General features: G+C 45.7%; 1 protein-coding gene, 1 long non-coding RNA gene and 3 other non-coding genes across 5 annotated transcripts; 2 read left to right on the top strand and 3 right to left on the bottom strand.

Annotated features, from left to right (window-relative positions):
- Positions 1–13,284: 13,284 nt before the first annotated feature.
- Positions 13,285–15,904, top strand: LOC121635368. Its single transcript, XR_006009441.1, has 3 exons — positions 13,285–13,295; positions 15,454–15,575; positions 15,893–15,904. It is a non-coding gene; the product is annotated as an uncharacterized LOC121635368 (long non-coding RNA).
- A 5,014-nt stretch (positions 15,905–20,918) lies between these two features.
- On the bottom strand, positions 20,919–20,991 carry trnak-uuu. Its single transcript has one exon. It is a non-coding gene; the product is annotated as a tRNA-Lys (tRNA).
- A 20,458-nt stretch (positions 20,992–41,449) lies between these two features.
- On the bottom strand, positions 41,450–41,522 carry trnak-uuu. The gene has a single exon. It is a non-coding gene; the product is annotated as a tRNA-Lys (tRNA).
- A 5,268-nt stretch (positions 41,523–46,790) lies between these two features.
- LOC121635930 (glycoprotein hormone beta-5-like) lies at positions 46,791–62,322 on the bottom strand. Its single transcript, XM_041979368.1, has 3 exons — positions 62,219–62,322; positions 48,606–48,804; positions 46,791–47,029 (listed from the first exon to the last, which is right to left on the bottom strand). The coding sequence occupies exons 1-3, from the start codon at positions 62,320–62,322 to the stop codon at positions 46,838–46,840; spliced, it is 495 nt and encodes a 164-aa protein (XP_041835302.1). The 3' UTR covers positions 46,791–46,837.
- Positions 62,323–67,356: 5,034 nt separating this feature from the next.
- trnal-caa lies at positions 67,357–67,466 on the top strand. Its single transcript has 2 exons — positions 67,357–67,394; positions 67,421–67,466. It is a non-coding gene; the product is annotated as a tRNA-Leu (tRNA).
- The last annotated feature ends 4,623 nt before the right edge of the window (positions 67,467–72,089 follow it).

Genomic DNA, 72,089 nt, shown 5'->3' with positions numbered 1-72,089 from the left:
TCGTCGGTTGCCACGGCAACAGGCTTTCTCCTATTAGAAAGATTTTAATAGCGTTTGGTCCCCAACTTTTCAGCAAGCTTCCCACCAAGTGTGTAGTCAGTTGCACGAATCCCGTCAGAGTAGTTTGTTCAAATGGCAATGAAATCCAAGATGGCGGGCACCCCGTTGCCATGGCAACAGGTGTTTGATTGAATACGTTGCTGGACTTGGGGTGTCACAGGTATGAATACTGTCAAGTTTGGTGCAGATCCCATCTATTTCTATGGAGATATGAGCAAACCGTGTTTCATGGCGAGAAGGCTTTTTCCGTCGGTTGCCACGGTTACAGGCTTTTTCCTATTAGAGAGATTTGAATAGCGTTTGGTCCCCAACTTGTCAGGAACGTTCTCACCAAGTTTGGAGTTGGTGGCCTGAATCCCCTCAGACTAGTTCGTTCAAATGGCAGTGAAATCCAAGATGGCGGCCACCCCGTTGCCATGGCAACAGGTGTTCGATTGAGTTATTTGGTGGACTTGGGGTGTCACACGTATGAATACTGTGAAGTTTGGTGGAGATCCCATGTATTTCTGTGGAGATATGAGCAAACCGTGTTTCATGGCGAGAAGGCGTTTTTCCGTCTGTTGCCACGGTAACATGCTTTCTGCTATTAGAAAGATTTGAGGAGCGTTTGGTCCCCAACTTGTCAGGAAGCTTCCCACCAAGTTTGGAGTAAATCGCACGAATCCCCTCAGACTAGTTCGTTCAAATACGATGTGTGTAAAGTGGAAAAAATGGCAAAAAAATGGCCGCACACGCCAAGATGGCGGGCACCCCGTTGCCATGGCGACAGGTGTTACATTGAGTTTTTTGGTCAACACGGGGTGGTACACGTGTGTGCCGAGTTTCATCTTCCTACGTTGAAGTAGACTTCCTGGGCCCCATTCATGTGGTGATTTTTTGTGACTGTAGGTGGCGCTGTTGAGCCAATTTTGCATTGAAGTGTATGCGGACCTTATAATATCCGAGTTACGCCGGGCTTGAGGTGTGTGCCAAGTTTCACAACTTTTCATGGGTGTTTAGGGGGTCAAATTTGGCGTCGAAATGCTTAGAAGGAGAAACATTTCAGGAACAATAGGGCCTTGCCATACTTTGTATGGCTCGGACCCTAATTAAAGCCGCAAGCGGCATCCATCGGGTCCGAGCGGCCTGGACACCGCCACCCGATGTCGCCATGACAACAGGTGGTGTAATGCGTTAAGGACCCAACCTGTATGAATCCTGTCAAGTTTGGTGCAGATCCCACGTATTCCTATGGAGATATAAGCAAACCGTGTTCCATGGCGAGAAGGCATTTTTCTGTTGGTTGCCACGGTTACACGCTTTTTCCTATTAGAAAGATTTGAGGAGCGTTTGGTCCCCAACTTGTCAGGAAGCTTCCCACCAAGTTTGGAGTCAGTCGCACTAATCCCCTCAGACTAGTTCGTTAAAATGGGAGTGAAATCCAAGATGGCGGGCGACCCGTTGCCATGGTAACAGGTGTTTGATTGACTTCTTTGCTGTACTTGGGGTGTCACACGTATGAATACTGTGAAGTTTGGTGGAGATCCCATCTATTTCTATGGAGATATAAGCAAACCGTGTTTCATGGCGAGAAGGCGTTTTTCCGTCTGTTGCCACGGTAACATGCTTTCTGCTATTAGAAAGATTTGAGGAGCGTTTGGTCCCCAACTTGTCAGGAAGGTTCCCACCAAGTTTGGAGTCAATGGCACGAATCCCCTCAGACTAGTTCGTTGAAATACGATGTGTGTAAAGTGGAAAAAATGGCAAAAAAATGGCCGCACACGCCAAGATGGCGGGCACCCCGTTGCCATGGCAACATGTGTTACATTGAGTTCTTTGGTCAACACGGGGTGGTACACGTGTGTGTCGAGTTTCGTCTTCCTACGTTGAAGTAGACTTCCTGTTCCCCATTCATGTGGTGATTTTTGGTGACTCTAGGTGGCGCTGTTGAGCCAATTTTACATTGAATAGTATGCGGACCTTATAATATCCGATTTTCGCCGGGCTTGACGTGTGTGCCAAGTTTCACAACTTTTCATGGGTGTTTAGGGGGTCAAATTTGGCGTCGAAATGCTTAGGAGGAGGAGGAGAAGGAGAATAATAATAAACATAGCAGAAACAATAGGGCCTTGCCATACTTTGTATGGCTCGGACCCTAATAAACATAGCAGAAACAATAGGGTCCTTCCATACTTCGTATGGCTCGGACCCTAATAAACATAGCAGAAACAATAGGGCCTTGCCATACTTTGTATGGCTCGGACCCTAATAAACATTTCAGGAACAATAGGGCCTTGCCATACTTTGTATGGCTCGGACCCTAATAATAAACATTTGGAAAACAATAGGGTCTCGCCATACTTTGTATGGCTCGGACCCTAATAATAAACATAGCAGAAACAATAGGGCCTTGCCATACTTTGTATGGCTCGGACCCTAATAAACATTTCAGGAACAATAGGGTCTCGCCATACTTCGTATGGCTCGGACCCTAATTAAAGCCGCAAGCGGCATCCATCGGGTCCGAGCTGCCTGGACCCCGCCACCCGATGTCGCCATGACAACAGGTGGTGTAACGCGTTAAGGACCCAACCGGTATGAATCATGTCAAGTTTGGTGCAGTTCCCATGTATTCCTATGGAGATATGAGCAAACCGTGTTTCATGGCGAGAAGGCTTTTTCCATCGGTTGCCACGGTTACAGGCTTTTTCCTATTAGAAAGATTTGAGGAGCGTTTGGTCCCCAACTTGTCAGGAAGCTTCCCACCAAGTTTGAAGTCAGTCGCACGAATCCCCTCAGACTAGTTTGTTAAAATGGCTTTGAAATCCAAGATGGCGGGCACCCCGTTGCCATGGCAACAGGTGTTCTATTGACTTCTTTGCTGGACTTGGGGTGTCACAAGTATGAATCCTATCAAGTTTGGTGCAGATCCCACGTATTTCTATGGAGATATGAGCAAACCGTGTTTCATGGGGAGGGCATTTTTCCATCGGTTGCCACGGTTACACGCTTTTTCCTATTAGAAAGATTTGAGGAGCGTTTGGTCCCCAACTTGTCAGGAAGCTTCCCACCAAGTTTGAAGTCAGTCGCACGAATCCCCTCAGACTAGTTCGTTAAAATGGCAGTGAAATCCAAGATGGCGGGCACCCCGTTGCCATGGCAACAGGTGTTCTATTGACTTCTTTGCTGGACTTGGGGTGTCACAAGTATGAATCCCATCAAGTTTGGTGCAGATCCCCCCTTAGGGCTTTACGGTCGGCACCGCGTACGCGAGCCTATACCTGACAATGGGGCGATTTTGCCGTTTTTGGGCCATTTTCGGGCGCACTTTCCCGAGCCCCCCGCGGTCGCAGAGCGGCGTGCCTGGCATCCACGCGTACGTCCGGGTCTCCTCTACGCTACGGGAGGTCAGGGCACGCGTACCCCCAGGCGGTGACCCCGAAATAAATCGTCAAAGTGGGGAACGCAAACGCAGTTGCGCGCCTCGTCCGCCAGAGGGCAGGCTTCCGGACCGCCATGCATCCCGGAAAGTGGGTTTCCCCTGGACAGGGGGGGCTGAAATTCACAGGACTCGCTCTTGGGACGCCCACGAACCGGGCCGGCGAGTTTCGTGTCCGTGGGAACACGCGGGGCTCGGAAGCGGACCCTCAAAGTTCGAGTACTCCACCCTATAACGGAACATGGGCCGAGTGTTCCGAGCCGCGGACGGCGGCCTCTGGCGGGGCCGTTTCGGAACCGATCGGGCCGAAACTCGCAGGACACGTGCGGGGGATCTCGCCGGACCTGCCCTGTGATTTTCAGCTCCCTAGAGCAAGGCGTTCGCCAGTAATGGTCCGAAAACCTCTCGGCGGCCATCTTGAAAAGTTCGGCCGTTCCGAGACATTGACGGAAGGAAAGGGGCTATGGCGAGCTCATTTCTGGACAGATTGGTCTGAAATCAGTGTGGCCGTGTGACCGGACCTCCTGGACCCCGTGTATGGAGTTTCAGCTTTCTACGTGACCGTAGGACTACGCTAGGTCCGTGTACACGAAGTGGACCTAAGGCTGCCATTGAAAAGTCTCAGCCGTGGACACCAGTTTCTGTTGGACATACGGTGGACATATGTGAACGGATCGATCTGAAATTAAAGTCACACAAGCACGGGGGGATGCTGAACACATATCTGGAGTTTCATCCGTTTCTGTCCAGGAGAAATTTATTAATTTACTCCAACGTGACGGCCGCCATCTTGCGTCAAAGTCATCTCCAAAGTGCATTTAACGATCTTTTTCTACAGGTCTGATCCTCACCAAACTTCACACACCTGTTGGGAATGGTTCAAGGACCCCAAATATTAATTCCCATCCATTTCGGATCATGTTTGGGGAAGTTATGACCTCTTGTACACGGGTGGGACTTTACATTTAAACGTCAGGTCGAGTTGGTGGACAGCGGCTATAACTCGGTCATTTCTGGACAGATCGGTATGAAATCAGTGTGGCCGTGTGAGTGGACCTCCAGGAGTCTGAATCTGGAGTTTCAGCTTTCTACGTGCACGTACGGCCGAGTTATAATCGTGTCCTTGAACTCGACCTGAGTTTGAATGGCAAGTATCAGACGTGTACACCTGTTTCAAAGTGTCATAACTGGACTGTACTTTGTCCGATTTGTTTCAAACTTGGAGCACTTGTTTGGCCTTCAACGAGGACCTTAAATATTAATTCCCATCCATTTCGGAGCATATTTGGGGAAGTTATGACCTCTTGTACACGGGTGAGACTTTGCGTTAAAACGTCAGGTGGAGTTGGTGGACAGCGGCTATAACTCGGTCATTTCTGGACAGATCGAGCTGAAATCGGTGTGACAGACTCTTTGTATGTTGGGGAAGGCCTGTCATTTTTTTCATAATTTTCTGACCGGCGGTTTTGCCGTTACAAGCCCGACTTGGTCGACCGGGGACCAGCGGAGGAGGCTGGCCGGCATCAGAGCACTGTGCAGCGGCTAGAAGGCTGTGGAACGCTCGGGACCGCGTCCGGAGGCCACAGCGCAGGCATTTCCGAACGGATCGAGCTGAAATCGGTGTGACACACTCTTTGGATGTTGGGGAACATGTGTGAAAGTTTTCAGAATTTTCTGACTGGCGGTTTTTCCGTTATTAGCCCGACTTGGTCGACCGGGAACCAGCGGAAGACGCTGGCCGGCATCTGAACGCTCTGCAGCGGGTATAAGGCTGAGGAACGCTCGGGCCCGCTTCAGAGACCACAGCGCAGGCATTTCTGCACGGATCGAGCTGAAATCGGTGTGACAGACTCTTTGGATGTTGGGGAAGGCCTGTCATTTTTGTCATAATTTTCTGACCGGCGGTTTTGCCGTTACAAGCCCGACTTGGTCGACCGGGGACCAGCGGAGGAGGCTGGCCGGCATGAGAGCACTGTGCAGCGGGTAGAAGGCTGAGGAACGCTCGGGCCCGCTTCAGAGACCACAGCGCAGGCATTTCTGCACGGATCGAGCTGAAATCAGTGTCACACAAGCACGGGGGGTTTGGGAACATAAATCTGGAGTTTCATCCATTTCTGTCCAGTATAAGTCCAGTTCCGAGCTCAAACGTGACGGACACCATGTTTAAATAAAGACAAGTTCCAAAGTACAGTTTGGCGATCTTTTTCTGCTTGTCTGATCGAGCCCCCGAGGCACACACTTGTTGGGAATGGTACAAGGACCCCGAATATTAATTTTCATCCATTTTGGTTCAGATTTGGGGAAGTTATGGCCTATTGAAGTCAATGTGTACTCTGCTAATACTTTAACATTGAGGTCCGGTTCCAGGTGGAGGACAGAGGCCAGAACTGGGTCATCTTTTAAGATATCGTGCTGAAACTGATATCATACAGTCAGGGGACGTACATGAGCCCCCCTAGTAAGTTTCAGCCCCCTGGGACAAAGTCTGACCGAGTTACAGCCCGTGTCCTCCACCTGGAACTGTAAGCCAATGTCCAATTCCAGGTGGAGGACAGGGGCTGTAACTTGGTCAAACATGGTCCCAGGAGGCTGAAACTCACTAGGTGGACTCAGGGGAGTCCCCTGAGTGTGTGATATCAGTTTCAGCCCGATATCTTAAAAGATGACCGAGTTACAGCCCGTGTCCTCCACCTGGAACTGTAAGCCAATGTGCAATTCCAGGTGGAGGACACGGGCCAGAACCGGCTCATATCTCCACGGATCGAGCTGAAATCAGTGTCACACAAGCACGGGGGGTTTGGGAACATAAATCTGGAGTTTCATCCATTTCTGTCCAGTATAAGTCCAGTTCTGAGCTCAAACGTGACGGACACCATGTTTAAATAAAGACAAGTTCCAAAGTACAGTTTGGCGATCTTTTTCTGCTTGTCTGATCGAGCCCCCGAGGCACACACTTGTTGGGAATGGTACAAGGACCCCGAATATTAATTTTCATCCATTTTGGTTCAGATTTGGGGAAGTTATGGCCTATTGAAGTCAATGTGTACTCTGCTAATACTTGAACATTGAGGTCCGGTTCCAGGTGGAGGACAGAGGCCAGAACTGGGTCATCTTTTAAGATATCGTGCTGAAACTGATATCATACAGTCAGGGGACGTACATGAGCCCCCCTAGTAAGTTTCAGCCCCCTGGGACAAAGTCTGACCGAGTTACAGCCCGTGTCCTCCACCTGGAACTGTAAGCCAATGTCCAATTCCAGGTGGAGGACAGGGGCTGTAACTTGGTCAAACATGGTCCCAGGAGGCTGAAACTCACTAGGTGGACTCAGGGGAGTCCCCTGAGTGTGTGATATCAGTTTCAGCCCGATATCTTAAAAGATGACCGAGTTACAGCCCGTGTCCTCCACCTGGAACTGTAAGCCAATGTGCAATTCCAGGTGGAGGACACGGGCTGTAACTTGGTCAAACATGGTCCCAGGAGGCTGAAACTCGCTGGGGGGGCTCATGTACGTCCCCTGAGTGTGTGATATCAGTTTCAGCCTGATATCTTCATAAATAACCGAGTTACAGCCCGTGACCTCCACCTGGAACTGTAAGCCAATGTGCAGTTCCAGGTGGAGGACACGGGCCAGAACCGGCTCATTTCTCCACGGATCGAGCTGAAATCAGTGTGACACAAGCACGGGGGGTTTGGGAACATAAATCTGGAGTTTCATCCATTTCTGTCCAGGAGAAATTTATTTATTTGATCGAACGTGACGGCCTCCATCTTGCATTAAAGTCATCTCCAAAGTGCATTTAACGATCTTTTTCTGCTGGTCTGATCCTCACCAAACTTCACACACCTGTTGGTAATAGTTCAAGGACCCCAAATATTAATTTTCATCCATTTTGGTTCAGATTTGGGGAAGTTATGGCCTTGTGTACTCTGCTAATACTTTAACATTGAGGTCCGGTTCCAGGTGGAGGACAGAGGCCAGAACTGGGTCCAACGTGGTCCTGGTGGGCTGAAACTCGCTAGGTGGACTCAGGGGAGTCCACTGAGTGTGTGGTATGAGTTTCAGCACGATATCTTAATAAATGACCGAGTTATAGCCCGTGTCCACCACCTGGAATTGGACATTGGGTTCCAATTCCAGGTGGTGGACACGGGCTATAACTCGGTCACACATGGTCCCAGGAGGCTGAAACTCGCTGGGGGGGCTCATGTACGTCCAGTGAGTGTGTGGTATGAGTTTCAGCCCGATATCTTCATAAATGACCGAGTTACAGCCCGTGTCCACCACCTGGAACTGAACATTGGGTTCCAATTCCAGGTGGTGGACACGGGCTGTAACTTGGTCACACATGGTCCCAGGAGGCTGAAACTCGCTAGGTGGACTCAGGGGAGTCCACTGAGTGTGTGGTATGAGTTTCAGCACGATATCTTCATAAATGACCGAGTTACAGCCCGTGTCCACCACCTGGAACTGGACATTGGGTTCCAATTCCAGGTGGTGGACACGGGCCATAACTTGGTCAAACATGGTCCCAGGAGGCTGAAACTCGCTAGGTCGACTCAGGAGAGTCCACTGAGTGTGTGGTATGAGTTTCAGCTCGATATCTTAAAAGATGACCGAGTTACAGCCCGTGTCCACCACCTGGAACTGGACATTGGGTTCCAATTCCAGGTGGTGGACACGGGCTGTAACTCGGTCACACATAGTCCCAGGAGGCTGAAACTTGCTGGGGGGGCTCATGTACGTCCCCTGAGTGTGTGGTATCAGTTTCAGCCTGATATCTTCATAAATGACCGAGTTACAGCCCGTGTCCACCACCTGGAACTGGACATTGGGTTCCAATTCCAGGTGGTGGACACGGGCTGTAACTCGGTCACACATGGTCCCAGGAGGCTGAAACTCGCTAGGTGGACTCAGGAGAGTCCACTGAGTGTGTGGTATGAGTTTCAGCCCGATATCTTAAAAGATGACCGAGTTACAGCCCGTGTCCTCCACCTGGAACTGTAAGCCAATGTCCAATTCCAGGTGGAGGACAGGGGCTGTAACTTGGTCAAACATGGTCCCAGGAGGCTGAAACTCGCTAGGTGGACTCAGGGGAGTCCACTGAGTGTGTGGTATGAGTTTCAGCACGATATCTTCATAAATGACCGAGTTACAGCCCGTGTCCACCACCTGGAACTGTACATTGGGTTCCAATTCCAGGTGGTGGACACGGGCCATAACTTGGTCAAACATGGTCCCAGGAGGCTGAAACTCGCTAGGTCGACTCAGGAGAGTCCACTGAGTGTGTGGTATGAGTTTCAGCTCGATATCTTAAAAGATGACCGAGTTACAGCCCGTGTCCACCACCTGGAACTGGACATTGGGTTCCAATTCCAGGTGGTGGACACGGGCTGTAACTCGGTCACACATAGTCCCAGGAGGCTGAAACTTGCTGGGGGGGCTCATGTACGTCCCCTGAGTGTGTGGTATCAGTTTCAGCCTGATATCTTCATAAATGACCGAGTTACAGCCCGTGTCCACCACCTGGAATTGGACATTGGGTTCCAATTACAGGTGGTGGACACGGGCTATAACTCGGTCACACATGGTCCCAGAAGGCTGAAACTCGCTAGGTGGACTCAGGGGAGTCCCCTGAGTGTGTGATATCAGTTTCAGCCCGATATCTTCATAAATGACCAAGTTACAGCCCGTGTCCACCACCTGGAACTGAACATTGGGTTCCAATTCCAGGTGGTGGACACGGGCTGTAACTCGGTCACACATGGTCCCAGGAGGCTGAAACTCGCTGGGGGGGCTCATCTACGTCCCCTGAGTGTGTGGTATGAGTTTCAGCCCGATATCTTAAAAGATGACCGAGTTACAGCCCGTGTCCACCACCTGGAACTGGACATTGGGTTCCAATTCCAGGTGGTGGACACGGGCTGTAACTCGGTCACACATGGTCCCAGGAGGCTGAAACTCGCTGGGGGGGCTCATCTACGTCCCCTGAGTGTGTGGTATGAGTTTCAGCCCGATATCTTAAAAGATGACCGAGTTACAGCCCGTGTCCACCACCTGGAACTGGACATTGGGTTCCAATTCCAGGTGGTGGACACGGGCTGTAACTCGGTCACACATGGTCCCAGGAGGCTGAAACTCGCTAGGTGGACTCAGGAGAGTCCACTGAGTGTGTGATATCAGTTTCAGCCCGATATCTTCATAAATGCCCCAGTTATAGCCCCTGTACTCGACCTGCACCTGAGCCACAATGTCAAGGTATTAGTCGTGGACGCAGATTTTCAAACTGGCCTAGCTCGGTCATTTTTAATGCTAGAGACCTGGGATTTGAATGAGGGGTTCCTGGGGGCCTTGGGAATACGTGGGTGGTGATGAAACAAAGTCAAAGTGTTTTAAAACTTGAAACACTTTGAGGTCAGTTTCCATGGGCGGCCATGTTGTTTACATGTGTGTGGAAGCCTGGCGCGTTGCGCACGCACGAGTTAGCTTCACCCTCCCAACGCACACTCGTAGGGCATGTCCTTGGGGATTACTGACCCGAGTTTGGGGTCTCCAGACCCTTCCCGGGCCCAGATATTTAGATGTGTGTTTCCTCCTATACTTTAACATGGAGGCCTATGGAGGCCTGTTTTCTGCAGTGAGAAACGGGCTGGCGTTCGGCGCACAAACGAGTTAGCTTCACCCTCCCAACGCACACTCGTACGGCATGTCCTTAGGTATTACTGACCCGAGTTTGGGGTCTCCAGACCCTTCCCGGGCCCAGATATTTAGATGTGTGTTTCCTCCCATACTTTAACATGGAGGCCTGTTTTCTGCAGTATGAAACGGGCTGGCGTTCGGCGCACGAATGATTTGGCGTCACCCTCCCAACGCACCCTCGTAGGGCATGTCCTTAGGTATTACTGACCCGAGTTTGGGGTCTCCAGACCCTTCCCGGGCCCAGATATTTAGATGTGTGTTTTTCCTCCCATACTTTAACATGGAGGCCTGAGGCCTGTTTTCTGCAGTGAGAAACGGGCTGGCGTTCGGCGCACGCACGAGTTAGCTTCACCCTCCCAACGCACCCTTGTAGGGCATGTCCCCGGGGATTAGTGACCCGAGTTTGGGGTCTCTAGCCCCTTCCCGGGCCGAGATATTTAGATGTGTGTTTCCTGCCATACTTTAACATGGAGGCCTGAGGCCTGTTTTCTGGAGTGAGAAACAGGCTGGCGCTCGGCGCACGCACGAGTTAGCTTCACCCTCCCAACGCACACTTGTAGGGCATGTCCTTAGGGATTACTGACCCGAGTTTGGGGTCTCTAGCCCCTTCGAGGGCCGCGTACGACCCCGGCACGGGGGCGACCCTAGTCGTCCATGGGATTACAATGGAGCGGTTTCGGGGGTCCTGCGCGGCCCCCGAGGGTCCGAGAGGCCCCAGATTCGGCGTGGGCGTGCGCCTGGGCCTCCTCTACAATCCCTGAAAGTTTCGGGGCGCGCAGCGCCCCCGAAAAAATTTCCCCCCCCTTTTCACCCCAAAAAACCTCAGGGCTTCTTCCGCTCTAAGAGTCTGAGAGGATTTTTTGGAAAGTTTTTGAGAGGGGGGCAAAAATTTTTCGGCAGCGCGACGCGGGCTCGATATGTTGTTCGGGGGGCCGCCCCGCACGCGCTCCAGGCGTCCCCGGGCCGCTGCGACGCACGGCGTGCCCGCGGGAGGCCGTCCACGTGTCTATAATAATGAATGGGTGTTGTCGGTAGGGTACCGTCAATGGGAAATGCATTGGACGTGGACGCTTATTTTTTTGGACAAATTTTGTCCAATTTTCACCAAATTTGGACCGCTGGCCCTTTCTCCAAGTCCCCTGTCAGAATCCCAGAGCTGGGGGCCCCAAACCCTCCCCGAGGCTACTTCCTTTTCCGAGCGTGCTAGCGTCGCCGCGGCAACGGCGGCCCGCTCGGCACGCCCCCCCGATGACCCCCGTCCAGTTTGACCCCGATCGGACCGAGAACCGAAAAGTTATGGCCTTAATTGTTAAGTAGGTGAAAGGTCAAATCAATTAAACAGTGCAAGCTGCATTGAATCTGTGATTAGGAGGGGATTCGGAGGGGCAGATTTTTGACGCCCCCCATCTCGGGCCCCGAGGGTCGAAACCACCCCAAATCGCCTGGGGACCTCGGGACGACAGATGCGCACTGGTTGGCGCATTTTTGGCTCGGGGTGCCCCGGGGTGCCCCTTTGCCCCGCATTTTTTTTGGGCTCCAAAGGGCCTCCCGGTGGTAGCAGGAGCCCGTGTCAAGCGATCTGAGGTGGTTCCAGACGTCTGGGACCGAGGGGCCCCGAAATACGCAGGTTCAAAGCTTCGTTTCCCTTACTAAATGCATTGCTCGCGTACGCCTTTTCTCTTCTTCCGACGCCCGTTTCTCCGGTTGAGAAGGTCCGGGGGGGCTGGCGTTTGGTAGGCAGCATCGGGGGGGTGGCCCGAACAGGAATCCCAGGTCAAACGGGACCCCGGACCACTTTTGGCCAAAAGTTGCTCGGATCGAGCTGCCGTCGCTAGGGGGCGCTCTCAGCGTTCCCCGGAGGGTGCCCTGCGAACGCCGGCCCGATCGGAGCACTTTTGGGCAAAATGTCACCTCGCGTACACAAATTCCAGTTCGTGGACAGCCGGACCCCTCCCGCCCACAACCGAGGGTCCCGGGCAACAGTTCCAGTTCGTGGACAGAAATTCCAGTTCGCGGACAGAAATTCCAGTTGGTGGACACCCGGACCCCTCCCCGTGGACAACCGAGGGTCCCGGGCAACAGTTCCAGTTCGTGGACAGAAATTCCAGTTCGCGGACAGAAATTCCAGTTCGTGGACACCCGGACCCCTCCCCGTGGACAACCGAGGGTCCCGGGCAACAGTTCCAGTTCGTGGACAGAAATTCCAGTTCGCGGACAGAAATTCCAGTTCGTGGACACCCGGACCCCTCCCCGTGGACAACCGAGGGTCCCGGGCAACAGTTCCAGTTCGTGGACAGAAATTCCAGTTCGCGGACAGAAATTCCAGTTCGTGGACACCCGGACCCCTCCCCGTGGACAACCGAGGGGTCCCGGGCAACAGTTCCAGTTCGTGGACAGAAATTCCAGTTCGCGGACAGAAATTCCAGTTCGTGGACACCCGGACCCCTCCCCGTGGACAACCGAGGGGTCCCGGGCAACAGTTCCAGTTCGTGGACAGAAATTCCAGTTCGCGGACAGAAATTCCAGTTCGTGGACACCCGGACCCCTCCCCGTGGACAACCGAGGGGTCCCGGGCAACAGTTCCAGTTCGTGGACAGAAATTCCAGTTCGCGGACAGAAATTCCAGTTCGTGGACACCCGGACCCCTCCCCGTGGACAACCGAGGGGTCCCGGGCAACAGTTCCAGTTCGTGGACAGAAATTCCAGTTCGCGGACAGAAATTCCAGTTCGTGGACACCCGGACCCCTCCCCGCACCTCCCCGGGACCCCTCCCATCAAAAGCCGGGGGTCCCGGGCTACCATTACAGTTCGCGTACACAAATTCCAGTTCGTGGACACCTGGACCCCTCCCCGGGACCCCTCCCATCAAAAGCCGGGGGTCTGGGGTCTCGATTACAGGTCGTGTACGCATATTCCACATCGGGGACATGAAATCATTGCACGTGTACACAAATTCCAGTTCGTGGACACCCGGACCCCTCCCCGGGGCCCCTCCCATCAAAAGCCGGGGGTCTGGGGTCTCAATTACAGGTCGTGTACGCATATTCCACATCGGGGACGCGAAATTATTGCACGTGTACACTAATTCCAGTTCGTGGACCCCCTGATCAAAAGCCAGGGGTCAGGGGTCTCCATTACAGGTCGCGTACGCATATTCCACATCGGGGACACGAAATCATTGCACGTGTACACTAATTCCAGTTCGTGGACCGCCTGATCAAAGGCCAGGGGTCTGGGGTCTCCATTACAGGTCGTGTACGCATAGTCCACATCGGGGACATGAAATCATTGCTCGTGTACGCGTATTGCAGTTCGAGGACGCTCGGGGGTCTCGGGTCATTGACCGTGGACACAAACTCCAGTCCAGGGACAGGAATCATTGACCGCGTACACAAATTCCAGTTCGCGTCACCGTGGAGCTCTGTCGCCCCCTATTGATCTGTCCACGAGTCAGGGACGTGTCCCGAAAACGCAGAAAAGTGTACACGAGCTCGATGACAAATCGATTTGTCTCCGTTCCGTGGACAAACCCGTACACGGCTTGGAAAAGTCCATTCATTTTGTAAGGGAAAGTGCCAAAAACGGCCTAAATTCCCTTACCCCCCTACCTGCCTGAACTCCATCACCTCCCAGTTCCAGTTTTTCTCTGTCATTGATCTGAAGAATGCTTTCTTTCACATTCCTCTCCACCCATCAGTTCAACCTCTCTTTGCTTTCACCTTCGAAGGACAGCAATACACTTATCGTGTTCTTCCTCAGGGCTGGGTTCTGAGCCCTGGGATCTTTAACCAATGTCTCAGAACTTTTCTAGAGGACTTGGATATTCCTCCAGGTACCACTCTTTTACAGTACGTAGATGACCTCCTAGTGGCTGGAACGGATATGACAAGCTGTCTTCACCTCACCATGTCCCTGCTACAGAAACTGGCAGATGGTGGATTCAAAGTTTCAAAAGATAAAATGCAGTTTTGCAGACCTGAAGTTCTGTTTTTGGGACGTCTTATTTCTGGCCAGAATCTGACTGTCTCTCCTGATCACAGGAATGCCATTCTTCATGCTAACAAACCTCTTACTGTTCAGGACATGCTTTCTTTTCTTGGCTTAGTGGGATATAGCAAAAATCATATCCCCTCATACACGGAGCGCACCAGTCCTCTCAGAGACATGGTCACAGAGGCTGGGCACTGTAATCTTAAAGCCACACTCTCATGGACTACTACAGCTGAGGAAGCCTTCATTTCCCTTAAACAGGATCTGGCCTCTGCGGCTGCATTGGCCAGACCTGACTACTCCTTACCTTTTCACTTGGACACCTCATTGTCAGGGAAACATGCTCATTCTGTCTTGTATCAACTTAAGGAGGGATCACGCAATATCCTTCGTTATGACAGTGTCACACTTGACCCCATGGAGGTCCGACAGCCAACTTGTGTCACCGCTACTGCAGCTGTCGCTGCTCTACTGGTGAAGTCTGCTCCTGTAGTTCAGTGTCATCCTCTCACTGTACACACTCCTCATGGAGTTAGAGCTTTGTTGGACTCTTCAGCTTTCACTCTTTCTCCTCTTAGACGCACAAAAATTTCCCGCATTGTGTGTCAGCCCCATATCACCTTTGAGTCCACCCGTTCTAATGCTGCTGAGGCCTTCCCTGATGGAGAATCACATGACTGTGTGCCCAGAGTTATCTCCCTTTCATCTTTTCGCCCTGGCCTGTATGCCACACCTCTTTCTGATCCTGATCTCTCACTCTTTACAGATGGTTGTTGTTTCAGGGGTGTACAGGGGGAGTTAAGGGCCGGATTGGCAGTGGTCCAAGCTGTAAATACACAGGGAAAAGAAGGACAGTTTGAAACCGTCCTAGCTGAAATCATTACAGATGAACACAAGTCAGCACAAAAAGCTGAACTAAAAGCTATCATTGCTGCCTTAAAATATGCAAAACATAGAAGAGTGAATATTTTTTCAGATTCTGCTTACATTATAAATGCTGTACATATGGAACTTCCACAGTGGGAAAAAGGTGGATATCTGACATCCACTCACAAACCTATTAAACATGCCAAACTCATGAAGGACTTGGCACAGGCTCTCTTAGAACCCACAGAAGTGGCAGTTGTTAAAGTCAGAGCACACACAAAAAGCCAGGACAGGCAAGCCAGAGGAAACGCAGCAGCAGACAAAGCAGCAAAAAACATCACTGGCTATCGACCACAGCTATTTCAGATGCTACTCTCAGAACAGGAGGGACTGAAGGAAATAGAAACACAGGAATTGAGAGCATCATCAGAGATTATAAAAACTACTGTTTACTATTCATTTGATATTTAAATTTCTTCCTTTCTTAGACCTTTTTGGGAGCTAATGAAATTTAATATTTTTATATTCTAAAATTGTATTGTAGTACAGTACTGTTTAAGATAATAGGGCAAGTTTCTTTATTTTATTCATTTTAGTTGTCTTTAGAAAAATAAATAAATAAATAATTATAAAGTACCCCCTTTCCGAGATGGTGTGCTGAACCACACAAAGCTATAAATGACAGGTCTTATTAGCTAAGAGGACAGGTCTTATTTCCATACATTCCTTAAATGACAGATAATGAACCTGGACACTGTTGTATTTACAGCAAAGGCATTAATTTAAAACTCTGAACAGATGAGAAGTCATGTTCTCACTGAAAACAATTAAGCAGATGTTAAAATCATATCAGACATAAGTTTTATTTTAAGACAAAATTTGGAACTGAACCATGTTTGTTTTTGTTTTTTCTTTTTTCATAGCCGATTTTTAAGATGAAATTGATCTGTGGTTGTTGTTGTATTACACTAATCTGTTCTCTCTGTGAGCGTTCTATTCAGGCTGCGGTTGACAAAAAGTATTCTCCTCCACCGCCTTATTCAGCTCAGTTTCCCCTTCTGGAGGTCCAGTCCCTGCTGGACTCTGATGACCCCCTGGATGGAGAACTGTCAGGGGAGGACACAGAGGTTTGAGACCCCTTAACCATGTTTTCTGCAGCTGACTTCCTGCTTAAAGGTACAAACAGTACTGTGTTGGCTGATGAGGGTTTGAAGCTCCGGGAGACAACGGATCTCTCGTACAGTTGCTATTTAAGGGTTAACCACACAGGAGGATGGTTTAGTGGACTGAAGGGTTCCTTCAGTCCAACAGGGGGAGTTGTTGCAAATATTTTATAAGCATTTTGATTCATTTACTCATTTTGATTCATTTACTCATTTAAGCATTCTTATTCATTTATTCATTTACATTTTATCCTTAGATTTTAGTAACATGCATTAGGCTTTGCTTTTAATAGAACTACAGCTTAATTGTTATCATTGCTTTGCAGGTTACAGATAGTGCATTCACATAAACTCATATAAGGTTACTGAGTTCAATACTGAGAAAACAGCTGACAATTAGCGGCCTTGACAATGTTCTGGATGGCCACTAGGGAGTAATCTAAATATTGGTACATCTCTTTGCTTATCTATTCACTCCTAGCAGAACGGAATTTCCCAGTAACTCAGAAATCATTAAAAGAATAGCCTTTGTGTGAATATTGTGAGAAAAAGTACAAGGGAGTCAGTAGAAAGGCAGAAAAAGATAGTGAAGCAGAGCATAGTATCTTTTTCCTTTCAGCTCTGACGCACCTCAGACGAAGGACCTGGAGGAATCAAATTCCTGGAAGAAGGAGGGACCACCTTGCAAAATACACATTCACATAAATGTGCACCACATGCCCGCACATAGACACAATGCTTTGTATCACTATAAATGAGGAGGCTAATTTAGGTAGGCGGGTCTTTTGGCTGAACCGAAGGTTCCCGACACTTCTGTGTATTAGTGGACCAGATGCTAAGGCTAACAGGCCTCCTTCTCGAGAAGATATGTATTGTTTTCTTATTACTGGCTTAACAAAGAATTGTCAATTCTACTCAAACTCTGGTGTTTTTGCCTTCTTTTAAAAATGTGGATTTTTGAATACTCTTCCTTCTGATCATTGATTTACAGGTGGTGAACAAATCTTTTAAAGCCAACAAAGAATATTTTAAAACTTCAATGTTTAAACTTGTCTCATATTTAAAACTAAATCAAGTCGAACAACTTGTGATCCTTTCTTTTCGATTTTCGTTCTGAGGACATTGGAAAACAGATAACCGTCTTTTGGTTAGGTTTAGGAGAAGGAGGAAAACAAGCGTTTTATTTTGTGTGTTTTTTAATTTTATGTTTCAAAGGAAATAAATGAACTACCTGAAAGTAAACCAACCCTTATGGAAGTTGGATTATATTTATCCCTAAAAAAAGATGATTTTTCTCTACAGTAGGGAAGATGATGAAGTTGGTTACTTACATTGTAGTTAAAAACAGGCTGATTCTCAACTTTCTGCTGATGCAGGAAAATGTTTTTCCTTCCTAGAAAATCCATGAGTGTCGCTGTTTTCCAAAGTCGTTGGTGAAAAAGCTCTGAAACAAAGCAAGTGCTTTCTCTTGGTCTGGTGTGTGACTGAAATGGAACTCTGTACTATAGAACACACCGTCACATGCTCTTAGAATGTTCCATTGCCATAGAGAATTATGATGTCATTTAAACATGCAAATTAGATTATTCGTTTGATATTTAAAAAAATGCTATTTGAATTAGCACAGAACTAAATATAACACCAAGTGCTTTACAGAGTTCAAATTTAAGAATGATGTAAAATACGACTGATGACATCATTAACTATAATCTTAGTAATAATTATAAAATAAAGATGCAAACTCATGAGCCAAATAACATTAACTTTAGGCTACTGAAACTTTTGTGTTCATCCGAAAATGTGCTGAAAACGGGGTCATTGATCCAGGAGTATTATTAATTAAAGCTGCAAGCAGCGATGAAGACCCTCGCACCTACGGCACCACTCCGGCCTATTGCACCGACCCATCAGCCGGCAACCTCTGCACAGCCGCTCTCGCCGTATGCCCATTCTTCAAGAGGTTATCTTCATTAAGTGGTGATTTTCCTCATGAGAGGATCAACTTGCACCTCAGTCTGACCAGTGATGACATCTGAAGCGTTCATGATGTTTCTTACAAATTGTGTTGAATTCTCACAAACCAGAGCATGATTAAATTCCACATGGCCACTGGGTGGCGCTATAGTCGTTTTTCACGTAGAACCATGTTCAGGTTGGAACTCTAACAAGAACAGGAAAATATCACCTCCATTGGTCAACCAACGGCAGGGTTAGAGCCACTTCCTGCTTCATGGCAAATGATATAACCATGACAGGAAGCCACTTTGATGATGATACTGCAAGAAGTTAGTCATATTTTCAACCATGAGTTCATGAAGGATGATATTAATGAGTTTGAATTAGTTTTACAGGTATTAAAGGGTTAAAATGATGGGACTTCCTGTTTCCAGGGGCTGGGGCTATGGCGTTGACAACATCTGGACAAGAAGAGGCCATTTTTTTGTCCTGGGATGTTGTATTAATATGCTGAATTTCATCAATGTCAGTCATTGCAGTGGTTGGAGAGGATAAATTAAATATGGAATTTAATGGAATGGAAGAATGGAATTTAATGGAAGAATGGTGGATACCATTCGCCATGGTTCTGCTTGATGAAGGAAATTGAGGTTTTTTTCCTGTAGTGTCATGAAAGGGTTTGAGCTGATCTGAAGCACTTTTGAGTGTGTGAGGTTCATTCCTGAGGAGAGGGACCCCGGTGTCTGAAAAAGGCACTTCCTGTTTTAAGTGGGCGGGACTTAGGCCGAGACCAGAATTAGTTATATGTATCTGTTCAGGACCAGACCCTGATTAAAAACTGTAAGTGTGGTTTTGCCTGGGGCGGTCGGGCCCCGTCGGGTTCCTGGGTGGGGCTTTGCTGGGGGCAAAGGGTGGCCCTTGGGCCTGTGGGGCGCCTGCCCTCCGTGCGGCCCGCGCCGCAGCGCCTGGCGCCCGCTGGGCCTGCTCGCCATCGCCCTGGGCTGCCCGGTGCCCCTGCCCCGTCGCGCCGGGGGTTCCGGTCTGGGGGCCCCTCTGCTCTGGACCGGGTGGGCCGCTGCTCTGTCTGCTTTGGCTGTCCCGGGCTTGGTACTCTGTGGATCTGCTTGGCCTTTGGGGCCTCGGGCTCCCCCCGTCCCCCGCTGATGCTTCGGGGTGCAGCGTGATCGCGGCCCCCTTGCGGGTACACATTTCCTCCTTGTTGCATGGCCACACATGCATATTAACACGTGCATGCTCACAAACGTGCTCGTCTCTCCATCCGCTTCTCACTAGATGTAGTTGATGTTTGTGTGTTGGTACGTTCATCTGCAGGTACGTTTGATGACTATTGTAATTTTTTATATTATCATCATTCTATCTGTCTTTCGGTATCATGTAGTACTGTGGTAGTTTATGTTGTTGTTTTTTTGTGATATGTTCTAGGCAGCATAGACAACAGTTATTTCCGGATTTTAATCCTGTCCTTTTCTCCCTTTTTTTTTCTCTCTCTTCCTCTATCTCCCTGTCAAGTTCGGCACTGACATATAAGACTAAAGAAAATAAGATAAGAATAAAAATAATAAAAATATCAAGGGCAGCAATGTATATAACATGTCTCCCTTGGGAGAGCAAATCTGTCAAGCAAAATATGGCACACAGACCACCGTTCTGTATGTTAGGATGCTGGACAGGACAGGGTTAAAAAAAAAAAAAAAAAAAAAAAACTGTAAGTGTGATGGTGATTGGATGAAAATTGAGGGATTTATATTGAATAATGATGTCATGGCGTCTTATCCAACATTGCCTAAAAATTGTAATTGGCCAGAGGGTGTACTTATGTAAAGGTCGAACAGAGCGTTTCAAACACAGAAAAACAGAAAAACACGGAGAGCATTCTTCCCCTCCTCCCCCTCGGAGAGTTGTACGTAGGTTTGTGCGTGGATGGTTCTTTTATATACAGTCTATGAAGGAGGGAGAACATAGCGCCAGCAAACACCATGATGCGGAGTGAAGATGATTCACACACACACATTAATTTGCTATGCCTTGCAATGCTAGCACTAATTTCAAGCGCTAATTTACGTTTGCATGAAATAGTGTAAACAAAGCCCACATTAATCAACAAATGCCACACAGCGGCAGTTTTCCCTTAGTCTCACTTAATGAATTAATTTGATAGTAATTTCATAAGTTTATAAGGACAAACACAGTATTCACTTGGCCCAAACATCATTACATTTGTTGTTGTAAACTAATAGCCCACCAATTTACTCCACTAATACATAAGAAACTTTGCCAGCTCAGACTTCTCCACCTTTCAAAAGATCCTCCAAAATTGATCCTCGTTTTATTCTATGTTTGGCCGTTTGCTTATTTAGCAGGATGCCGAGGCTTTTTAGGTTTTTCTGAAACTATTTCTGGTCCGGTTCTTTTACTAGTAGTTTAGAATGAATACCAGTTGTTGTTGTTAGGTAACCGTGGGGAGTCGTATATGATTGGTTAAGGAACCAGGAAGTTAGAAAGAGCAACACGGTGCACCCAAGTTATTCCTGCATTGAACTCTTATTTTGAAGGACAAAAGCTTGACAAAAACAGTGTTGATATAGGAGACAGATTGTTTATAGGGAAGCTTCCTTTTATCCCTCGCAGCAAATGAGAACATTTTAAATTATTTTTAAGGAAAAAACCACAACTATTCAGCCTTTAAGGGCCAAGGAAAGAGGGAATGGTGGGGCTGAGCAATGAACTGAGAAAGATCATTTCTATACGCCTGAACAGGGACTTGAACCCTGGACCCTCAGATTAAAAGTCTGATGCTCTGCCATCTGAGCTACCCAGGCCCTTATAAGGTAGTTTCCTTTACTTTTTGTACCTTTGTGTTTGTCTTTGTGGTCAAGGAGCTGCAGAACAGGGGTCCTTTATCTTCTTTTATAAAGTGACACATAAAGTTTGAAAGATCCAGTTTATCAGAAAAGCCAGTGTCGCAAAAGTTGTGATGGGGCTTCAACTAAGGTGGTACTGAAGTTGAGCTAGACCCAAGAAAACGAGGAAGACACCAAGAGATGCGTTCTACTGACCATTTGCTCCCATTTGCTGTCACTGCGAAATCACCAGAATACATGAAACAAGCAAATCAAATCAAATCAAACTTTATTTATATAGCACCTTTCATACATAAAAATAGCAACTCAAGGTGCTTTACAGAGAATAAAATAAAATCCCCCAGAACCCCAACCCAAAAACAAGAAGGCCACCCCCCACCCCTTCCATTCAGCACACACACAACACAGAGGGTAAAAGCAAGTTAAGAGGAAACGCTGTCTTAAATTCTGGAGTCTTGTAGTGTGGGGAAACACTGAGATAAAACACTATAAAACCAAATCTAAACAATCTAAAAAACCAACCCTGAGAATAAAAATAATATTTCTCAGTCCTATAAAATAAGAAAACCCACGAAATAAGAGAATACAAAATGATGAAACAAATACATAAATGGTAGAGGAATAGAAGCAAAATACAGCCTTTGTGTTAAGAATAAATAAATGAATAAATACAATAGTAGTAGAAAAAGAAATTTGGGTCTTGAGTCTGTTTTTAAAAATATCCACACTATGTGCTCCCCTCACGTCCTCAGGCAGGCTGTTCCACATACGAGGGCCGTAGAAATAAAAGGAGGACTGGCCGTGGGTTTTTGTTTTTACTCTGGGAACAGTTCAAAGGCCAGTACCAGAGGACCAGAGGGGTCTAGTGGGCTCCTAAGATAGAAGCAAATCAGATAAATAAGGTGGGCTAAGACCTTTAAGAGACTTAAAATCCAATAAAAGAATCTTAAAATCAATTCTGAAGCTGACAGGGAGCCAGTGCAGAGACTTTAGAATTGGTGTAATATGGGCCCTTTTTCTGGTCTTTGTCAACAGACGTGCAGCTGCGTTCTGTACATGCTGCAGCTGGTTCAGGTACTTCTTTGGAAAACCAGAAAGAAGAGCATTGCAGTAATGTAATCTTGATGTGATAAAAGCATGAATCAGTGTCTCTGCACTGGCTCGAGAGAGAAACAGCCTGACGCGGGAGATGTTCTTCAGATGATAAAAAGCAGTCTTTGTTATGTTTTTAATATGGGGCTCAAAACTGAGATCTGGGTCTAAAATCACTCCCAGGTTTTTTACTTGATTTAAATGGTTGAGTGCTATTGTTTTCAGTTTGGCCTCCAGTTTCACTCTCTCAACTTCAGGTCCAATCATTAAAACTTCTGTTTTATCCTGGTTGAGCTGCAGGAAGTTTTCTGCCATCCACCCTCTGATATCTAAAATACAATCTAACAGGGCATCAATGGGCCTGTGCTCATCAGGAGTCACGGCCACATATAACTGTGTGTCATCAGCATAGCTGTGGAAATTTATGCCGTGTCTCCTGATGACATCACCAAGAGGAAGCATGTAAAAATTAAAAAGGGTGGGGCCTAAAACTGAGCCTTGGGGTACACCACAGGTCAGTCTATATCTCTTGGACGAGGATTCCTTCATGCTAACAGAGAACTCTCTATCTGTTAGATAGGATTTAAACCAGTTAAAAACAGTACCAGTGAGGCCAACCATGTCGTGGAGTCTGTTTAAAAGAATAGTGTGGTCAACCGTGTCAAAGGCTGCGCTGAGGTCAAACACCACTAAGACAGAGAGTTTTTTCATGTCAGTATTGAGCCTAAGGTCACTCACAACCTTGACCAGTGCCGTCTCAGTGCTGTGATTGGTCCTAATACCTGACTGAAACTTCTCAAATTTATTGTGTGAGGTAAAAAAATATTTTTTTAAACAGATTTCTCTAAAATTTTGCTTAAAAACGGTTGGAGACTGGTCTGTAGTTGTTAAGAACTGCAGCATTTAAATTGCTCTTCTTCAGAACAGGGGTCACCATGGCTGTCTTTAGGGAGGAAGGGAAGACACCCGTCTGGAGAGAGCAATTCACAATGCCCAGTAAATCCTCCTCAAAAGAGCCACAGACAGTTTTAAAAAAAGGCAGTAGGGATGGGATCTAAAATACAAGTTGCAGATCTTAACTGTGAAACAACATCCCTAAGCATTGCAGCATCAACGAGGGCAAAACTCTCCAGTGTTTCCCCACAGATAGTCAAAACCCCAGACCATTTAAAATCTGATGCAGGTCAGATCTAATTTTCTCTACTTTATCTCTGAAATGGGCTGCAAACTCTTCACACCTGGCATCAGTGGGTGTATCAGCAGGATTGTTAGAAACAGGGTTAATTAGGATTGATTGTGGAGAAGAGGACGCTTGATTTGTTTTTATTTTCAGTTATGAGTTTGGAGAAGTGGGCCTGTCTTGATATTCTAACAGCCTCATTGTAAATACATAAGTGTTCATGTAGAATTTGATAATTTCTTGTTAGATTGTTTTTTTGCCACCTCCGGTCTGCTATTCTGCAGTTCCTTTTTAACCTCTTGATATCTTCAGTTTTCCAGGAAGGAGCTGGTTTTGTTGTTACTTTCTTCAGTTTTAGTGGGGCCACTTTATCCAGGGTAGCACGTAATTTAGTATTAAAATGGTCAACAATAAAATCACAGGATGAAGGTGAAAAAAAAACCTGGGGCGCTGTAAAGTTGATCAGTAAAGTTTGCAGCCACTTCAGCATTAAGACAGCGTTTCCTAATAATCCGTTCAGGAATAGCTTGTTTCATAAAACCTTCAACCTTAAAAAAGACACAAAAATGGTCAGAAATACCTAAATCAACAACTGATGTTATGTTGGTAGACAGTCCATAAGTAATAACAAGGTCTAACGTGTGGCCCTTGTTGTGTGTGGGTACTCTGACATGCTGGGTAAAATTCATACAGTCTAAAAGATTTAAAAAGTCCTGGGGGAAAGAGTCTGACTGATTATCTATGTGCAAATTAAAATCACTTAAAATAACAATCCTCTCATACTGGTTGATTGAGAGCAGCTCTGAGAAGTCTGTTATGAATGATGAGCATCTTCCAGGAGGTGTATATACTGTTACTCCAAGGACAGGTGGGCTGCTGAAAACAATGGTGTGATATTCAAAAGAGGAGTATTCTTCAAACGAAATGTCTTTAAAACCAATGGAAGATGACAGGATAGAGGTTGTCCCACCACCCTTTCTGCCTTTCCTGGCCACATGTGTGAACATGTAGTTATGAATGAATGAAAATGAATGAAATGAATGAAAAATACTTTATTAATCCCAAAGGGAAATTCAATATTGTAGTAGTAGTATTTTTTTTTTTTTTTTTTTTTTTTTTTTTTTTAAACAATCACATTAATTAATTAAGGGCTTTGTTCTTCAGCCTGATAGCTGCTGGAAGGAAGGATCTTCTGTATCTCTCTGTCTTGCATCGGACTTGAACAAGCCTCCCACTGAACACACTCTGTTGTTTCGTCACGGCGTTGTGTAGAGGGTGTGAAGGATCTTCCATTATCTTCGTCAGCTTGTACAGAATTCTTTTTTTGATGATCAACTCCAGCGGCTCCAGAGTTACTCCAAGCACAGAACCGGCTTTCTTGATCAGTTTCTTAATTCTTTTCAAGTCTCTGGTTCTGATGCCGCTGCCCCAGCAGATTGCTGCAAAGCTGATTGCACTTTCAACAACAGACCTGTAGAACATTTGCAACATTTTGGTGCAGACGTTAAAAGATCTCAGCTTCCTTAAGAAGTAGAGTCTGCTCTGACCTTTCTTGTAAATGTACTCAGTGTTGCTTTTCCACTCAAGTCTGTTGTCCAGCTGAACTCCAAGGTACTTGTATTCCTCCACCACCTCCACCTCCTCTCCCATGATGGAAACACTTCTATGTGTGTTCTTGTTCCTCCTGAAGTCAACAATCATCTCCTTTGTTTTCTTGGTATTCAAGATGAGATGATTGTCACCGCACTATTTCACAAACTGACCGACCAGTTCTCTGTACTCTGCTTCTTGTCCATCACTGATACACCCAACAACTGCTGAGTCATCAGAGTATTTCTGCAGATGACAGAACTCAGAGTTGTACTGGAAGTCTGAGGTGTACAGCGTGAATAGAAATGGTGAAAGTACAGTCCCTTGTGGTGTTCCAGTGCAGCTGACCACCATCTCAGACACACAACCTTTCAGTCTCACAAACTATGGTCTGTTTGTGAGGTAGTCGTAAATCCAGGTGGTTGTGGAGGGATCCACCTGGAATTTCTGCAGCTTCTCACACAGCAGAGCAGGCTGAATCGTATTAAAAGCACTTGAGAAATCAAAGAACATGACCCTCAAAGTGCTGCCTGACTGGTCCAGATGAGAGTGGGCTCTCTGAAGCAGGTATATGATGGCATCTTCAACCCCAAGCCCATTACGGTATGCAAACTGTAATGGGTCCTGAAAGGTGTTCACCTGCTTGCTGAGGTGAGCCAGTAAGAGTCTCTCCAGGACTTTCATGATGTGAGATGTCAGGGCGACTGGTCTGTAGTCTTTTGGTTCAGCTGGTTGTGGTTTTTTAGGCACTGGAACAAGGCAGGATGTTTTCCACAGCACCGGGATTCTTCTCTGGCTCAGGCTGGTGTTGAACAGGTGCTGGAGAATTGGACATAGCTGTTTTGAGCAGGTCTTGAGAACTCTGGGACTGACACCATCTGGACCTGCAGCCTTGTTCTGGTTCAGTTTCACCAGTTGTTGCATGATTTGGTTACAGGAGACAGACAGAGTGGAGGTGGAGGCAGAGGAGGTTTCAGGAAGTCCTGATGTGGAGGGAGATGAGGTTGTGTCCAGGTCCTTGACTGAGCTGCAGGGTGACAGAGTGGAGGTGTGACAGGAAAGCTGTGGGCTCATGGAGGGTGTGTGGCTAGTTGGGGTTGAAGCAGGAGGTGAGCTAAACCTATTGAAGAACATGTTCAGTTCATTCGCTCTGTCCAGACCTCCATCAGTCTGATCCTCCTTTATCCCGAAGCCAGTGATCTTCTTCATTCCTGACCACACATCCCTCACATTGTTTTTCTGAAGCTGACTTTCCAACTTCTTCCTGTAGTCCTCCTTGCACTTCTTCATTTGTGTTTTAAGTTGTTTTTGTGTGGACTTCAATAACTCCCTGTCTCCATCCCTAAAAGCTTTCTTTTTGATGTTCAGCAGCTTTTTCAGGTCACTGGTGATCCAGGGTTTGTTATTGGGGAAGCACCTCACTGTTCTTGTTGGAACGGTGCTGTCCACACAGAAGTTAATATAATCTGTCACACACTCAGTCAAGGCATTGATGTCATCTCCATGAGGTTCACATAGGACGTTCCAGTCTGTAGCCTCGAAGCATCCTCTCAGAGCATCTTCAGCTTCATTAGACCAGGTTCTAATAGCCTTTCTAATGACTGGTTGTTGCTGAACGATGGGCTTGTAGGAGGAGGAGAGAAGAACTAGGTTATGGTCTGATCTTCCTAAAGGTGGCAGGGCAAAGGAGCTGTATGCATTTTTAATATTTGCATAAAATAAGTCCAACGTTTTGTTTTCTCTGGTGGAGCAGCTGACAAACTGTTGGAAAGTTGGTAGAGTTGCAGAGAGGGAGATGTTGTTAAAATCTCCAGAGATCGCCACAAATGCGTTTGGATGTTGTGTTTGAAGCCTGGCCACTACAGAGTTAATGACATCACAGGCTGCGTCTGGAGCGGTACCAGGTAATATATATACCGCTACCAGAATAACGCATGTGAACTCTCTGGGTAAATAATACGGGCGGAGACTCACAGCTAGCAGTTCAATGTCTCTATTGCAGATCTTCTCTTTAACAGTGACATGTTCAGGATGACACCAGCGCTGGTTTACCAGCACCGCAATTCCACCTCCCTTCAGCTTCCCGCTGAGTTGTTTATTGCGGTCTGCACGGACCGTCCTGAAGCCGTGTACAGACGCATTACAGTCTGGGATGTGTTCATGCAGCCATGTCTCGGTGAAGCACATAATACTGCACTCTCTGTATTCTTTAAGAGACCTGGTTAGCACCTGAAGTTCATCAATTTTATTAACTAGCGATCTCACGTTTCCCATAACAACCGTTGGAAGAAACGGTTTGAATCGCCACCGTTTTTCTCTCTGCCTCGCTCCTGCCCTGCATCCTCTTCTCTTTCTTTTCAACTCCGTTGGGATTTGAAGTGTTGTTTCACTGATAATCTTGAGTTTGGAGAGTTTCATCAGTTGATCCCGATGGTAAACAAGTCTCGTTGCCATGGAGACTCACAATAACAAGTCTTGCAAAAAAGAAAAAATATTCAGAAAAATCTCCCGTATAGCACAGCCTCTGACCAGCGCGAAAAATCTACCCGAACAGACACAGATTGACAGCTGATGTCTTAAAAAAGACGGCTATATTGTAAAAAATCTCAAGTTAAAAACAGAGCTACTACAATTGCTGCTGCCACCTAGCGGCGCATTCCAGAAATGTGTGGTGTGGTGAAATATGTGGTGATGCTTCAATTAGGGTGATGGAGGCATCTGTGCTGAGCCATGTCTCTATCAAAAACATACAGTCAGTGCTGTTGTCTAAAATCAGGTAATTTATAAGAAAGGACTTATTTAAAAGTGATCTGATGTTCAGTAGGGCCATATTCAGGGGACCAGAATGAGTGTCCTTAGAAACCGGGTGTGTGTTGGGTGGGCTGTTGAGTGTCTGTATTGACGTGAGGTTAGCAGGGCTTCTGTGGGACTTTTTACTGAGTATCTGTGTTCTGTTCGTAATTATGGACTGTATGGGGAGAGACACAGGTGTAGGTGGTGATGCCAGGTGGTACTGATAGGGGGCGCTGGCAGGGGATACAGTGCTTAATGGTGCAGGTAGGGTGTTGTGGTTGGTAATTAGTCAGTCATGTGTAGAGCATGTACAGCATGCTGCACGTTTGCAGCTAGCACCCTGCTTCCCAGCGGGCTTGGGTGAACTCGGTCGCCTCTGAAGAAAGAGGCCCGGTTCCAGAAGAGGTTAAAATTGTCAATAAAACCAACCTTGTGGGCACTGCAGGAAGACAAAAGCCAGGTGTGGAGGCGAAGGATTCTGCTGAAGCGCCCCATTCCACGGGCTAGTGTTGAGATTGGACCTGAAATAAAAACAGATTTTCTGCAGCTGCTGAGAAGGTTAAAAAGGTCCCTAAAATCCTTTTTTGTCAGCTCAGACTGCTGACAGGCTGTATCATTTGTTCCCACATAAACTATGACGCGTTCAGTAGAAGATGGCATAGAGTTCAGCAGCCCAGGGAGTTTGTCGAGGATGTCCAGGGCCGTGGCTCCAGGAAAACAGTGTGTGGTGGCGTTGAAAAGTTTGATGTTTCTGGTGATGGAATCTCCCAGAATTATTGTTGTTGGCGCAAACAAGGGAGGAGGAGATGTTGAGACGATGCTCTCCGGACAACCAGGTGTATGTTTTTGTACAGATACGGCCTTCCCCGTTTCACCCAAGCAGAGCGCACAGCCAGAGCTGGCTGGGTTCACAGGAGAGAGGTGATCAGTGGTGGGCAGAGGGCCAGTGCCGGCCCCGGGAGTGCCATCTGAGTCAGCTGGCAAAAGTTTGCTGCGGGACAGAGCGGCCATGTTGCACGACTCTAGATGTCCCTCCTGCTTAAAGCCAGAGATAGGGACGTCCATCCCCAGTCTGGGCGTAAAGTGAATCGAGCCAGGCCGAACAACCACGGACCGACGTTGGCTTTTACGTTCCATAGGAGAAGCGGGTCTCATTACTGCCTTTGTGGAAGACGGAGGGGAAGCCAGGTAGCCATCACGCTTTGAAGAGGAGCCAGACAAGCTGCGATCAGGGAGAGGAGGGAAGTCTTCCTCGCTCAGGATGGAAAACTTATTTGAAGCTTGAATGGCTGACGGAGATGCCGGGCATCGCCTGATTTTGCTGCTGTGTTTCCCCTTAGTGACCGAATTCCACATCTCCTGGTTAGGAGTGGAGGCAGCCATTGAGTTAGATTTGCCCTCTTCAATCTTTTTGACTTCATGCAAAAATACAAAGACATCATTTGAATATTGTTCCCACACTGCAAAATGATCATCACTGATGGTGAGTAGCTCTGGAGGGGAGGAGTTTCTGTGAAATAACAATCCTAATGCTATCACCACTGCGGTGGAAAGCCTCTGATAGAAGAGTGGCCAATCTTCTTTTAAGACCACGTTCCTTTCCATTGACATCAGTGCTTTCTGCCTTGGAACAGAATGGAAAGACATGTATGGATTCTTGCTCCAAAAATGAAGTATGGTCTATTTTGTTGCCAAGATTTCACATGACAAATTGTGGATACCCACCTGAAAATGGAGGTTCCAAGATAGATTGGCAAAAGGTTTTCAAAGCGGCCCATTCAGTTCAGGTGGTCCATCTCGTCCGCAAACCAAGGTTGCCAAAGTTATGATGGGGGTTAAACTAAGGTGGTACTGAAGTTGAGCTTCCAGCAACAGACCCAAGAAAACTAGGACGTGATCAGAAAATGCGTTCTATCGACCATTGCCTCGAATTTGCAGCCACCGTAAAATCAGCAGAATACATGAAGCAAGCAAGGCCTTTGCCCTGTTCAATCTTTTTGACTTTGAGAAAAACTCTAAAGACATCATTAAAACACTTCTCCCACCTATAAGGTGAGACGACAAACCTTAATGCTATCGCTGCTATGATGGAAAGCTTCCCACAGAGCGGCCAACTTTCTTTTCCCGTGAAATCTGCGCGTTGTCCTTTGGAACAGAATGGAAATTGATGTGTAGATTCCTGCTAGAAAACTTAAGGCTCCTCTGTGCTTACAGACAGAGATTGTAAATGGATGATAAGGTATACAACAGTGACACCACAGATTCAGAGTCACTGTGACCATTGCAGGTGGTCTTGTGCATTTGCTGAACCCCAGGATCGAACCAGGGACTTTCAGATCTTCAGTCTGACGCTCTCCCAGCAGAGATACTTCGGCTTGCAGCAGCTTTTCCAGCATTCCAAAAAGAAAAATTGTAATTGGCCAGAGGGTGTCAAACATGGTGGCATGACAGCACGGTCTTGCCATGCAGCATTGAGCAATCTCCAGATAACAACATCTAGACATATAGATGTTGGAACTGAAGTGAAACATGTGCAGTTTGATGCAGACATGATAAAGAAAAATATACAATAAATATTTTCCACTGATTTGTGTTAAAAATGCATTTTCAGTATGACTCTAACACGTTTTTGACAGTTTATTAAGTAAAAATTGCCAAATTTGAGTATTTCCCGATCAAATTCAGTGCAGAAACCCCGGTGCGGGCACGAGCGAGCTGTGCCTCAGCTTTGACTGTGCCATCCAATACGAACTAGGTTGTGTGACACATGCCGTTTTCTGTTCCTCAGCATATCGCCAATATGAACTTTACAGAAATATTTGTTATACACCATGACTCTCTACAGTCTGTGTAATGTATTTAATGTATTTGTGAGAAAAATATTCCCGTTTATCGTACAACAAAGTGCAGAGGAAAGTCAGTAGGTGAGGGAAACAGTACTCTGCCTTACCTCAAGGGGTGCACTGCCAACTTAGCGACCTTTTTTTTTTGTTTGTTTTTTTAAAGCGACTAGCGACAAATCTAGCGACTTTTTCAGTATTGGAGACTTTTATAGACTGACGTATGTGAAAGTAGTTTATTCTTCTCAATGATGAGTGGGTGCTGCTGCTCAGGCCCCTCCCCTGTCCAAAAGCAATCAGAAGAGGCTTCTGGCAGCAGCAAAGCTGCATTCAGAGCAGGAGGTGGTCACCTGTTTCATGATAAAAATTAAACGTTCAAAGCTGGTGCAGGATGATCTTGCGCTGGCTTACAGTCATATATTAATGTCTATTAATGAAGCGTGTGGAGGAAAACAAGTGTTATGAAATGTTGCAGCCTCCTAATTAGAAAATAACCCACACTTAATAAAATTAAACTAGAATAAAACAAAATATTAACCAAATAATTTGTTTTATTTTTATTAGTTTTGGCTTTTAAAAATTTTTTAGCTCTTCTTTTCTCTTCTATTATTCTATTCTACAGTCATTTAGCAAACGCTTTTATCCAAAGTGACTTACATTTGAGAGTAAGAACAACACAAGCATGAATTCAAACAAGATGGGACGTCATAATTAAGTGATAGTCAGACTGCTTTGAGTCCAGTTGGAGCCAGGTGCTGTCATGTAGTGCTAGAGGCAGTGCATATAATAATTTAAAAATATTAAAAAAAGTAATTTTGTTTAAATACAAGATCACGATTTCATCACACAATATCAACTTGGGCATAAGTCCACACAGTTTCTTCAGTACTTGGTTGAGCCAAAGAGCTTGACAAATTTTTCTAACTCATTCTGTTGCGTAAAATAGTTAAGCTAAGTGTGGAAATGCTCCTTAAACAACTGGTTCTTTAGCTTGCTCTCAAAAGGATAAAAGGATAAGGACTCTGCAGATCGGACGGAGTTTGGTAGATCGTTCCACCATCGGGGAACAACAGAGGAGAAGAGTCTAGCTACTGATGTGGCGCCACCTTGTGGTGGGAGCACTAGGCGTCTTTCACTGGCAGAGCATAACTGTGGAGAGGGAGTGTAGCTCTGGATTAAGGAGTGGAGGTAGACCGGAGCCATTTGGGTTATTGTTTTATAAGCCAGAAACAGAGCTTTGAATCAACTGAATCTGAACTGAACTGAATGCAACTGGAAGCCAGTGAAGAGCAATTAGCAGCGGAGTGACATGAGCTCTTTTGGGCTGGTTGAAGACCAGACGTGCTTCTGCGTTCTGGATCATCTACAGAGGTTTAACTGAGCATGCAGGCAGGCCAGCCAGTAAGGAGTTGCAGTAGTCAATGCATGAAATGACCAGAGCCTGGACCAGGAGCCGGGTCGTGTGTTCAGTCAGGTAGGGTCTGATTCTCCTGATGTTGTAGAGAGCAAATCGGCAAGACCGGGAAACCGAGGCAACATGGTCCTTAAAGGTCAGCAGGTTGTCTATCATGACACCAAGATTACTGGTAGGAAACTTAGGCACAAGTGTGATTGAGTCAAGCTGCACGCTTATCTGTGGCGGTAAGGAAGGATTGGCTGGAAAGACAATAAGCTCAGTCTTGGACATATTTAGCCGAAAGTGGCAATCCATCATCCATACGGAGATATCAGCAACATGCTGATATTCGCATTGAGACGTTGTGTCGTCAGGTGTGAAAGAAAGGAAAAGCTGAGTGTCATCTGCATAGCAGTGGTAGGAGAAGCCATGAGAGCTAATGATGCACTGAGTGAGGAGGTGTATAATGAAAAGAGAAGAGGGACAAGCACCGAGCCCTGAGGCACCCCTGTTGTCAGCCAGCTTCAGCAGCGGGTAACCCGAGCTTGCTTGAAGGCAGAAGGAAAGACACCGGATTTAAGAGAGGAGTTGATAATATGGGTTTTTGCAGTTTTGACTGTAGGTAAAATGCTCTGCAGGATGTCAGAGGGAACAGGATCAAGAGGACAGGTTGTGGGTTTTGAGCTGACTAGAAGTTTAGAGACTTCATGCACAAGAATATTCTGACCACACATTAAATACTAGTTGCATTGAAAAGTCCAGCCAACTAACATCAAATGTGTTGAAACAAATTCTGCTAACAAGTGAATTTCTCCACTGTGAGATAATAAAGTCTAATCTAATCTAATCTAATCTAATCTAAACAGACCAGAGGTCTGTACTACGAAGCTGGATTTTCTCTTATGATGGTAACTTCAGGGTTAACTCGGGGTTTTCTGTACTACGACGCTGGTTCACTTCTTACCAAGCTGTATCACCGCAGCAACAAACTGTCATGGTTCCTGGGTTTATGTTCCTTGGTTTGTGTTAGGTTTTTATCATGGTTTGGGTTTCTGGTTTTGTCATGTTTAGTTCAGTTTGTAGTTTCCTCTCATGTGCTCTGTTTTCTTTTCCTGGCTCGTTAGATCACCTGGTCTGATTCTCATTCTCTTCACCTGTTCCTCATTACTCATTATGTATATATGCCCCTTGGTTTTCAGTTGTCTTTGTCAGATTATTATGTGGTTCATCCCCTGTAACGTGTGTTTTCCTGTTCCTGAGTTTTGGGAGAATAAACCCTTTTGCCCGCACCAATTATGCCTCCTGCCTGATCTGCCTGCATCATGGGTCCTCACCTCCTCTGCTCACAAGTGACACAGACGCTGAACGGCTAACCTGCTCCAGAGAGGTTATGTTCTGGATAAGAGATCATCGAGTATAAAAGCTCCTCCTCCTGACCAATCAGATCTCATGAAAAATGGCCTGCCCATTTTTAGAGGATCCTGTTGATGTTGGTGCACGGATAGTTAGGGGAGAGCTTAGGAGAGAAGGAGTCTTTAGAGACAGATCCAACCCGTTGGACTTTCCTGATGACAAACTGTACCAAAGGTACAGATTTTCAACAAATGGGCTGAGATACATGTCAGCTGTTGGAGCCGATGGTAGCAAACGTGACCCATCGTAGTCGGGTGCTTACTGCCCTGCAGACAGCATGCATCACACTGAGGTTTTTTTCCACAGGTAGGCTGATCAATCTGTCAAATTAATCCATATATGGACTAAAATCACAAGTTGTTAGTGGGTTTCAGAAAATGGAAATCTTATGGATGGATGGATGGATGGATGGATGGATGGATGGATGGATGGATGGATGGATGGATGGATGGATGGATGGATGAATTTGTGATCTTACGATCTGATCGGTGTACTTCCAGGCAGTTCATTCTTTCCTTCCAAGTAAAAATAAAAGAACAGAAACACTGCTTGTTTTTCCTATGTTTCCTTTCCTAAACAAAACAAGAAATAAGATAACAGTTCATTATCTAATGTCTGTATTGTGCTTAGAACGATAATAGAAAAAACTGACAAGCATCACAATTTTATATGTTTCTCCATCTAAGACAAGTTACATGACCCAGAAATGATTTCTGGTCTGTAAATGCGTTCTTCACCACTCGTCCAAACCTGTGTTGACCTCATTTGTCATACATGCATATAACATGTTTAAAACTTGTCTCATATTTTTAAAACTAAATCAAGTCGAACAACTTGTGATCCTTTCTTTTCAATTTTCGTTCTGAGGACATTGGAAAACAGATAACCGTCTTTTGGTTAGGTTTAGGAGAAGGAGGAAAACAAGCGTTTTATTTTGTGTGTTTTTTAATTTTATGTTTCTAAAGGAAATAAATGAACTACCTGAAAGTAAACCAACCCTTATGGAAGTTGGATTATAGTTATACCTAAAAAAAGATGATTTTTCTCTACAGTAGGGAGGATGATGAAGTTGGTTACTTACATTGTAGTTAAAAACAGGCTGATTCTCAACTTTCTGCTGATGCAGGAAAATGTTTTTCCTTCCTAGAAAATCCATGAGTGTCGCTGTTTTCCAAAATCGTTGGTGAAAAAGCTCTGAAACAAAGCAAGTGCCTTCCCTTGGTCTGGTGTCTGACTGAAATGGAACTCTGTACTATAGAACACACCGTCACATGCTCTTAGAATGTTCCGTTGCCATAGAGAATTATGATGTCATTTAAACATGCAAATTAGATCATTCCTTTGATATTTAAAAAAATGCTATTTAAATTAACACAGAATTAAATGTAACACCAAGTGCTTTACAGAGTTCAAATTTAAGAATAATGTAAAATATGACTGATGACATCATTAACTATAATCTTAGTAATAATTATAAAATAAAGATGCAAACCCATGAGCCAAATACACGGAACTCTTATTTTGAAGGAGACAAACTTGACAAAGACAGTGTTGATGTAGGAGACAGATTGTTTATAGGGAAGCTTCCTTTTATCCCTCGCAGCAAATGAGAACATTTTTAATTATTTTTGGGTCATTTACGGATAAGACTTTTGAATAGGCCAATTTTAAAATACTAAAAATAAAGATATATTTGGCCATTGTTAAAACATTAGTAATATAGCGTACATATTCATTATTACAAAAAACCCAAATAAAGAGATTTTTGTGTTTTTATACTTGAATTATTAGGACACAGCCTTATAAAAAGTAAATTTGGTGTGACCATGATTTATCTGAACATCAATATATTTCTTTAACGTTGCTAATAGTTTAACAAGTATTGCTAATTAAATTGACAGTTTGAGAAGGACAGGCATGTGTGCCTTTAAACTTTTGGAAAACTATGATTCTATAAATTTTGTCTATATTGACACTATCTCCCTCGTAATGCAGTTACAATGCCCAATTTTTATCTAAAACCCTTAATACTGTTTTTAAATGTGTACAGATAGTATCTACTTAACTATAGTATACCATTGATTAATATTTGAGCCAAAATGGATGGATATTGTGTTTTGAATGTAGTACAGTTATTTTCATTTGTTGGTTACTCCAAATGACAGATGGTCGCCCCAAATGATGAGAAAACCGCAGGTAGTTAGGTCTATTTAAAATGTACACAATACAGTTTAGACAGAAGAAAACTGAACAAACATTTTATTTAAACAACATTTAAACTATTTAACATTCGAATATCACAAACGATAAAAAAAACCTTAAAAATGATTTAAAGTGCAACACATTACATTCTTCAGGAGCTCACATTGGACAGGGATGAACAATTTTAGTAAAAAAAAATAAACAGTTGTATAGATGGAATAAAATCAGAACAATTTTCAAAGTAAACAAACACCATCAACATAGCTGCATGGATTAAATCAATGCTAAAAGGTAGATTTTTCTTTTACTTTTTCCTAAAGAGCGACAGAGTGCAAACATCTGGCCCTGTGTCCTCCTTCCTCTCCTCTCCTACAGTTATATTAGTTTACTGTATATCACCTACATTTCTTTAACCCAGGTATTTCTAAACTTTACCCAATCTTGGCAAGTGAGCTTCGAGAAGCGTGAGGTTGCTGGCTCAGGCTCTGAGATTACAGCATGCACATCTTTCCTGTAGTAGAAAATGACGTCTACAGTTTGAGGCCACATGAACAGGTTCTTGTCACCAGACTGCCTCATGCAGCTGACCTGCACTTCCTCTCCCACAACCTTGAGCACCTGGCCTACAAAAGGAGGTTCATCGTAAGTGACAATAACAAACTTGTCACACAGATCTACAACACTTTCTTGTTCCCTAGGTGGCTCAGGAGGAGAGCTTGGGGGATCCTCAGTGTGGTGCATGGTGTTCCTCACCTCTACTGTTACTGGCTTGTAACAAGGACATGGACTCCTCTCTAAGCGCCTGCAGAAGCATGACACCTCCCTGTGAGTGATTTGTGCAGGCTGTGAAGACAAAACCTGGTGTATTTTAAATGTCCCCTTCACAGCCTCCAAGCTGTCAGGAACAAGCTCGTCACACTTTTCCATGCTCTCTCTGCTGACCCAATAGTGAGTGATGCTTGAGCCTAATCTATTGTTCAGCATCTCATACAGATCCTGTGGCGTCTGAAGCTCACCTCCTCTTTGAACGTAGAGATCCGCTTCTCTCTTTATTGCCCCACCAATCTGCTGCAGAGCTTGTTGACCAGCAGGTGCACATTTTCGTGTTCCATGCATGCACATGTGTCCCGATCTTTGGTCTTTGGCTCGGTAACATAGAAGGGGCGTCTTCTGGCAAACTGCCTGTAAGATAGGCGGAGACTCTTTTCCATCTCACCGTTGTAAAGCACATGAAGCTCTGTGAGTGGTTTTGTGAGAATTCTTCGTTGTTCTTTCATGTTGTTTTTTGTGATGGTGTCCTTGGAATTGCGGTGCTGGTAAACCAGCGCTGGTGTCATCCTGAACATGTCACTGTTAAAGAGAAGATCTGCAATAGAGACATTGAACTGCTAGCTGTGAGTCTCCGCCCGTATTATTTACCCAGAGAGTTCACATGCGTTATTCTGGTAGCGGTATATATATTACCTGGTACCGCTCCAGACGCAGCCTGTGATGTCATTAACTCTGTAGTGGCCAGGCTTCAAACACAACATCCAAACGCATTTGTGGCAATCTCTGGAGATTTTAACAACATCTCCCTCTCTGCAACTCTACCAACTTTCCAACAGTTTGTCAGCTGCTCCACCAGAGAAAACAAAATGTTGGACTTATTTTATGCAAATATTAAAAATGCATACACCTCCTTTGCCCTGCCACCTTTAGCAAGATCAGACCATAACCTAGTTCTTCTCTCCTCCTCCTACAAGCCCATCGTTCAGCAACAACCAGTCATTAGAAAGGCTATTAGAACCTGGTCTAATGAAGCTGAAGATGCTCTGAGAGGATGCTTCGAGGCTACAGACTGGAACGTCCTATGTGAACCTCATGGAGATGACATCAATGCCTTGACTGAGTGTGTGACAGATTATATTAACTTCTGTGTGGACAGCACCGTTCCAACAAGAACAGTGAGGTGCTTCCCCAATAACAAACCCTGGATCACCAGTGACCTGAAAAAGCTGCTGAACATCAAAAAGAAAGCTTTTAGGGATGGAGACAGGGAGTTATTGAAGTCCACACAAAAACAACTTAAAACACAAATGAAGAAGTGCAAGGAGGACTACAGGAAGAAGTTGGAAAGTAAGCTTCAGAAAAACAATGTGAGGGATGTGTGGTCAGGAATGAAGAAGATCACTGGCTTCGGGATAAAGGAGGATCAGACTGATGGAGGTCTGGACAGAGCGAATGAACTGAACATGTTCTTCAATAGGTTTAGCTCACCTCCTGCTTCAACCCCAACTAGCCACACACCCTCCATGAGCCCACAGTTTTCCTGTCACACCTCCACTCTGTCACCCTGCAGCTCAGTCAAGGACCTGGACACAACCTCATCTCCCTCCACATCAGGACTTCCTGAAACCTCCTCTGCCTCCACCTCCACTCTGTCTGTCTCCTGTAACCAAGTCATGCAACAACTGGTGAAACTGAACCAGAACAAGGCTGCAGGTCCAGATGGTGTCAGTCCCAGAGTTCTCAAGACCTGCTCAAAACAGCTATGTCCGATTCTCCAGCACCTGTTCAACACCAGCCTGAGCCAGAGAAGAATCCCGGTGCTGTGGAAAACATCCTGCCTTGTTCCAGTGCCTAAAAAACCACAACCAGCTGAACCAAAAGACTACAGACCAGTCGCCCTGACATCTCACGTCATGAAAGTCCTGGAGAGACTCTTACTGGCTCACCTCAGCAAGCAGGTGAACACCTTTCAGGACCCATTACAGTTTGCATACCGTAATGGGCTTGGGGTTGAAGATGCCATCATATACCTGCTTCAGAGAGCCCACTCTCATCTGGACCAGTCAGGCAGCACTTTGAGGGTCATGTTCTTTGATTTCTCAAGTGCTTTTAATACGATTCAGCCTGCTCTGCTGTGTGAGAAGCTGCAGAAATTCCAGGTGGATCCCTCCACAACCACCTGGATTTACGACTACCTCACAAACAGACCATAGTTTGTGAGACTGAAAGGTTGTGTGTCTGAGATGGTGGTCAGTTGCACTGGAACACCACAAGGGACTGTACTTTCACCATTTCTATTCACGCTGTACACCTCAGACTTCCAGTACAACTCTGAGTTCTGTCATCTGCAGAAATACTCTGATGACTCAGCAGTTGTTGGGTGTATCAGTGATGGACAAGAAGCAGAGTACAGAGAACTGGTCGGTCAGTTTGTGAAATGGTGCGGTGACAATCATCTCATCTTGAATACCAAGAAAACAAAGGAGATGATTGTTGACTTCAGGAGGAACAAGAACACACATAGAAGTGTTTCCATCATGGGAGAGGAGGTGGAGGTGGTGGAGGAATACAAGTACCTTGGAGTTCAGCTGGACAACAGACTTGAGTGGAAAAGCAACACTGAGTACATTTACAAGAAAGGTCAGAGCAGACTCTACTTCTTAAGGAAGCTGAGATCTTTTAACGTCTGCACCAAAATGTTGCAAATGTTCTACAGGTCTGTTGTTGAAAGTGCAATCAGCTTTGCAGCAATCTGCTGGGGCAGCGGCATCAGAACCAGAGACTTGAAAAGAATTAAGAAACTGATCAAGAAAGCTGGTTCTGTGCTTGGAGTAACTCTGGAGCCGCTGGAGTTGATCATCAAAAAAAGAATTCTGTACAAGCTGACGAAGATAATGGAAGATCCTTCACACCCTCTACACAACGCCGTGACGAAACAACAGAGTGTGTTCAGTGGGAGGCTTGTTCAAGTCCGATGCAAGACAGAGAGATACAGAAGATCCTTCCTTCCAGCAGCTATCAGGCTGAAGAACAAAGCCCTTAATTAATTAATGTGATTGTTTAAAAAAAAAAAAAAAAAAAAAAGAAAAATAACTACTACTACAATATTGAATTTCCCTTTGGGATTAATAAAGTACTTTTCATTCATTTCATTCATTCATTCTTTCCTGGTAAAAGTCGACTGTTTTCATCTCTAGTCAGGAAACCAACAACAGCTACCTTTCTCTCGATTGCCAGTTTCTTCCCCTCTTTTGGCTTGAGCCTTTCACTCAGACCTAACCTTCCTTTTGCTCTCATCTCACTTTTTCTGGCCCTTTCCTTTTCTTTTCTTATCTCTGCTAGTTGTTTCTTCAGATGTATGTTCTGCTTTCTGAATTTACGCTTCTCAGCTTGCAGTCTTTTACAACGTTTCTCTGCTGTATTCTCTCTTTTCTCTCTGTGGTGTGGTGGGGGATACTGGTGGATTAAAATCCTCATTTAGACGTAGACAATCCACCACAGCCTGCCCTGGCCTCTCCTGCTGCTCTTCCACTACTTCTACACCTGCTGGATGTGGCAGAGTGTTCTCCATGGATGGTGGTGTCAGGTCCAGCATCGCCTTTTCCATCTTTTTCCTCTCCCTGTATCCCCTGGATGCAGCCTTCCACTTGTTTCTCAGTTTTTTTCTCCCTCTCTAACAACTCGTCTGGCTTCACATATAAAATCTTGCCCTCTTGCTTTCTTCTCTGGTAACTGGAACAACATAGAGCTGTCCATCATGACAAGACAAACATTTTACGCCTGTGCTGTTCTCCCCTAATATCTCCCCTGGTGGACTACTCTTTTAAGTTCAAAATATTGCAGAAAATATTATTCCTAATCCTACTAAAATAACTGCATGTTACCTAGAGTTTTTTTTAACCTCTCTTTTCCTAGCAAGATATTCTGCTCTTGCTGCAGGTCTGAGTTGATCCGCTGCCTATAGCGAGCCGTCTTTTCTTTACATGTTTATGATGCATCTAGAAAATAGGTTAAACTAGTTAAACGTGATTAATAATTCCTAAATGGAATGTCATGCAGTTTTTACTTTTCTCTCATAAGATTGTACAATAATCAAAAATAAATGTTTATTCCTAAATAGGAATGGAAAATGACTAAATTCTGAAAAATATATATTAAAGTACACAAAGAGTTATGCTTAAACAATGCACTTTATATGAATTAATCATGTATAAAATATAAATTTACAGAAACTAAAATAAAGGAAAAGTATTTATCATGTACACTCAGCTCAGCAGTGGTCGCCCCACATGATACTCGGTCACCCCAGAAGATGTTTTCAAATTCATTCAAATATTACAGGCTAACAGTTAGCTACAGAAACCAAGCTAGGTACATTTTAAGACATGTCACTATCAAATTTAGCATCAAAATATGAATTTGTAGATAATATTTATTATTTACAGTTTAAGGACGGTCGCCCCACATGATATCCAAAAGTGGCTAGTACATTACAGTAGTAAAACAAAGATTTATTTGCCAGTATGAGAAGAACTTACTAACCTCCCAGATGTTTTGCTGGGTCCCTCAAATGTGTCTGGCTGATGCAAGATCCTGTCCTTGAAGTGTTTTCAAAATAAAAGTTCAAAATTGTGTTTTTCTTGACGGTCACCCCGGATGATATTTCAGAAAATAAACATGTCCGGACAAAATTCATTTATATATTTTGATGGAAATGTATATCCAAATACTTTATAATTTTATCAATGAAAGCAAAACATGTTAGAAGTTATGCCAAATAGGGCAAGGGATATATTTAAATTGATTTAAATTGATTTTAAACCAGATGTCCAAATAGCAGTGAAGGCTGGACGGTCGCCCCACATGATGTTTTGACACTTCAGAAGCAGAAAAATGACCAATAACTAAAAGGTTTGGAGACGTTAAAGTGGGTCTATATATAGGGAAGGTAGGAGACACACAGAGTATCTTTTTATGTATTTTGAGGGTTTTTTTGCTGGAAAAACTCAGTTGGACAGAAAAAGTAGGCGTCATGTCATAGACCCTTTTAAGGAGAAATGCCATCTCTTCAGCCTTTAAGGGACAAGGACAGAGGGAACACTGAGGCTGAGAAATGAAGTGAGAAAGATCATTTCTACACACCTGAACAGGGACTTGAACCCTGGACCCTCAGATTAAAAGTCTGATGCTCTGCCATCTGAGCTACCCAGGTCCTTGTGGTATGATTTCGGTGAGTAAAATTTCCCACTCACCTTTACTTTTTGTACCTTTGTGTTTGTCTTTGTGATCAAGGAGCTGGAGAAGAGGGGTCCTTTATCTTTTACAAGGTGACACTTAAAGTTCGAAAGATCCAGTTTATCAGAAAAGCCGCAAAATGTCGCAAAAGTTGTGATGGGGCTTCAATTAAGGTGGTACTGAAGTTGAGCTAGACCCAAGAAAACGAGGAAGACACCAAGAGATGGGTTCTACTGACCGTTTGCTCCAATTTGCTGTCACTGCGAAATCACCAGAATACATGAAACGAGCAAGACCTTTGTCCTGTTCAACCTTTTTGACTTCATGCAAAAAAAAAAAACAAAGACATCATTTGAATATTGTTCCCACACTGCAAAATGATCATCACTGATGGTGAGTAGCTCTGGAGGTGAGGAGTCTCTGTGAAATAACAATCCTAATGCTATCACCACTGCGGTGGAAAGCCTCTGACAGAAGAGTGGCCAATCTTCTTTTAAGACCACGTTCCTTTCCATTGACATCAGTGCTTTCTGCCTTGGAACAGAATGGAAAGACATGTATGGATTCTTGCTCCAAAAATGAAGTATGGTCTATTTTGTTGCCAAGCATTCACACAACAAATTGTGTTTAACCACCTGAAAATGGAGGTTCCAAGATAGATTGGCAAAAGGTTTTCAAAGCGGCCCAAACAGTTCTGGTGGTCGATCTCATCCACAAACCAGGGTTGCCAAAGTTAGCAGGTTCTAACCGCTTTTCAGAGGGAGGAAACGTGGAGCTGTGGACCACTGATGCTACATGTTGGAAAGTGGTTTCATCTGTCTGCTGGGTTTAAGACAGAGGTGGTCCTGGCTAGTTTTGTGCCCTGGGCGAACCACCTGACAGATTTTGTGTTGATGTTCAAACAACAGGAGTTCCCTTCGTTCTAAAGACGACTGCATCCTGTTCTGTTATGTACAGCATTAAATACGGTTATGAAATAAGAAAATGCTACAATAAATATCTGTATGAGTTCAGCTTGGAGTGAAATGTGTCCTGAGATCAGCTCACATCAGTTCAACAGGCCTAGATTCAGTCGGTAAGGCTGTTGTCATTAAATACTCAGTAAAGCAGCCATTGTAGGGTTTTTAAAAATACAATAATGGATGAAAAATATTTAATAGGATAGAAAGACAAAAACATCAATCCCTCTCATTTGTTCAGACTGATGTAACTAAATATTTTAATATGTAGGTGTTGACAAACATGCAGTTAATGTGGTATTTATGTATTTATTTATCCAATTTACTGGTAATTTCAGTTTGATTCACAAAGTATTCTATGAAAAAGTTACTACCACTTCCTTTCCCCTCAGTGGAGCTGCTCTCAAAGTAATTTTCCAAACACATGAAGTTTCTGGACAAAGTACCGGTATCAGACCAGTATCGGATCGGTATCAGACCGGTATCGGATCGGTATCAGATCGGTATCGGATCGGTATCAGACCGGTATCGGATCGGTATCAGATCGGTATCGCCGATACTGGCTTGTATTTTACTTGGTATCAGATCAGAAAGTAAGCGAGTGGCATCGTACATCACTACTCCAGTACTCCTTCTGGCAGCACGCGGTGTGACGGAAACCTACGAGCCTGCGTGCTCTAGTCTGGAGCTGCTCTTAAAGGGCCAGCGTCACTAAAATACCCCACACAGTTATCACAATACCAGCTTTACAAGCAGAACGAATGTGAACAGGTAAACAGTTTAAAACATAATAAGCTCCGTTTCACAATGACACATGTTTAATATTAGTTCTCTTGGCTACAGATAAATATATTTAGTTCAGTAAACGGCCTCTCATTACACAGTTCTTACCTTTCAGTTTACCAAACCAAGACTTGGTGGTTCACATGTTGCAGCTGCAGAGCCGAATGTCGCCATGGCCAGGAAAGTGTCTCAGGTAAACTGCAATCACACGTCAGCTGTTTAAAAGTGGGTTGTTAATACAAGTTACTTAGACTCTGTTTTACAGAAACAAGTCATGGAAGGTGGAGATTACTGGTTCTCCGGTCAGCACTGCCATCTCAGTGGTTTCCAACATGGGGTCCGGGACCCACAAAGAGCACAGAGTGTCCCCAAGGCTTTGGACATTCAGAGCCATTGTAATTAATGTCCACACACTGTCCCTTTTTTAAGAAAGAAAAGTCAGGCTCTATGTTGTTAATTTAACTTTGGCTTTATCAGAAGGATGCTCCGTCTTTTTCATTAATTTAACCAGATGAGTAAAAATTGTACTAGCCAGTTCATTTAGTACCGAAACCGTTTGGTGACATCGATAGAAAAAAAAGAAAAAAACTAGGGACACGCATCCTTAAATTGTGGGCACCCAACAACACCTCAACAACCCAGTTAGCTCAGTTAATTTTCTATAATTACTCTCAACGTTAAAATACAACCACATGAAATGATAATTGTGGGTTTAACTAATACGTTTCCTCAAGTTAATGATCTCTTCCACACGCTAATAATGCGTGATCACATGATAACTTTTTTCTATCAATCTCATCAGACGGACTCGGTAGTTTTGTGCTATTAAGTTATAAAGTTTTAAGAAACCTGTTCATTTCCTCTTCAAACAGAGCGCCTCTGTTTTCTTTACAGCTGCTGTGTTAGAAACACCATGGAAACAGCAAAACACCGAACATTAAATTGTGTGGTTGATGTCACCACCGTTATTTTCAAGCCACGGATTTATTCTGAGCCGGTTAGCCTGAAACTTTTATTTGGGCTGCTTGGTAACGTTACCGGCACCAACGCTACCACATCACTGACACCAGCACCGCTACTAGCGCTGATCTTTTCTTCTGTTTTCTCTTCAGACGATGTGAGGCCAGATTTACATTTAAACCAGCTGTCCATGAATGCATCGTCTTACGGCAGGAAATCGCCAACGTTTGGTTTACCAGCGGGAGCGACGCTGCGACAGCAGAGGAAGCTCAGAGCTTAGAGAGAAGGAGAGAGATGAATCTGTAGTGGAAGTCCTCTCCCTGCTTTTAGATTTATGGCTCCGATGCAAACCTTCACTACACATTATTACACACAGCTGTCCATCACTATGACTGGGTAACACACACCTCACCAGTCTGATGCTCATTTCAGAGCTTCACCCTCCCCAAGACCAGTTTGACTTTACTGGTACTCGCTGTAAAGATTCGTAGCTGTAGATGTTCTCCAAGGAAGCGATCAGCTGAAGGTTCCTGACCAAGCATCACTGTATGATCAAAATTTCAACACCCAACGTGGGGCTCAAACCCACAACCCTGAGATTTAGAGTCTCATGCTCTACCGACGGAGCGAGCTGGGCCACATTTGAGGTAAAATGTTCAGAAAAAAAACCATGAAACAAAAAGTCTGATTAGGAGATGTGTAATGGATCGCATGACGTGACTATGGCTTCTTATAGAAATGGGCCTCAGTGTACTTGGAACTTGGCAAAGAGAGGATCTTTTTTATTTTAAATGTGCACCAATACATACTGAAGTTGTCAGAAGTGGGATTTGAACCCACGCCTCCAGAAGAGACTGCAATGGAAATAAAGGCAATCCATGAACATGGGTCTTGGGAGGGTTTTGGACAAACTTCACCTTCCTCGCATGGGCTCCCCAAGGGGGTGTAAAGATACACGGGGGCATTTGTGCGAGCATCCCTCCCCCCTCTAGCCTACAGGAAAGGTAAGCATGCACGTACCTCTGTCCATCACTAATATAAAAAATCTTTCATATTTTTGCAACAAATTCCCTTACCCGTCAGCAAAGTACCATTTTGTCCATTTGCAAGGCCAGCGATGTAAAAATTTCTCCAAAAACCCTGTTTTGTATTGAAAATGTGTCATTTTGTCCATTTAAGAAGCTACAACATTTCTTTTATTTGAGTCTTAATCATCCTGCAGACTGGATTTTTCTACTGATGTTCCAAGATTCAATAAATGACAAGAAGATCTGTCAGTGATGAATGAGACTTCTTTGGAAAGGTTCTGAGCTGGTTTTTCCAGGGACAGTAACCTAAATCACACTTTATATCCAGCTTTTTTTAGCGGGGCTGGAGGCCAAGCAGACATCCAGCCTGCTTGTGCATGGCTGCGGCAGGCCCATCTGATCCCCAGTTTCATCTCCAGCAACAGCTGGATCCCTACTGGACCTGTGTGTGGCTGCAGCATGCACAGCTGCTAGAGCTCTGTTGGGTCTCCAGCACACACGGAGAGCTGCTGGGGGTCAAGCTGGAGGTCAGGTGGGACTGCAGCAGCCAAACACAAGCATGAAGAGCCACTTGAGGTCTGCTGGGTCTCCAGTACACAAAGAGAAGCTGGTGGTTGGATGGACCTGCAGTAGCCATGCACAAGCAGGCTGGATGTCTGCTTGGCCTCCAGTCTCGCATTAAAAAGCTGTTACTTTATATAAAGTGTTATTTGGTCACTCATATGTCCCCGAAATGCCCAGCCCATTACCTTTCTAAAGAAGTCTCATTCATCACTCACAGATCTTCTCGTTATTTACTGGACCTTGGAACATCAGTTGAAAAAAGTGTTTACTTTGGGTGATGCTGCTGTAGGATATTTATCACTGCTGCAATCACACTTCAATGATAAAGGGGAAAATGTGTTTTTATCCAGATCATCAGTTTTATCAATTCCTTCATCAATGTTAGCTGTTTTTTCTTCACTCATCACATCTGGTGGTTTTATGACAGATATGATCACCATGGAGACGGTTGGCGAGATGATTATATTATATTACAGATGTTCTGATGATTGAATGGTTCTCTGGATAAATGTATTAAAACCACCTGAATTGTTTATAATCAGAATCTACTTTCTGTGGTAAACAGCTGTAATTCAGGGGCTCGTCTGGGATTTGAACCGAAGACCTCTCACACCCGAAGCGAGAATCATACCCCTAGACCAACGAGACAGTCTGTCAGGGCTCCAATGATCATCAATTACATAACATCTAAATTTAAAACAAATTAATTTATTATAGAAAAGTCCCATTTTAATACTTTTCTTCAGTGATATTTGAATTAAAATGTTCAGAGCCAAAATAATAAATGTGAAAGGGACAGATAAAATTACCCCCTTGGTTCACTTTCTGAGATAATCAGAAAGATAAGAGATCTGATTTATTTCATTTATAAAAGATATGAAATTCAACTTTCTGAAGACACGTGTCTTTAAACTGATTTATTTGGCTGGTACTGAGCCGAACAACAACATGGCTCTAAATTGTGGTAAATAGTAAATAAAGCTAAATGTACCCTCTCTTCACACAGATGTTATGCATTCAGTGGTGCTTGTCAGACAGACCCCACAGTCACATCTCAGGGCCACAGGATGGGTGTAGGTGGGGTCCACATGGGGCTGGCAGTCGGGTAGTTTCACAGTGACCAGACGAGTCCTGTTGTAGGTACAAACCTGCTGGTAGGACTCGATGAACGGAGGCTCAAGGACCGGTTTCTGGGAATAAAAATAACATCTTTTGAAGAGGGAGAGTGAACAGAAGAGAAAAGTAGAGATTGAAGAGAAGAAGGAGACAAAGATGCACCAGATAGAAAACAACAACTAAACAACCAAAAGCCAAAGACAAAAACCAGACAATCAGCTGATACACCTGAAAAGAAACTTAACAGAAAACATCCTACAGCCTCTGTAAGAAAACAAAGCAGAGAATCATCAGGAGCACCTAGAGGAAGACAACCTGAGAAAAACATGACTGTAGGTTTCAGCGAGTAAAGCTGCAGGACAACACAGTGACTGTTTAAGCATGCATGTTAGTGAGAGAGAAAGATATCAGGAATGAGTTGTGTTTAATGATGAGTGCAATCATGCAACGATGCCTCCTACAAGGATCAGAAGCAGAGAAGGACTCAGGAAACCAGCAGCCACCACTGAGTATAAAACACTGACCTCACCTCAGTTAAACTAAATGTTTTACTCTTTTGTCTCCTGATTCTGGGACCTTAGCTGGAACTTTTCTGTGTAGTTTCCATGATCTCCATGTGCCTGTGTGGGTTCTCTCCACATTTTCTGGTTTCCTTTGATGCATATTGGTTTACTTGGTAATTCCAAACTGGCTATCAGATTAAACAAACTTCAAATGGAAATGAATCCACTTTATTGCACATTTAACATTTGATGGATTATTTTGTTCCTCTTGTTTTAGTGACCAGTTACATGACTAACCTTCATTTTCTTATCAAATCATTTTTTCATGGGAATTTCTGGCCCACCAGCAAAGTCACTGTTAATGTATTCCTGTATGTATTTCATCTTATTTTGTTGCTGCTTTAAGAGAGTTTATTCTGAATTCAATTCTAAGAGGAAGTAAAAATGTAAATCTTGAAGCTAAACTGTGCCTCCCTCCCTGAGTCTCTGGACCCACTTTAGTTCACTTATCAGCCAAACAGATCCACGGACGGTGTCCCAGGAACCGCACACCACCCTCACCCACCTGGACAACGGGACACAGGGAACTATGTAAGGATGTTGTTCATTGACTTTAGTTCAGCTTTCAACACTATAGTCCCCACCACACTCCACTCCAAGCTCCCTCAGTGTCCTCAGCCCTCTGCTCTTTTCCCCGTACACTCATGACTGTGTAGCCATGGACAGCTCCATCACCATAGTAAAGTTCACGGACGACGCTGTGGTGGTTGGATGCATCAACAACAATGATGAGCGGGTGTATACAGGGAGCTGGAGAAAGCAGAGGAACTACACCCCTCTGAGTATTAATGGGACTCTGGTGGAGAGGGTGTGCAGTTTCAAGTACCTGGGTGTGCACATCACCGAGGATCTTTCCTGGACTCTGCACATAGACAGCCAGGTGAAGAAGACGAGGCAGCGTCTTTTTCACCTCAGACAACTGAGGAAGTTCAGAGTCTGAAAATCATGAGGATGTTCTACACTGGAGTGGTGGAGAGTGTTCTGACTGGTAACATCACCCAGTGGTACGGGAACAGTACTGGTCGTGACTGGAGGGCCCTGCAGAGGGTGCTGAGGTCAGCAGAGCAAATGCCTCCCTTCTCCTCACCTCCCAGGTCTCACAGCGCCCCCAGCAGGCATCGGTGGTGATGTGCAGGCTGCCGCATCCGGGCTTCCTGGCCAGGAAAGTAAACTCCCGAACTGCACAACCAATGAAACGCCGCAGGTTGACTGCTGACACATGATTACGGGAATCTGGCTGCAGAGACATCCAGAGCAGGAAGCAGCTGAGCATCAGTCCAGAACTCCTGTGGGATGAAGAGGAGTGGAGATGAAGGAGAAAAGGCCGTTTCAAGAAAGCTTTTAGTTGTTTCAGCCAACTTTAGACTAGATGTAAATACATTAAATCCTTACCAGCTTGATGTCAGGAGTAAAAAAATATTATATTTTCTTAATCACGATGAAAATTTTACATATGAGTGAACGTAATGCTGGGACTGACTTCTGATCAACACAGTCAGCTGATAATGTTTCTTTTTGTTCAGTTATATTAAATTTTATAGAGATGAACAGATAAATGGATGTTCTAACAATTTCTACCCCAATTTCTAATTTACTGTCCATCAAATGAGCAACATCCTGATATTAACAACACACCAAGATTGAACTTCTGCTGCTGGACCAGGGAGCAAACATCATCATGGAAATTAACATCAGCAGCAGAAGAGTTTTGACTCCAGTCGACATCGAACCACTGACTTCATGGCTTCATTCATTATTCCATAGTTCTGTATTTTAACTGAACCATTCATGAATAAAAGGTGGGCAGCTACTCCGTTCCTCCAGAAGCACATTTGTGCACTGCAGCCCTGTGGTTGTGGTGTGGACCCCGGCCTGCTCTGACCTGGGTGGTTCCTGTGGTGGCGCCCTCTGTGGTCATGGGTGGGCTGGCTTCCGGTGTGACTGGATCCCCAAGATATCGTTTCCTCACAGCAGCATCAAACCAGATGTTTTCATTTTATTATTGTTTTTTACTTACTTTCAGTTCAGAGAGTAATTAGTGATGGGAGTTCAGGTTCGTACAGAATGGGGTGAGGGCGGGTGGGGGGAGGGTACATGCACTTTGTATGTGTGTGAGTTTGTGTGTGATTGTGTGTGAGCTTTTATGAGGTGTGCCTTCTTATTTTTTGTTATTCTTTGGAGTGTTAAGGCTTTTAAATGATGTTGTTAATATGCATAACTTGGTTTTTATTATGTCCAGCACTTTGTGTTGCTTTTTGCATGAAAAGTGCTCTATAAATAAAATTACATTCAATTCATGAACATCACTGTCCATAAATGTGGACCAAGATCCACGTCTGCATTTCCTCCCTTTCATTCATTTCTTCAACTCCTTGTCTCCACAGATAATTGACCAGTACTACATGTCAGTACGACCAGACTGTATCAAAGACGTGGTGGACGAAGACGCAGATGGACATGAACGACTGTTTCTGGTGAGAAATGGAAGACTGATTAACAGTGCCACCAACGACCTCCGGCGTCTGCATGAACAGTGAGTTTATGAATCTAAATGCATTTCTTTCTAGCGTGTGATGTAAAAAGTTGGACCAAGTTTATGAGATGAAACAAAGACATTTTAGTTTCTCTTCCATTGCAGTTACAAGTTGAAAAACATGACAAGCCAGGAAACCCGCCGGGCTGTTGTTATTGTGTTGTGTCAGTGCAGCAAGTAATTGAAGGTTGGTCAGAGAATGTAACTTTTCCATTGCTGCCCTCATGTTCCTTTCTTCACTTCCACAAAGCTCAAGAAGAGTGCCTTATTTATGCGCTCCATTAGATTTCTATCAATAACCAGGGTCCTCACTGCTACAGAGAGACTTCTACAGTCATGTATGAGTTGATGTTGACAGGCTTTAATTTCACTGGGAAAAAGACTGAGCTTCAGCACCAACCAGCAGGTTTCCGAAGGTGTTTGTGTCTCCTAATGAAACCACCTGACATGGTAGCGGTATGAACAGAGAAGAGCTTGTGCAGCGTTTGAATCAAGCAGGACAGAGCTGCTGAATTCAGTCAGTGACTCCAGCAAATCATCTGCATCCAGAAAATAAACAAGAAGTTTAGTCCAGTATCAAACCATTACACTGTTATTTTCCCCACAAATAGATATATGAGCATTTTCACTGCCTAATTCAGGTCAGACGGCGAGATAAAAATGAAAACAGCTGACTGTATTTACCAAAACAAGCTAATAATCAGTTAGAGTTATGTCAGGAAGTCAGGTGATTAAGTGAGGTAGAGGGAGGAGGGACTGCAGGGAGGGGACCAGATCAAGGACGGAGAAACATCCTCTTGTTCAGGCCATGAGGAAAGGTGGTTCCCAGCCTGCCAACCCAGTCCCTCTCAGCCCTCCTCTGTGCATCAGTCTAGTGTGGATTGCAGTCCAGGACTAAGGCCTGCACTGCATCCCAGCCATGGAACGCAAAGTGCTGGACCAGATGTTGATGGGTGTTTAATCTCCTCTGGAAGTTCTGCTGAATTAAAAGTATTTTAGATTTTTCCCACCAGCCTCACTGTGTGGAGAGAAGGTGGTGATAAACGGGAGAGCAGCTGAGACCTGGATGGGATTTACCTGGAGAAATGTTTTAAAACAGGACCTGAGGAAGGTCCAAGAGTGCCCCCTGCTGGACAAGGTGGAGAACAGCGTTTGGGCGGCATATTTAAAATCTTCCATTTGTGTGAAGATCCAGTGGAAACTTAATACTTATGATTCAACTAATCCAGCAAAGGTGTTCTTGGGATGAAAGCTGTTTTTTTATGTTCTTTTTTCCTTAAAGTAAACTTTAATGTCTAAATGGTTGTGTTGTGATAAATTTGGTCCTTTAAACTTGGTAGCAGATCTAGCAGGTAGGTGTCGCTGGTGGCAGGTAAGTGACGCTAATGCTGTAGGTGACGTAGTTCCGGGGGAGACGGCAGATTCAAACTAGGCGCGCCCAAACATTTCTACTTTCATTCGATTGTATTTTGTGCCAACTTAATCAAAATATTCTTTAAAGTAGGACTATAGTGTCTTTAAAAGGTACACTCTGGAGCACAGCGGGGAGGATTTGGCCAGCCTGACAGATTTTATAGATCGTTGTTACGACAGAATCGTCATGGGGAAACCAAACAACACGTCAACCCCCTCCACCGCATCTAAGTCCAAGAGACAGCGAAATGAGGATTCACCTGAAGCTGTTTCACCAACGGGGAACGACTCAACAGATGTTCTGATCTCCATAGATAAGAAACTCAGCAGTTTTGATGCGCGTTTGAGTCTGGTAGAAATTCTCCACAAGGAGTTCCAGGCGCTACGTGAATCATTAGAATTCAGCCAGAAGCAGGTGGAAAGTCTGGCTGCAGAAAATGCCGGTCTCAGAGAGACGGTAAAATCCCTCACCGAGGGCTTGACCCGTCTCTCAGATGAAAATAAGAAGATTAAGGAAACGGTGATCGATCTGCAGGCGCGGAGCATGAGAGAGAACCTGGTATTTGCAGGGATTCCAGAGCAGACGGAGGAGGACCCCGAGACCACGGTGAAAAACTTCATCAAAACCCACCTGAAGCTCCCGGAGGAAACGGTGAAAAACATCTCCTTTCACAGAGTCCATCGGCTCGGCGGGAGGAAACCCGGGTCCAGCAGACCAAGACCCATAGTAGCGAAGTTCGTCAGCTTCAAACAGAAGGAGCAGGTGAAGAACCAGGGCCGCGAACTGAAGGGGACCAACTTCGGAGTAAACGACCAATATCCGAGAGAGATTCTGGACCGACGGAGAGTCCTGTTTCCCATCAGAAGGAAATCTATGGCTAATGGCGCTCGCGCTGTCATCGCGGTGGATAAACTGTTTATTAATGGACAACTGTACCGCGACCCGGACATCACTCCGTGGCTCTTCTGATCCCAGGTGCTGTAAGTCAATCTCTCCAAATGATCACTCTTAACTCGCCATTATAGATCACTGACAGTAGAACACACTGCTCGTCTCACCACAGCCTCTACACCTAGATCGATGTATTTTTTTCTGTTTCACCACTCTTCTCACTTTTCACTTTTCACTATCTTTCTATTTCACGTCTTCACTGTTAATTGTAATCCAGCTCGTAATATCAGCAGCGCACGCGGCCGGTCGAACACCGTCAGGACGCACAGCCGCACCATACATGATACATATAAACACTCGCGTTTTATGTATGAGAGAACACGCATTAAGGTAGACTACATATACGGACATTTAACATACGGACAAACGCGCGCAATCAGGCTGCATGCAAACACGCGCGAACACGCAAGAGGGGCGCACAAAGACACACGCGCCAGTAACACGCATGAAGCATTAAACCGTTCACAATAACCATGTTAAAAATCGTCTGTTGGAATGTACATGGAGCTGGTTCCAGGGAGAAGAGGTTGAAGATCTTTAATAAATTACAGGAGCTGCAGGCTGACATTGTCTTACTACAAGAGACTCATTTAACAAACTCAACCATAGATCTTCTTCAAACAGCTCAGTTTCCTCATGTTTACTCAGCTTGTTACAATTCTAGGCAGAGAGGAGTAGCTACTCTTATTAATAAGAGACTAAATTTTGACATAGATAGCACAGTAGTGGATCCGGAAGGCAGATTTCTGATAACTTTATTATCTATTTGTAATATCAAATTATGTATTTCCAATGTGTACGGCCCCAATGCAGATGATCCCTCCTTTTTCCACTCCCTGTTTGCTACACTCCAGAATTATTCAGATAACAGAATAGTGCTAGCTGGTGATTTTAATGTAGTCTTGACTGAACAAGATCGCTGCAGCACATCAGGTAGTCATCGAGTCTGGCAGTCGTCAGAAACTATCAAACAGTACATGAAGGATTTTGGTCTTTGCGATGCTTGGCGCTCTCACCATCCTAAACTAAGAGAATACACCTTCTTCTCTTCAGTTCACCACTCCTTCTCTAGAATAGATTATATATTAAATAGTAACTCACTAATGGGCGACATTTCAGAGACTCAGATACATCCAATCAGCATTAGCGATCATGCACCAGTTTCATTCAGTCTGAGAATCAAAAATAATAAACCGATTGGTAAAAGCTGGAGATTTAACACCTCTTTATTGAAAGATCCTGAGTTTATTGATTATTTTAAAAAAGAATGGTCAATTTATATAGAAAAAAATGACATGCCTGAAACTTCAGCGTGCCTCCTTTGGGAAGCAGGAAAAGCAGTAATGCGAGGGAAAATAATTTCCTTCTCCTCACATAAGAAGAAGAAGGAAACAGCAAGAGTTTTAGAATTAGAACTCAGGATTAAATCATTGGAGGAGGCTTACCGCATTTCCCCCGAAGAGCACACAATGAATAATATAAGGAAAACTAAATTGCAGCTTAAAGAAATTATAGATAAAAAAACACAGTTTTTAGTGCAAAGACTTCGCTTGGAGAACTTTGAACATAGTAACAAATCTGGAAAGTTTTTAGCAAATCAACTAAAAACAAACAAGGAAAAAACAACAATCTCCTCTGTTAAAGATCAAGACGGAAACATCAGCCATGACCCAGACAAGATAAATGACACGTTTAGAAGCTTCTATAAAACATTATATGAATCACAGATTAATCCAACAGATGAACATATTGAACAATTTTTAAACAACATTAATCTACCAAAACTAAAAAATGAAAATAAAATAACTTTAGATGCACCTATTACTGTAGATGAACTCCACGAAGCTCTCCAACATATGCCCAACAATAAAGCCCCGGGTCCAGATGGTTACTCAGCAGAATTTTACAAGGAATTCTGGACAACGCTAGCTCCTACATTTTATAATATGTTGTTAGAAATACAGGAAAAACAAAAAACACCGCAAAATATGAACTTAGCTAATATAACACTATTGCTAAAACCAGGCAAAGACCCCACACTTCCATCCAGTTACCGTCCCATATCTTTAATAAATATAGACCTGAAAATAATTAGTAAAGCTCTTGCCAGAAGGATAGAAAAAATAACCCCTCTTATAATACATCCGGACCAAACAGGTTTTATAAAAGGTCGACATTCATCTACTAACACGCGTAGACTAATTAACCTCATAGATTACTCTACTTTACATAATCTAGAATCCACAATCATTTCTCTAGATGCAGAAAAAGCCTTCGACAGGGTAAACTGGAAGTTTCTATTTGCAACACTAGACAAATCTGGGTTTGGACCTGCTTTCATAGAGTGGATTAAAATATTATATAATAACCCAAATGCATGTGTGAAAACCAACGATCAAACTTCTCCAAGCTTCCGCTTACAGAGAGGCACCAGACAGGGCTGTCCACTCTCCCCCTCACTTTTTGCCATTTTCATAGAGCCATTAGCAGCTGCTACTAGACAAAATATAGAAATTAAAGGAATCCAGGGCAAAAACATAGAACATAAAATAAGTCTTTATGCAGATGATGTATTACTTTTCCTTCAGAACTCACAAACATCACTCTCTGAGACAATCACAGTTATTAATAAGTTCTCATCAATATCTGATTATTCTATTAACTGGTCTAAGACTACAGCCATGTCCATCAACTGTGACCTACAAAACATCCCTAATATCAAAATACAGACAGGAAACATTAGATATTTAGGTATAAATATTTCCCCCAGATTATCAGATTTAACAAAATTAAACTATGTTCAGCTACTAAAAACAATAGAAGATGATCTCTTACGGTGGAGGCGCTTACCCATCTCACTAATGGGGAGAGTTGCCACCATTAAGATGATGATTCTACCTAAAGTTAATTATTTATTTTCAATGATACCCACTAAACCCTCCACCAGTTGGTTTAAATCTCTGGACTCTTTCATATCCAAGTTTCTTTGGAAAAACAAGCCGTCACGTATCAGTCTTAAAACCTTACAGCAGACTAAAGATAGAGGAGGACTGGATCTACCAAACTTTAATCACTACTTTATAGCTAACAGGCTGCAGTACATCTCAATGTGGCTCAAACCCAGTTATCTGGATGAGCCGTGGCTAGATGGGGAGCAGGCTTTGTGTGAGGACTTAGTCATCTCTGACCTGCCGTTCATCAGCTCAACCATTAAACCATATAAGTGCTTTAAAAGCCTTAACATCCGTTTTTCCTTAATGGCTTGGTGGGAATTCTGTAAGATAACCAGATCTTCCCTCTTTCCATGTAGACTTACACCCATCTGGAACAACCCTGACATCCTGCAGAACAAAAAGATGATAAACTTCACTCAATGGAAGACTAAAGGAATACAACAGTTAGGACAGATAATAGAAAATGGAAACTTTGTATCTTTCAACACAATTGTCTCACAGTATGGAATCAACAGCAATAAATTCTTAGAGTACCACCAACTAAAATCAATTATATGTAAGAAGTATACCCCTGTACAGTTAGACTTGCAGCTTCCTGTCAGAATAGCAGAATTCTTGAATCTTAATACTCCAAAATTATTATCAAAAATATATAGATTACTTGCAAAGCTAGAAGACAGGATATCTCTCCCAACTTCAAAATGGGAAGATGATTTATCTAATAACTTTGATCAGAAAAGATGGTCACAAATATGTTTAAACACGTTTAAAATGACTCAGAATTCAAACATACAACTAATACAATTCAAAATTCTCCATAGAACTCATTATACAGGACACAGGATGTTCAGGATGGGCCTTTCACCATCAGATATCTGCCCACACTGCTCTGAGAACACTTCTGATAGCTACATCCATGCGCTGTGGTCCTGCACACCTGTCCAAAGGTTCTGGATTAAGGTGTGTGAAGATCTCTCAAAATGGTTTAAAACCAGTTTTTCTGCAAACCCCACACTTTGCCTACTGGGCGACCTGGGTGACACTAACATAGGAATACACTCCATAAACTTGGTCCTCGCAGTCTTATGCATCGCAAAGAAAACTATCCTTGTGAACTGGAAAGATAAGAATAATTTGTCTATCCAGCAGTTTAGAAATCTCCTGTTAGATCACATCAGCATTGAGACAATGTCTGCCTCCTCCAGGAACCAATCAGATGACTTTCATTCCCTCTGGTCCCCTGTGACTGGCTACATCACCTAATGTAGGTGGAGGATTGCGGCTTCGCTGGGATGGGGGTGGATATGGGTGGGGGGTCCCTGGTGGCTTCGGGTCTCCGGTTGTCTCCTGGGTGGGGATCTCGGCTGCTCCGCTGCTGGGTCGGCTGGGGGTTCCGGTCTGGGTGGGCGGCATTGGGTGGGCCCCGGGGTGGGACTGCCTCGTGGCGGTGGGGGGTGGCTGCCGGGGTGCCTGGGTCGGTGTCCGTCGGCCCCTGGCCGGGTGGCCGGTCGGGCCCGGGGTGGGCCGGGTGGGGGCCCCGGGCTCTGGGGTGTCGGGTCTCTCCCCTCTCCTGGGGGTGGGGGGTCTGCCGCTGCTGGGGGGGGGCTGGGCCCGTCCGGATGTGCCGTGCCGGGGGTTGGTCCGTGCCCTGGTGCTTGGTCGCAGCCCCGGAACCTGGGTGGGGGTGTGTTTGTATATAGGTGGGTGTGTGTGTGTGTGTCTGTAGGTATGCGGGTGTGTGGGTGGGTGTAGAGGGATGTGTGTGCTGTATGTGTGTGTGGGTGTGTATGAAGGTCTAGGTGTGTGCGTGTATGTGTGTGTGAGTGGTGTGCGGGTGTGTGTGTGGAGGTCTATGTGGGATGTGTGTGTGGGTGTGTGTGAAGGTGTGTATATATGAGTGTGTGCACGTGGAGGTCGAGGTGTGTGTGGAGGAGTGAAGGAGTGGGTGGAGGCGTGAGTATGTATGGAGGTGCTTGTGTGTATATGCAGGTATGTATGTGAGTGCGTGTGTAGTGGTGTATGTGTATGGAGGGGTATGAGAGTGTGTGTGTATGTGGGCACCGGTGTGTGTGTTTATAGGTATGTGCGTGAAGTGTGTGTGTGGAGGTATGTGCACGTATTGAGGTGTTGGTGTATAGAGGTGTGTGAGAGGGTGTGTGAGTGGCTGGGGGAAAAGAAAAAAAAAAAAAAAAAAAAAAAAAAAAAAAGTGTGTGGGTTTGCAGGGGGTTAGGACGTGTCCTCTGGGGGGCGCCCTGGCCGGGTGTTGGGGGCGTGGGCCTGGGGTTCCCTTCCTTTGCCTCGCCCCCCACTCAGAAAGAGGAAAGTGGCCCCTTGGGCTGGTGGCTGGCCCCTGGGGGGGTTCGTGGCGTGCCTGGGTTGGGGTGCCTGCTCCGGGCCTGTGACGCCCTTCGGGGCCGGCGGGGGACGGGGGCGCCCTAGGCCACTGGCGGGTCGTCTTCCAGGGGGGAGGCTTACTCCCCTCTGGACCTACATCTCCTGACCCCTCCCCTCCCCCACTCTTCACTACATACACAGGTAGGGCTGTGGGAGGTGTGCTTGTTGCGCTGGGCGGGGCAGGGGGGTCATCAAAGTGGCCCTGTTGCTTCGCCGAGCGGCAGCATGCCTCCCAGCTTTTAATTCCACTTAGTCACCGAGCACAAATAACATTTGCAACATACAAACACGTTTTGGGGGGTGGAACATGCGAGGTCAGGTGGGTGGGACTGCTCAGGTGGCCCCACCCCCTCCTCAATGCAGTTACTGCCCCCCAATTTTAACCCTCTTTTTTTTAATTGCAAACAGCACATAATATATTCCATCACTAGTGGGGGAGGGAGGGGGGATGGGGTCTTCAAGCGCCCCTGTCTCCATGGATGGCCAGGGGGCGGGGCGGGCCGGGTGGCCTGTCGCGTTGGCCCGGGGCGTAGGTGGGCTGTCCCGGGGGGTTTTGGCTGCTGGCCCTGGGGGGAAGGTGCTGTTTTGGGGGTGGGGAGTGGGGGGCAGGGGCGGGGTGGGGGGTTGGGGGCCTGGCTCGTGTCTCCTCGCCTCCTGGCTGGGGCTGTCCCCCCGTGGCGTGGGGTGGCGGGAGGATGGTGGTGGGGGGATGGTGTTTGTGTGTGTGTGTGTTGGGGGGGGGGGGGGGGGGGGGGGGGGGGTGGGTGGGAGAGTGGGGTGGGTGTGGGTGGGTGGTGGAGGGATGGTGTGTGGGAGGGTGGGGTGTGTGGAGGTGGATGCGTGGTGTGTGGGAGGGGGGGTGGTGTGGGTGTGGGAGGATGAATGGTGGAGGGATGATGTATGTGTGGGAGGATGAGGTATGTGTGGGAGAATGTATGGTGCAGGGATGGGGGAGTGTGTGGGAGGATGGATGGTGGAAGGATGGTGTGTGTGCGGGAGGATGGATGGTGTATGGGAGGGAGGATGGTGTGTGTGTGGGGGAGTGGTGTATGTTTGGGAGAGTGGGTGATGGAGGGGTGGTGTGTGTGTGTGTGGGAGGATGGTGTACGTGAAGGTGGATGTTTGGTGTAGGAGAATGATGTATGTGTGGGAGGATGGGTAGTGGAAGGAAGGTGTGTGTGTGTGTATGGGAGGTGTGAAGGTGGATGAATGGTGTGTGAGAGGGAGGATGGTGTATGTGTGGGAGGATGAGTGGTGGAGGGATGATGTGTGTGTGGGAGGATGGGATAGGTGTGGGAGAGTGTATGGTGGAAGGATGGTGAGTGTGTGGGAGGAAGGATGGTGTGTGTGTGGAAGGATGGATGGTGAAAGGATGGTGCATGTGTGTGGGAGGACAGAGTATGTGAGGGTTGAATGGTGTATGCGTGGGAGGATAAATGGAGGAGTGGAAGGAGAGTGTGTGTGTTTGTGTGTGTGTGTGTTGGTCTGGGGGGGGGGCAGGACTGGTTCTCGGGGTGTGCGGCTGGGCGCTGGGGTGTGGGGCTGGCCTCTGGTGGTGGCCGTCTGGGCGGGCCGGGTCCCCCCGGGTGGCGTGCTGGCCCTCGGCCTGTGGGGGGGGGGGGGGGGGTGTCCCTGCGCTCCTGGGCCCGGGCCCTCTGCCCCGTCTGTCCCGGGCGGCCGGTGCCCGGGGGGGTCGGGGACTGCTGGCCTCGGCCCGCCGGGGCCGGTGCCCTGTGTCCGCGGGGCGGCTCCTGCTGGGGTCTCCTGCTGCTGCCTTCCTGGGAGGGCGAGTGGTCGTCTCTGTGGACCGGTCGGGATCTGTTGCCTGCGGGGGGGCTGGTGGCCTGGGTCTCGGGACCGCTGGCCTGACTCTGGCCTCTGTTCAAGTGAGGTGGCATCTGCATGATCACTCTGCATGGTCACTCCTTCCTGAATGTCTCCACACAGTCTTTGCGTCGCCGTGTGGCCGAGTTCGCCAACACATCCACACAGGTTTCTCTGCGCGTGTTCTTGAATACAGCAGTTTCACTTATATCTATTATCATATTTTGTTTCTTTTTTTAATTATTTATGTTCTTATTATTATTATTACTACTATTATCAACTAGTTGTGTAATGACCTACTTAGCTATATATGTTGTAAGTAGTATGGATTACATGGTCTTCTGTATGATGTTTCAAGTCCCCACCCGCACTCCCCACACCCTTTCTGTCCCTCTCTCTCCCCTCCCTCTTCTCTCTACTTTCTTCTCTCTCTCTCTCTCTCTCTCTGTCCCCTCCGGTCGAGTCCAGCATTAAGAGTCTGATTTAATAAAGTTTTTCATCAAGAGGGACTTTATACATGTAGTATAAATCCCTGCTTGATAGAGTAAAATTGCCCAGCACCAGACAGCAGCCAGACAATCATTCTGTTTGCAACGATGCTGGACAAGACAGGTTTAAAAAAAAAAAAAAAAAACTTGGTTGTGTCCAGAAAATTAATAGAATTGTTGTCTGTTGAGTGTGTGGATGAATGTGTTAATGTCCTCCTCAGAGTGGGTCCAGATCCCCAGATATCATCCAGACATCTGAAGTAGTTCAGGTGGTTTTACAAAATAAAATAAAATAAAATAAAATAAAATAAAATAAAATAAAATATAAAATTAAAGTAAAATTAGGGCTGTCAAATGATTAAAATATTTAATCAGATTAATAACAGCTTCCAAATTGCTCATGATTAATCACCATTCAGGAGTTTTTATATGCCTGAAATCTTCCTGTTTTTACTGTTTTACATCAACAAAAAGAGCCAATGCTACAGATATTTACTGTTGACTGACCTTCCCTTGGATAACTGTCAGATGTACAATGGTCAGTAAATGCAGCATGTAAAGTACTTTTATCTGTTGTTCTTAATCATTTTTACCATGATCTATATCATCATTTAGAATTCATGTATCATCGTCTCACCAACCGTCTCCATGGTGATAATATCTGTCATAAAACCAGCAGATGTGACGACTGAAGTTAAACAGCCAACATTGGTGAAGAAACTCTGATAAAACTGATGATCTGAATAAAAACATGTTTTTCTTTTATCATTGAAGTGTGTTTGTGCAGCAGTGATAAAAGTCCTACAGCAGCATCACCCAAAGAAAATACTTTTTATACAAGTTGTTCTCCACTTGTTTACATTAGATGATCGCTTTAGTTGTAATGATCAGTTCAATATTTCATAAAAAATATGAACATTTATAAGTGTTCCTGCCTGGCCCCCATCAGAACTTTTCTAGACCCGCCCCTGCATATGTGAAGTATAAACCCTGTCAACCACCAGCAGCTACTGTGTTAGAGAAGGTCCTGCTAAACACAAAACTTTGAAGTAAACATTGACGGTGTGAACCATGAACCGCTAGTTTTTCTACTTTTCAAATGAACAGTAAACGGGGTGAAAGTAAGCCGGTACGGTCCGGTGGTGGTAGCAGTACCAGGAAGATGGAGAGTGGCTGCTGCTATACAGGCCAGAACCAGTCACGACTGCACTCTGGGTCAGACAATAGATCCATGAGCAACATGCAGTCTTGAGAAACTTCTTTGTGTTTAAAAATTCCTTCATTTGGAATTGTTTCTGGACTGTCAGTGCTGTTTTAGTCCATGCTGGACGGAGCTTTGACCGGGCATCTCCCTCTCTTCCTCAAGGGTCTTGCCCTGCTCCCCCCCACCTCCTCGGAGAGAGCCTGGTGGCCTCCTCTACGCCCAGCCTTCGAAACGTGAACCACACGTTGTCTTTATGTTCGTTGCTGAGCTTTTGATTTAATGAGCTGAGATGTTTTCCACAACTGGTCACCAGACATGAAGAGACGCCGCCTGGACGAACAGGACGAATAATAATTACACCAACAAAATTCCACACATTGTTGTGGTTGGCTAAAACACTTTAACAACATTTAAATATCTACCAGTTATCATCTACAGACATTTTAAATAAAAAAGTTTTTGTTCGTGGCTTCATGAGCTGTTCTTAGAGACGTGTACTCTGCATGTTTATTAATGTTCCAATTAAAATAAATAATTTAGCATATCGTGGAGTGTTTTTAATTTTTCCCTGCTCCATGGGTCTACATGGAGCCTGCAGTAAAATATTGGAATAAAATACTGGAATATTTTAGCCCATATCCATTCCAAACAAGTCTCATTCATCACTCATAGGTCTTCCTGTCATTTACTGGACCTTGTAACATCAGTTGACAAATCCAGCCTGCAGGATGACATTCTGAGTCTGAGACGCACCGTCTCTTCTGTATTTTGTCAAAGTTCTGTTTGGCAGACCAGACGCACAAAAGTTGACTTTGGAAAAATTAAAAAGGGAGAAAATTTGCACTAAATGTTTCTTACTGGAGTACCAAGGGCAAAAAGCAGACTTAGTGCAGTTCTCCCCTCTCTTTAAAGTTTTCAGTGTTTCTTCCCGGAGTACCAGGAGCACGAAGGCCAGGGCCAGGTGGAGTTGCAGAGACAGTGAAGGGTGTCTCCAGCAGACATGGAGAGAAGCTGGTGGTTGGATGGGCCTACAGCAGCCATGCCGGTTTTAGAGTCACTGCATTGGCTCCCCGTGTGTTTCAGGATCGATTTTAAGGTTCTCTTACTGGTTTTTAAATGTCTTAATGGTCTTGGGCCTTCTTATCTTTCAGATTTGCTTTTACCTTATGAACCCTCGCGGCCCCTGAGGTCTTCCGGTACTGGCCTCCTGACTGTACCTAAAGTCAGGACACATACTCACAGAGAAGCAGCTTTCCAGTGGTATGGTCCTCGTCTGTGGAACAGCCTGCCGGAGGAGGTCAGGGCTGCAGAGAACGTTAATGTTTTTAAGAGCAGGCTCAAGACCCACCTTTTTAATTTAGCTTTTACTTAATATTTATTCATGTTATTTTTATTTATTTTATTCCCCTAGCCTATTTATTTCTCTATGTTAACCCATTTTTATTTATTCTATGCTTTTATTCTATTTATATAATATATATTATTATTATTATTATTATTATATATTATATATTTTGCATCTGATGGCGGCCCGTGTGCACGCAGCGGCTCAGGGCTCTCGGCTTTTGTTTGTTTTGTTCGTGTTTTTGTTGTTGCTCCAGTCGCTGGAGGCATTAATTCAGTATGGCAGGGCTGAATTAATTAACTTCGGAAGAAACTGCCAACTTTACGCACACCCTGAGCCGGATTTTATACCACCAGAGGTCCTTCGAACCACCACGGCTTTCACCATCCCTCCACTGTGGCCTAGGAGACGGAGGAGACAACGTAAACAAAAGCGGGGTAAGAGGAGTGGGGCGCGTGCTAGGCTAAAAGCCGACCCACACCGACCAGCTCTTCCCAGTCTCTTCCTGACAAATGCTCGATCACTAGCCAACAAAATCGACGAGATTCGGCTGAGGATCGTCTCACGGAGGATGGACAGCTGTGTGGCCATCATTACGGAAACCTGGCTGGACTGCAATACACCCAACACCGCGGTGGAGCTAGCGGGTCTGCAGCCTCGGCTAAAAGCAGAGGTGGAGGGCTCGCGCTCTACATCCATAACTCCTGGTGTACAGCCACACACACCATCGGAACGCACTGCACACCCGACCTGGAATATCTGGCTGTGAAATGCAGGCCATTCAAGACGGTGAGAGAGTTGTGCTCCATTTTGATCATAGCTGTTTACGTTCCACCGCGAGCTAACGCTAAGCTAGCGCTAGAGGAGCTCTACTGTTTGATCACCAGGCAGATGAACTCCAACCCCGAGGCAGCTGTGATTGTGGCTGGAGACTTCAATCACGTGGAATTCAAAGCAGTGCTTCCAGAATTCAAGAAGTTCATACACTTTCCCACCAGAGACAATAACATACTGGATCAGGTTTATTGCAACATCCCAGGAGGCGGCAGCAGCTCCTCACCTGGGCATGTCAGACCACATCTCTGTGAGGCTGATTCCAACATATAAACCTCTGATGTACAGGACAAAACCAACCACCAGAACAGTTCAAGTATGGACTGAGGAGGCTTCTTCAGCCCTACAGGACTGTTTGAACTCACTGACTGGGAAGTGTTTAAAGATGACTCAGACCTGGAGGCCTACACATCATCTGTCCTGGATTACGTGCAGTTCTGCACTGATGCTGTTCTACCCACAAAGTCCATCAAGGTGTTTCCAAACCAGAAACCATGGTGTGACAGCACAGTGGAGTCTCTGCTCAAAGCTCGGGATGCAGCCTACAGGTCAGGTGACAGGCTGGCCTACAGCAGGACCCGGTCAGAACTGAAGAAGGGCATCCAGCAGGCCAAACACAGGTACAGACAGCGCATTGAGGAGCATTTCACTGACAACAACCCACGTGAAATGTGGAGAGGCATCAAAACCTTAACAGACTACAGGAATAGTAACCAGCAGATCAGCCATGACCCCACCCTACCTGACACCTTAAACAGTTTCTTTGCACGCTTCGACACACCTGGCAGCAGAGAGACTGTTTATCTTCCACAGCGTGAGGAGCAGCCTCTCGTCCTGCAGCAACACCAGGTTAGCTCCACCCTGAGGAGGATCAGCACCAGCAAAGCAGCAGGACCAGACAAGGTATCAGGTCGGGTTCTGAAGCTGTGTGCACAGCAGCTGGCTGGAGTTTTTCTGGACATTTTCAACCTGTCCTTGCAGTTTGCTTCAGTTCCTGTGTGCCTCAAGTCCTCTATCATTGTGCCTGTGCCGAAAAAATCTACTGTCACCTGCCTTAATGACTACCGCCCGGTCGCTCTCACCCCAGTAATCATGAAGTGCTTTGAGAGGATCGTCTTAAGTCACATCAAGGACGTCATTCCTGCTACTCTGGACAGATATCAGTTCGCCTACAGGGAGAACCGATCGACAGAGGATGCAGTCTCACTGGCTCTGCACACGGCTCTGACCCACCTGGAGCATCCTAACACCTACGTCAGGATGTTATTTGTGGACTTCAGTTCAGCTTTCAACACGGTGATCCCGGACAAGCTAACACCGAAACTCCACAACCTCGGACTGTCTAACCCCCTATGCTTCTGGATCAGGGACTTCCTCACAAATAGGCCTCAGGTGGTGAGGATTGGGGACCGCACATCATCCACACGGTTCCTGAGCAGAGGCACACCACAGGGATGTGTGCTTAGCCCGGCCCTCTTCACCCTATTCACACATGACTGTTTTGCTATTCATCCCACAAACATGGTTCTGAAGTTTGCAGATGACACCACCGTGGTGGGTCTCATATCGGACAACAATGAGACCCTCTACAGAGCGGAGATCCAGCACCTGACAGGATGGTGTTCAGACAACAACCTTGTTCTGACACACACATCGCACCTGGTGAAGAGGGCCAAACAAAGGCTCTTCTTCCTCAGGAAGCTCAAAAGGACTGGACTCTCCTCTCAGCTTCTGACAAACTTCTACAGAGCCACCATAGAGAGCATTCTCTGTCTGAGTGCAACAGTGTGGTACGGGAGCTGCACTGCACACGACAGGAAGGTCTTGGCCCGGGTGGTGAAAACAGCACAGGGGATTGTAGGGAGTCCTCTCCCGCTCCTGGACTCAATATACGACAGCCGGGTCCAGAGAAGGGCCAGTCGTATAGCTGCAGACCCACCCACCCAGGACACGAACTGTTTGTACCTCTTCCCTCTGGAAAGAGATACAGAAACATCAAAGCCCACACCAACAGACTGAAACACAGCTTCTTCCCCAGAGCTGTGAAATCCATCACCCCATATATATATATAAATATATATATATATATATATATATATATATATATTTATCTAAAGGTATATTTCCTTTCCATAATTTTATCTTCGTGTGTTACAGTGTTCCTTTTAAGCCGAGAACTTCTGAAACAAAATTTCGTTGTGCCTTGCACAATGACAATAAAGACTCTTGATTCTTGATATTATTTTTAGGTTATTTCTCCAGTGTTTCCTCGGAGGGGGCTCTCTCTCTATCGGCTGTGGCTGCTGGGGCTCTGTCCTGCAGGTTCTTTCAGTGTGGTTGGGCGGTTCCTCTGCCTCTCACTTGGCCGTGTGTCCTGGGTCGGTGTCCTGGGTCGGTGTCCTGGCGGTCGTGGCCTGTGAGCGGCTCCTGGTGCAGACGGCTCCCTGTGATAGTGTTTCCTTACCTGGCTCATCTGTGCTCAACCTCACATTACAGTAGTCTTTTAATATGTGCAAGTATGTGTGTGTGTATGCTTGCTTGTACATACTGGTATGTGAGAGGACGTGGGGAGGGAGGGGGTTGTGTGTGTGTGTGTGTGTGTGTGGTTGGAGGGGGGCATTGTTTTAACCATGGAAAGCACTTTGTGCTGCATTTTTGAATGAAAAGTGCTCTATAAATAAAGACTGATTGATTGATTGATGCACAAGCAGGCTGGATGTCTGCTTGGTCTCCAGCCTCTCATAAAAAAGCTGTAACTTATATAAAGTGTGATTTTGGTCTCTTATATGTCCCTGTAAAGCACAGTCCATAGCCCTTTTAAAGAAGTCTCTTTCATCACTCACAGATCTTCCTGCCACTTACTGGATCTTGGAAAATCCAGTCTGCAGGATGATTAAGACTCACATATAAAAGCTGTAACTTCCCAAACACACAAAATGGCACGTTTTGGACAAAATGCCACGTTTTGGACACAAAATTAACATTGCTGGCATTGCAAATGGACAAAATGCCCTTTTGCTGACAGGTAAGGGCTGGAAGCCCCTCCTGAATGGGGTGAATGCTACACTTTGTAGACGGGGAGGGCTCATGGACAAAGGGAGAGGATTTGGACAGATTCTCCATCCACCTGGTGTATTTGTGCAGTCCTGCAATTTTAGTAAAAATATAAAAGATTTGTTGTCTCAGTGGTGGTCAGAGGTACACACACTCTTACTTTCCCTGTAGTCTAGAGGGGAGAGGGATGCTCGCACAAATGCCCCCAGTGTATCTTTACACCCCCTTGGGGAGCCCATGCAGGGAAGGTGAAGTTTGTCCAAAAGCCCTCCCTAGAATCCATGTTCAGGGGTTGCCAATGGACGTCCTTTTGTTTCTGTTGCAGTTTTTTGTGGAGGTGTGGGTTCAAATTCCACTTCTGACAACTTCAGTATGTATTGGTGCACATTTAAGATCAAAAAGCTTCTCTCTTCACAGAGTTCCAAGTACACTGAGACCCAAAATGTCATGGAAACAATGAAGCAACAAAAGCTTTTCTAATAGTTGTTTAATGCATCTCAAGACGTTCTGTGACAACTGTACTTTTATAGCTGTCATGTTTTACACTTTACTCCTTGTCAGGTTTAGATTAGATTAGATTAGACTTTATTAATCTCACAGTGGAGAACTTCACTTGTTACAGCAGCTCTTGTTATAGAATAAAGTGCAGAAAGCAGACAGAATAAGGTGAACATGCATCACAACAAGAAGGTGCAATATAAATTATTTACAACAAAAGTCTAAGAAAAGCTAAAAGTATGTAGCATTATAAATATAAAAGAAATATATATATAAATATAATTAACAGTGAAGTCAGGAACTTCATAGTAAACTTACCACATGACAAATTAGACTCAATGTGTGTCAGGATGGCCGAGTGGTCTAAGGCGCCAGACTCAAGGGCTGTTACCTTCCTGAAACAGGGATTTCTGGTCTCCAAAAGGAGACGTGGGTTCAAATCCCACTCCTGACAGACTCCCAAGGACATTCACAGTCTTTTAAGATCAAAAACTCCGCAAAGTATGTTCTGTTTAAAAAATTCATGGTGTCTTTATTAACTTGTAAAGAAGAAAACAAAAAAATAATTTTAAAAGCCTCTCATCCACTGGTTATTGTTTTTAAAAATGGTGGTTACCACAGAAATTCAGCAAGAAGATCCAGATATCCCACAACACGTGATCCCAAACTGACCAATCACTGCATAGCAAGGGTGCACATCAGGCCTGGAAGAGGTGTGTGTGGAGCCTCTGCGGAGCTACGCTGAGCCTACGGTGGTTACGCAGACATTATATCCACCTATAGCCATGTGAGGCTGTTCAGCAAACCACTCTTAATTATATTTGTGTACATGTCATCCCGTTAGCAGCCTGGCTAGATCAGCTCGTAGACTATGGGAGTCTTAAGCTCAGAGTCGTCTGTTTGAGCCCCGTGTTGGACGTTGACATTTTGATCAAAAACTGATACTTGGTCAGGTACCTTCAACAGATGAAGCTATGAGACTGTCTTTACAGTGTAATCACTGGTGTAACAGGAACAGAATGTAGCCACCAGGTCCCTGTACTCCGCCTCCCTCCCCCCCTCCACACATCCCACAATGGCCGTGTCATCAGAGAATTTCTGCAGATGACACGATTCAGTGCAGTACTTAAAGTCTGATGTGTATGTGGTGAAGAGGAAGGGAGACAGCACAGTTCCCTGGGGGGCCCCAATGTTACTGATCAGACGATCAGACACACAGCTCTGTAACCTCACAAACTGCAGTCTGCCCGTCAGATAGTCGTCTACCCAGGCGACGAGGGGAGCACTCACCCACATGTCCAGCAGTTTGGCCTTCAGCAGTCCAGGCTGAATGGTGTTAAAGGCGCTGGAGAAGTCGAAGAACATGATGCGGACTGATGTGTCAGGTCTATCCAGGGAGGAGTAGGCCCTCTGCAGCAAGTAGATGATTGCATCATCAACCCCAACATGGGGCTGATATGCAAACTGGAGGGGGTCTTGTGATTGGCTCACCAGTGGCCTGAGGTGCGCCAGAACCAGTCTCTCCATGACCTTCATGATGTGAGAGGTCAGTGCTACTGGCCTGTAGTCCTCCAGTGCAGTAGGACGTCCTTTTTTGGGCACTGGGACCAGGCACAATGTTTTCCAGAGCACTGGCACTCTCTGAAGGCGTAGGCTCATGTTGAAGAGGTGCTGGAGAACTCCACAGAGCTGACCGGAACATGCTTTCAGCACATAAGGGCTGAGTCCGTCCGGTCCAGCGGCTTTCCTCTGTCTGAGTCTCTCCAGTTCTCTCTTCACCTGGCTGGATGTGATGTGGAGTCCAGACTGGGGGGTAGGGGGTATAGCAGGTTCTGAGGTGGATGTAAGCAGTGGGCTGGGTGGTGGAGGTGACAACAGAGGTGCTAAGAGGTGTCTGCAGCCGGAGGTGGGGAAGAGCTGTGGGGGCTGTGAGGAAGTCCTGGAGGCAGGAGATGAGAACGGGTCCCAGTAGGTGGTGGTGGTGGTGTTGGTGGGGGGAGGTGGGGAGTTGTTGTATTGAGATTGAGATGCAGAAGAGGGCCTGCCAGTGGAGGAGGGGTTGGAGTTGAACCTATTGAAAAACATGTTCAACTCGTTGGCACGTAGCTTGTCCCCCTCGGCTGCACCCCCACCTCTCCTCTGAAAGCCTGTGATCTCTCTCATCCCCCTCCAGACGTCCCTGGTGTTGTTGTCCCCCAGTTTGCTTTCAAGTTTCCTCCTGTAGTTGTCCCTGCTCTCCCTTATGCTGTGTTTTAGTTCCCTTTGTACATGCTTGAGTTCAGCAAGATCCCCCGATCTAAAGGCTCTCTTCTTCTCATTAAGAAGGATCTTCAGGTTGCTGGTAACCCACGGTTTGTTGTTAGGGTAGCAGCGAACCTCTTTTGTGGGGATGGTGTTTTCAATGCAGAACCCAATGTAGTCAGAGACACAGTCCGTCAGGCCATCGATGTCCTCACCATGTGGCTCATACAGCGCATCTCAGTCCGTGGCCTCCAGCGCTCCACGCAGTGTTTCCATGGCCTCAGGAGACCATTTCCTCACTGTCCTCACTGTGACTGGGTGCTGTTGAACAACAGGCTTATATGATGGTGAGAGCAGGACTAGGTTGTGGTCTGACCTGCCCAGTGGTGGCAGTGCAGTGGAGCTGTATGCATCCTCAACATTTGCATACAGCAGATCCAAAGTCTTATTTTCACGGGTGGTGCATGTAACAAACTGGTGGAAGGTTGGAAGAGTGGATGAGAGAGACACATGGTTAAAATCACCTGTGATGACGATGAAGGCCCCAGGTTGTTTAATCTGTAGTCCCGCAGTTACAGAGTGGATGACGTCACACGCTGCTCCTGCGTTACCAGATGGTGGAATATAAACAGTTATGGCAATAACACTGGTAAATTCCCTCGGCAAATAATATGGGCGAAGTCCGACGGCGACAAGCTCGATGTCCGGGATGCAGAGCTGCTCTTTAATGGAGACATGACCGGGGTGACACCATCTGTTGTTTACGAACACGGCCAGGCCTCCTCCTTTCTTTTTGCCGGTCGCGGTGGTGTCTCTGTCGGCTCGGACTGTCTGGAAGCCCGGGATGGCGATGTTAAAGTCTGGTATCTGGTCGTGCAGCCACGTCTCTGTGAAACACATAATACTGGACTCTCGGTACTCCCTCTGTGTCCTGACGAGCGCTTCCAGTTCATCCACTTTATTTGCCAGTGATCTAACGTTACCAGTGATGACTGCAGGGATGTAGGGCTTAAACTTTCTTTTCTTAACCCTTGCGCTCTCTTGACTCGCAACTGGGTCAAAACGCCCCTCGTTTCTCTTCTCCGCCTGGGTCAAAACGTCCCACCACCACCGGGTCAAAACATCCCCACCACCACCACCACCACCATCACCACCTCCTTCACCATCATCCTCTTTCCCCCACCCTAGGGTCAAACACGTCCCCACTACTACCGGGTCAAAACATCCCCACCACCAACAACCACCGGGTCAAAACGTCCCCACCAAGCACCGGGTCAAAACGTCCCCACCAAGCACTGGGTCAAAACGTCCCCACCAAGCACCGGGTCAAAACGTCCCCACCAAGCACCGGGTCAAAACGTCCCCACCAAGCACCGGGTCAAAACGTCCCCACCACCACCAACCACTGGGTCAAAACGTCCCCACCACCAACAACCACCGGGTCAAAACGTCCCCACCAACCACCGGGTCAAAACGTCCCCACCACCACCAACCATCAAGCACTACCGGGTCAAAACGTCCCCACCACCACCAACACCTATTTCATTTCAAAGTGTAATGTTATAGAATGAGGACAAGTGAAAAATGCTACTTTTACAGTTTTCAAGGTAGATTTTATTAATCTTTCCAGCACATACCTTCAATTTGGGAATACAGAGATCATTGTGCAGGACAGTTAGCTGAATAAGAAAAATGCATTGTACTATAAATTTAAATGCACATTTATACATACATACATACACACACACACACACACACACACATATATATATATATATTATATATATATTCTTTTTACATTCACTTCAACCTATCAGCCGCCCACCTGCGGTGGGTCGCGTGATTTTCATGCAAGAGGCAACGGGCCTGTTGGTAAAAGCACATAATCATGTTTTCCACGGTACTCTGCGCACCCTCCCTTAGAACTTCATACTGCAACATGGGATACGGAACGTAACGCTTAAACCTCTTCCCGTATTCGTAACCAACCATGAGCATACAGTTCTCGCCCGTCATATATTCGCTAGCGTGCTCCAGCATCTCATGTCCCAAAGAATCCACGTTTCCGTTGCTGCGTCTGCACAGCCTCCTTATGTCGTTGTCCTGGACGAGAACAAACGTCAGCACGCCTTCGGGGGAGATCCACTCCTTGGGCGGCCTGTAAAACGTAATGTCCATGTCCACGTACATCAGCGAGTTGCCGGTCAGAACCGAAGCACGCTCGGGGGTACACATTCCTCTCACGACCTCTTTGAATCGGGCAGCCTCGTACATAGCCATTTGCCTCAGGTAGTCCATGAAGTATACCGCGTTGTATTTGGCAGGTATCCAGTCGTACGTCTCCGGAGGATAAAGTTCAGGTAGGTCTTCCAGGCATACGGTGAGCAGATTTTCTCCTCGGACCTGCCGGAGCATTTCACGCTCGTTGGTCATGCGCCATCGGGAGTAGAACAACACGTGTACGTAGTCGAGCATCGTCTTGGATTGGTGCGTTATTTTAGAAACATAGTTATGTCTCTCTCCCGCTCTGCCCGCTGGCAGAGGACGTCCAAACACACTGGCCCACGTGTACATTATTATGTCGGGTGTTAGAGTTACATAGTCATCGGGAATCGTATACTGAAAGTTTTCCAGCATATACCTTTTTACGCTCTCCTGGCCTCCGACAATGCATGACGAGGAAGAAGAAGAAGAAGAAGAAGAAGAACAAGAACAAGAAGAAGAAGAAGAAGAAGAAGAAGAACAAGAAGAACAAGAAGAACAAGAACAAGAAGAAGAAGCCATTATGTGTACTACTGGGAAAAACTCAACTGTGGGGCCTTATGTAAGCTGTGTC

Source organism: Melanotaenia boesemani, chromosome 24, assembly GCF_017639745.1.
Source record: "Melanotaenia boesemani isolate fMelBoe1 chromosome 24, fMelBoe1.pri, whole genome shotgun sequence".
NCBI classification, from domain to species: Eukaryota; Metazoa; Chordata; class Actinopteri; order Atheriniformes; family Melanotaeniidae; genus Melanotaenia; species Melanotaenia boesemani.
The sequence above is the reverse complement of the archived record's forward strand: the minus strand, read 5'-3'. Positions and strand labels throughout refer to the sequence as shown.

Bases quoted from the DNA above. Each gene is read 5' to 3' on its own strand.
- LOC121635930 (XM_041979368.1), bottom strand. From the start codon at position 62,322: ATGGCTGCTGTAGGCCCATCCAACCACCAGCTTCTCTCCATGTCTGCT. The intron at 48,805-62,218 runs GTACTCCGGGAA...TTCATCCCACAG, and splicing joins CCCTGGCCTTCGTGCTCCTG to GAGTTCTGGACTGATGCTCA. The intron at 47,030-48,605 runs GTGAGGAGAAGG...TTTTATTCCCAG, and splicing joins GGCGCTGTGAGACCTGGGAG to AAACCGGTCCTTGAGCCTCC.